Source organism: Oncorhynchus kisutch, linkage group LG24 (genome assembly GCF_002021735.2).
Source record: "Oncorhynchus kisutch isolate 150728-3 linkage group LG24, Okis_V2, whole genome shotgun sequence".
NCBI classification, from domain to species: domain Eukaryota; kingdom Metazoa; phylum Chordata; class Actinopteri; order Salmoniformes; family Salmonidae; genus Oncorhynchus; species Oncorhynchus kisutch.
The window spans coordinates 28,636,348-28,708,436 of NC_034197.2; the positions used below are offsets into that span (position 1 = coordinate 28,636,348).

A 72,089-nucleotide genomic window follows, 5' to 3' on the forward strand; every position below is an offset into this window, starting at 1 on the left:
CTTTGACAGTTTTTTTTGGCCGTCCTCTGATCTAGTTTGCCCTTCGTTCTATAACCCTGGTCAGACTGGATTTGGTTGGTCAATATATTGTTAAACAGAGAATACTGACAGTGACAGAGATTTCCATAGTCTTCTTCCCTGAGGGTTTCCCTGGTATGATGTGTCACCGCCTGTCATGTTCAGTCTGGCATGCCCGCGGAGAGAGAGAGGATGTTTGGTGGATGGGAGGGAGGGAGGATGTGAAGGCTTATTGTCCAGGAAGTGACAGAGAAAGGCAATTAGAACAGAGTGCATTCTTTACACATGGATATCCTGTACACAATCCTGTCATGTGACCTGGTAATGACAGACAAGGCTGGCCTTTCTTAGAAGGCGTTATTATGGGATTGGGAAAGCACACTTCAACCACCCAGACAGTCACAAAGACATTTCAGACACGTCAACATTTCAGACATACTTATTTGAATGCATTTAATTTGGAAAGGCACAAAGAGTAAACCATAAGTCTGTATTATCATGGGGTTTGAGCTATCCTAGTCAGAGCAGTCCTATATGAAGATATCCTACTTGCTTTTCTCTCTCTCTCTCTCCCTCCCCCTCTCTGTCTTTCTCTCTGTCTTTCTCTTTCTTCCCACCTCTCTCTCCTTCTCTCTCTCAATTCAATTCAATTCAAGGGGCTTTATTGGCATGGGAAACATACAGTGCCTTGCGAAAGTATTTGGCCCCCTTGAACTTTGCAACCTTTTGCCACATTTCAGGCTTCAAACATAAAGATATAAAACTGTATTTTTTTGTGAAGAATCAACAACAAGTGGGACACAATCATGAAGTGGAACGACATTTATTGGATATTTCAAACTTTTTTAACAAATCAAAAACTGAAAAATTGGGCGTGCAAAATTATTCAGCCCCTTTACTTTCAGTGCAGCAAACTCTCTCCAGAAGTTCAGTGAGGATCTCTGAATGATCCAATGTTGACCTAAATGACTAATGATGATAAATACAATCCACCTGTGTGTAATCAAGTCTCCGTATAAATGCACCTGCACTGTGATAGTCTCAGAGGTCCGTTAAAAGCGCAGAGAGCATCATGAAGAACAAGGAACACACCAGGCAGGTCCGAGATACTGTTGTGAAGAAGTTTAAAGCCGGATTTGGATAAAAAAGATTTCCCAAGCTTTAAACATCCCAAGGAGCACTGTGCAAGCGATAATATTGAAATGGAAGGAGTATCAGACCACTGCAAATCTACCAAGACCTGGCCGTCCCTCTAAACTTTCAGCTCATACAAGGAGAAGACTGATCAGAGATGCAGCCAAGAGGCCCATGATCACTCTGGATGAACTGCAGAGATCTACAGCTGAGGTGGGAGACTCTGTCCATAGGACAACAATCAGTCGTATATTGCACAAATCTGGCCTTTATGGAAGAGTGGCAAGAAGAAAGCCATTTCTTAAAGATATCCATAAAAAGTGTCGTTTAAAGTTTGCCACAAACCACCTGGGAGACACACCAAACATGTGGAAGAAGGTGCTCTGGTCAGATGAAACCAAAATTTAACTTTTTGGCAACAATGCAAAACGTTATGTTTGGCGTAAAAGCAACACAGCTCATCACCCTGAACACACCATCCCCACTGTCAAACATGGTGGTGGCAGCATCATGGTTTGGGCCTGCTTTTCTTCAGCAGGGACAGGGAAGATGGTTAAAATTGATGGGAAGATGGATGGAGCCAAATACAGGACCATTCTGGAAGAAAACCTGATGGAGTCTGCAAAAGACCTGAGACTGGGACGGAGATTTGTCTTCCAACAAGACAATGATACAAAACATAAAGCAAAATCTACAATGGAATGGTTCAAAAATAAACATATCCAGATGTTAGAATGGCCAAGTCAAAGTCCAGACCTGAATCCAATCGAGAATCTGTGGAAAGAACTGAAAACTGCTGTTCACAAATGCTCTCCATCCACCCTCACTGAGCTCGAGCTGTTTTGCAAGGAGGAATGGGAAAACATTTCAGTCTCTCGATGTGCAAAACTGATAGAGACATACCCCAAGCGACTTACAGCTGTAATTGCAGCAAAAGGTGGCGCTACAAAGTATTAACTTAAGGGGGCTGAATAATTTTGCACGCCCAATTTTGAAAGAAAAAGTTTGAAATATCCAATAAATGTCGTTCCACTTCATGATTGTGTCCCACTTGTTGTTGATTCTTCACAAAAAAATACAGTTTTATATCTTTATGTCTGAAGCCTGAAATGTGGCAAAAGGTCGCAAAGTTCAAGGGGGCCGAATACATTCGCAAGGCACTGTATGTTAACGTTGTCAAAGCAAGTGAAGTAGATAATATACAGAAGTGAAATAAGCAATCAAATGAACAGTAAACATTACACGCACAGACGTTACAAAAGAATAACAACACTACAAATGTCATATTATTTATATATACAGTGTTGTAACGATGTGCACATGGTTAAAGTACAATAAGGAAAATATGGGTTGTATTTACAGTGGTGTTTGTTCTTCACTGCTTGCCCTTTTCTTATGGCAACAGGTCACACATCTTGCTGCTGTGATGGCACACTGTGGTATTTCACCCAGTAGATATGGGAGTTAATCAAAATCAGGTTTGTTTTCTAATGGGAGTTTTGCTTTTTGTTTTCTCCCTCCCTCTCTCCGTCTCTGTTGCTCTCTCTCTCTCTCTCTCTCTCTCTCTCTCTCTCTCTCTCTCTCTCTCTCTCTCTATCTCTCCCTGAGTCTCTCTCTCTCCCTGAGTCTCTCTCTCTCCCTGAGTCTCTCTCTCCCTGAGTCTCTCTCTCTCCCTCCCTGAGTCTCTCTCTCTCTCTCTCTCTCCCTCCCTCCCTGAGTCTCTCTCTCCCTCCCTGAGTCTCTCTCTCTCTCTACCTCCCTGAGTCTCTCTCTCTCCCTCCCCGAGTCTCTCTCTCTCTCTCTCCCTCCCTCCCTGAGTCTCTCTCTCTCCCTGAGTCTCTCTCTCTCTCTCCCTCCCTCCCTGAGTCTCTCTCTCTCTCTCCCTCCCTGAGTCTCTCTCTCTCTCTCCCTCCCTGAGTCTCTCTCTCCCTCCCTGAGTGTCTCTCTACAAATATGAAACTCTCTAACAGAGATGTTTCTTCTCTCATCCTTGTCATGTCGCCTGGCTGCTCGGTGTGCTCTTTGAAGCTATCCAATGTCTCTGTGTTCAGCTTCAGCTGAACATGGGAAAGAGGCTACAGCTGTCTAACTCAATGTGTTGTTTGGCTGGAGTACTTCTGTCTTCATTAGTGCAGGTCAGTACCAGTGCTACACACACAGGGGGCGCCACTGACACACTCTCCTCATACAGTACATCTCATACCTGTTAGGTCATTTCATATAGGCCCAACCTGTTCATGATCAGTTTTACTTTTAATGTTTTTGTGTTAATTGTATGCAGGTATGAAACGGGGATCACGTTTAGGCCTACTACAACAAAAATGTATATCAATAGTAACATTATCCTATTCATTATATTTCTGTAAGTGACCATTAAACACATTTTATTACAACTGCATGAATCCCCTATAATACCATTTATTATAAACAAAGCACCAGGCTTTAGCTGCTGGATCATTATGTGGAGCCATGGAATGCATTCAGAGGAGTGCTGGCAGCCTGACCGGCCTGTTTTAATATTAGCAGGGCTTTGAAGTACAAAACAGTTGGCTTCTCTGAGCATAATACCAGAGCTTTGTTCACTCGTTAATTTAATCATTGGTTCCAAATTTACTGCTGTGAGTCTTTTCATATTACCAGACCCCTGTGTGGGATGATTATTTGATGTTGTGCACAGACCCATACAGGGCCAGACATGCAAGCACACATATACACACATCATTAAATTTTTTTCATTTCACCTTTATTTAACCAGGTAGGCCATTTGAGAACAAGTTCTCATTTTACAACTGCGACCTGGCCAAGATAAAGCAAAGCAGTGCGACAAAAACAACAACATGGAGTTACACATGGGATAAACAAACAAACAGTCAATAACACAATAGAAAAAAATCTATATACAGTGTGTGCAAACGAGGTAGGATAAGGGAGGTAAGGCAATAAATAGGCCGTAGTGGTGAAGTAATTACAATTTAGCAATTCAATTTAACACTGGAGTGATAGATGTGCAGAAGATGAATGTGAAAGTACAGATACTTGGGTGCAAAGGAGAAAGAAAAAAACAATATGGGGATGAGGTAGTTGCATGGCCTATTTACAGATGGGAAATGAAGTGGCTTGTCAACAATATGTATGAAACCAAGGAATAACCATCAGCTCTACCTATAATCATAGGGGCCTAGCCATACATTTAACTAGGCCTTGGACACAACAGTACACTTACAGTACAGCAACAGCAGGAGCAGCAGCGATGTGATGAAATATTCATGTTCTGTATAGAGATGAATGGACCTGGAGACTTTGTCGTGTCGCTTACATGGTGGAAAACAAGATTTGTTACCATGGCTTCTTGTCTTGTTTACTACATGGTGTTTTTTTATGGAACACCTGTTCTCTGTCTCTAAGGGCTCGTTGCTAGGTAGTAGCACCACTCCTCCACCGGATGCAAAACAACCATTCAATCCTTTCTTTTGATTGTGTGTGGTCCTTTTATTAATTCAGCCATTTACATTTCATGTAACCTGTAAGATTCCTATTGTATTGGCAACAATGCACCTACATTGTTGTGGGTTATGAATGAGGATGTACAGGATGCATAAATCCTTTGTAAATTCATGAAAATAATGCTTTGACTCTAGTCGCAAAAATCCTCCCACTGTATGTCTACTGCCTAAGTATCTTACTGTATATTTTTCCTGGTCAATGCAGTGACTTGCTGTCTAAACCAATAATCATCAAATATCCTTTCCTTGAAGGTAATACATGACCATGCAGTGATACAGTACACATCTCACACACCTGGCACCACCAAGGCTTTTGGTGTCCATGTCGCTGTAAATGGATTAGAGGTCTATCAGCCCATGTCCAGCTGGGTGAAATGCCGCCTTTGCTCTGGCTCAGAGTTGCGGAGGAAGAGAGTGAGAGCGAGAGACTGAGAGAGAGAGAACAAGAGAGAGAGAGAGTGAGAAAGAGCGAGAGGAAAACTTTAATTAGGCTTAAAGAAAGGTTAGAGATATTTTGACAGGTTCACACACACACAACACACACTGCATCACACTGCATGGCCTCCCTTGTAGTTTGCTTGGTGTCATCACAGTCTGGCTCCCTCAGGTGAGCTCTACAGTGTGTGCACATGGAAAGCTTTAACAACAGGCATAACTGATACCTGGAGGAGCAATGCTTCACCCTGCTGGTGAAGAAAGATATTGCACACGTACAGTAGTCTTGGCATACTGTACCGTAGCAGTTTGTATTGGGGCTCTTATTAAGCCAATGAAATATAGACCTCAGTCTCATTGTTAGACATGCACTATTCATTGCTATATCTTGTACCCTTGTGGCCAGGTGACAGTGATCCACAGAGCACAGCTTTGCTCATACAGATGAATTAGACTGAGACACAGTGGCACCGACGCTATGTTAGAACAAGATGGCACAGAGATACAGCTTGATGAATCACAGACCTCTTAGAGGTTGTTTACTGTTGCATTGTCACCATGAGCCTCCGCAGCCAGATAACCTTGCCACTGATTGGCACTCTACTCACATGTCGGACTATAACAAAGTCTCAAATTATTTACCCCTCTCTCTCTGCTTTTTTATTTCTTTCTGTATTTTTTTCACACACACACACACACACACACACACACACACACACACACACACACACACACACACACACACACACACACACACACACACACACACACACACACACACACACACACACACACACACACTTGTACAGCTAACCTTGTGGGGGCACAGATTCTTTTCAATAAATTCCCAGGAAATACTTGGAGCTTAATGGATCAAAAGGATAAATGCACAGCTGAATGAAGAATGACACTTAGTAAACTCTGAATCCTGATAGATTAGAGATGGTTCAGTTGGTGAGTAAAGGAAAGGTAAAAGCAGATGTAGTGATTAACCCAATCAAACCCTCATCTCCTCCCAACAACCTTCACTCTGCATCATGTCTCCCCTATCTTGATGGATCAGTCAGTTTGATGTAAAATGGCCTGCTCTGGATCCAATCTCTGAACTGTGCGTAGCAGCAGTTTTAGCACAAACCCTTGTCCTATTGTCTCAACTTGTGGGTTTCTGCAATGTCTGCTATCCTGATAACCTTGTTTAATACCTTTGTTTTGTGGGGATTGAATTCTCAGCTATGGTTCTGTATGAAATAATCTAAAATGACAACATAGTAGTAAACCTAACATACACTTGGAGTAGACTGATTAGAAATACTCACTGACACCAAGTCTTCCCCTTATATTTAAGTCCATGCAAATATGAGTTTGTGACTCTCAAATATGTTAAAGTATTGGTCACTAGGTTTCCCATGCCCACCAGTGGAGGCCATGTTCGGACGAGGAGGTTGGAGGCCAGGCAGGAGTGACGCATGGGTTTCCCTGGGCAGTGTGGGAAACAGACTGATGGGCATCCATTTTTCCCTGGGGATCAAAGGTCAGATGTTGCTGAGAGTGCCCCAGAGCCGCCTGCCAAAATGTGTCACCAAGACTAATTGGGAGAACTCAATGTAGCCTTCTACAGTGCTGTCCTGGAGTAGAATAACAGGTTCAGCAGAGAATGAGAGAACTTCTGAAGGAAAAACAGTGATTCTTCGTGTAGGACACCAAAAGCCAAGAGACAATTCCGTGCTAGCAGAATTACTCTTTGACTCAGATTTGTCACTTTTAAATGTATGCCACACAAAAAACATCAATTTAAAAGTTTTACAACTCAATGCACAAGGACTTCTATGAACAATTACACAGATACAAAGTTTGGTAACTGAATTATGGTAAAATCAGTTATTTATACGATTTTTTTCCCCAAAAACATAACTAAATAATGTATGTCACGCCTACTCCTGCTCCCTCCTTCAGGCTCTGGACGTCCCCTGGCTTCTAACCACTGGCAACCCACATTGCGCACACCTGGCAACCATCATTGCGCACACCTGCTCCCCATTATTAAGAACACATGGACGTCGTCACCACCCTGATTACTCTTCCTTCATATAGCCCTCAGCAAACTCACCTTCTGCACCATCTTCCTGACTCCCTGCGCATACATTACAGAATACTGTCTCGGAAAATATGGAAGCAACAGAAGATTCCACCATCTTCCAGATGGTCGAGGAACAGGGTCATTTACTCCACCAACACCACGACCAGCTGGCTCTACTGGGTAAGACCATGAAGGAGGTCCTCTGCGTTCTCCACTGCCTCGACACCACCAGCGAGGTTCTCCATACCTCTGACGGTGGACCTCCTACCTCCTGTCCTAGTGAGTCAGTCCCCCAGCCATCCGCCCAGGTCAGTGATGCACGACTGTCTCTTCCGGAGAAGTATCTTGGCGCTCCATCGAAATGAAGAGGGCCTCCTACTCCAGAGGTTCCTCTATTTCACCTATCAGGTGTTGGATTGGCATATGGCCGTCTGGGAGAGAAGAGAGTAGCTGGGTTCATATGAGAGGTTCATGGCTCTGTTCAGGGCAGTCTTCGACCATCCTCCAGAGGGCAGAGAGTGAGGTGAGCGACTTTCCAACTCCAACAGAGTGCCCAGACCTCTGCGGAGTAGGCCCTCAGCTTTCGGACTGTGGCAGCCTCCAGCAGATGGAATGAGCTGGCGCTCCTCACTCTATTCCACAGTGGACTGTGCAAAGAGGTCCAGACGGAGTTGGCATGTCGGGATGACAACATATCCTTGGACGCTCTCATCACGATGGCGATCCGTCTGGATAACCTTCTTCAAGAGTGCCGGTGTCCACCTCACCACTCTCCTCCCTCCTTTGGCTGTCTTGAGGCAGAGCCTGAACCCATGAAGATTGGGTCCTAGTCAACCCAAGGTCCACTAGAGAAGAGGGGTGACCCTGTGACCTTCCGTTTCCCAGGGTAGGCGTGAGTATACCATTATCATAATTTTCCGCCAAACCCTTTCTGGTTCCCATTTCACTGGCTGGCTGTCCCTCAAGTGTTGTCTCTACAGCTCTAGTGGACACCGGTTTCGTGGGGAACTTTATCGACCAGACCCTCGCCTCCTCCATGAATTTAACTTCATACCAGCTCTCCTCTCTTTTTATAGTGTACGGCCCAATATATCACTGGGGCCAGCCTCATGCCATCCAGGACTTATATACATAGACTGTTCTCTCTACTACTGCGTGGTACTGGAGCGCCAAGTCTAGGTCCAAAAGGATCCTTAACAGGGTCTACCCTCCAAGCTATAAGAACAATTAATCAAATGGCCACCTGAACTATTTACATTGACCCCCCCCCCCCCCCCAACTTACATGCACTTTACCCCAACTTACATGCACAAACTACCTGGACTAAGTTGTACCCCCGCACATTGACTCAGTACCGGAAGCACCTGTATGTAGCACCTGTATATAGCCTTGTTATTGTTATGTCATTTTATTGAGTTACTACTTATTTTTTACTTCAGTTTAGTTAGTAAATATTTTCTTAAATCTATTTCTTGAACTGCATTGTTGGTTAAGGGCTTGCAAGTAAGAATTTGTATTCGGTAAATACAACATTGATTTGATGTTAGCACACATCATTGCTTTTCCTCATGACATCACATTCCAAGAGAACACATGATTTCCAAAACTTCCCTGTCCATGAAACCAGAGCACCCCCTTGGCTGAGATGCTAGAAGTCGTCATTACCCCTGTATGCTGTGGATGACCACGCAATCAGGTTCCTGGCAGTCCTACCCACAGGGAATAGCTGAAGGGCTGACCCCTGACATCCACTAAGGCTGTCCAAGTCTCTGCTTGACGTGGATGCTCATATCTCCTGCTAGGCTGGGTGGTCACTACAGTACACATATGACCCCAGCCCCACAGAGCAGATACTGTGGGAACCCAATCTGGCTGATACAGGGAGAGAGAGCGAGAGAAACATCAGCTAGCCATAGACCTTGACTAGCCCCTGACCCATAGTCTACAGTATTTAGCCCTATACATTTACAGACCTTTTAAAGCCTACAGCTTTGTGCTGAGGTCCACAGCACAATCCCCACAAACAAAATGTAGGCTTAACTCCATTCCCTACTGAGTATTCCTATTGCAGACAAGATCAAATGAAAGTGTTGCAGCCTACACTGCAAAGTTGGAGCCGATAGAGTATACTTCAGCAGAAAGGAAGAGATGGCACTATAAATGAACATCTGGCCTGTTTAGCATGTAATGTTTTACCGTCCATTTCAATAGGTTTTGATGGATTAATTCATCATCTGGCAAGACTGGGTAATCCCTGTCAGCATCCTTCTCCTATTTCCCAGTCCCCTTTAAGGCTTCTCCCTTCTCTGCATTGTCTACATATTACATATGAGTATCATCTGGCAATCATTGGTTTCAGATGTTATAGCCACTGGCCACATATAGATTCAATGCCTTTGTCACACCATTCAATTCACCACACCATTCAAGTATAAATTGACTCCTTTGCAGATTTCACAGGGCTTGTTTCTGTGTCCTACGCCTGGGTAATCCAAATCAGCACCCTTTCCTACTCCTCTGTCCCCCCTAAAGCTTATCCCTTCTCCATCCCCTCCCTCCCACACCACAAGGCTCCCACTCCTCTTCTCACAGGCCTTAATCCATGTTCACCCTGCAGCCGTGATGTAAACCCAGCCTGGTCAGAGAGCTCTCTCTCGCTCTCTCTCATCCCTGCTTTCTGTCTCCAGTCTGTTCCCAAGGGTCACAGTTCACATCTCACTCTGGGACCTGTTTATCAAGGGAGGGCTGGGTGAGGTAGAAGGGAGGGAAAGGGTTGGTGGACACTTTTAGGGAAGCTCAGAGCTGGTATAAAAAGAGTAGTCAGACAGAGAGAGAGGGGCCAATCCTTCAGAAGATCAGATGTACAACTAGCTGGTTTGCCCGGAGGAACGGTACAAGGAAAACCTAGTCAAGTTAACTTGTGCATCTCCTCGCACACTCCTTCACGCTCCAGGGTCTCCATGGCCCTGCTGATGCAATGCTGGGTGTGTGTGTTTACTCTGTCACTCACGATGACCACCAGCCATGCCTTACAAAGGTAACGCCATCTTTTTCTTTGTGTTTATCACTGTATGTTGTCTACTGTGTAATGAACCTAAATGCTCTGGTCCTGATGGGGTCAACTTGGGGTCATGATAGGGGCTGCACCAAATGTTTGATGTATTATAATAATTGACTATGCTTATTTAAAATTTTTATTTTTATTTATTTAACCTTTATTTAACCAGGAAGGGCTCATTGAGATTTAAAATCTATTTTTCAAGAGCGTCCTGGCCAAGATAGGCAGCACCAAATCATTACAAACATTACAGACAAACAACATGAAAAACTACAAGTAATCTGGTAAAAACCATAGAATTCACAACAGTATAACAAAATCAAAAACAGCTAGTTAAAAACATTGACAGGTCAGGGAATCAGTCTCAGGATCATTCATCAGTGATTTAAAAATACCAATCGGGACAAGTTCTTCCAGTTTAAAAGTATATTGTAAGGCGTTCCAAGACGATGGCGCAGAGTACACAAAAGCCCTTTTACCAAATTCAGTTCGGAGATTTGGAACAGTTAGCAGGATAAAGTCCAGCGAACGAAGAGAGTACCCACCACATTTCTGAACAATAAAAATGCCCAAATAAAAAGGTAGTAAACCAAAAATGGCTTTGTAAAAAAAGTATACCAGTGCCTGAGCCTACCTACGAGTGACTAGAGAAGGCCAGCCAACCCTGGTATACAAAGTGCAGTGGTGCATAAGGGTTTTGCAGTTTAAAATAAATCTCAAATTGCCATGGTAAAGGGTGTCAATTGATCTCAAACACTGAGCGGAAGCCTTCATATACAGTGAGGGGAAAACAGTATTTGATCCTCTGCTGATTTTTACGTTTGCCCACTGACAAAGATATTATCAGTCTATAATTTTAATGGTAGGTTTATTTGAATAGTGAGAGACCGAATAACAACAAAAAAATCCAGAAAAACGCATGTCAAAAATGTTATAAATTGATTTGCATTTTAATGAGGAAAATAAGTATTTGACCCCTCTGCAAAACATGACTTAGTACTTGGTGCCAACAAGGGTTTTGTCAATCAGAGGTCAGACGTTTCTTGTAGTTGGCCACCAGGTTTGCACACATCTCAGGAGGGATTTTGTCCCACTCCTCTTTGCAGATCTTCTCCAAGTCATTAAGGTTTCGAGGCTGATGTTTGGCAACTCAAACCTTCAGCTCCCTCCACAGATGTTCTATGGGATTAAGGTCTGGACTTTTGGGTCATTGTCATGCTGGAATACCCATCCATGACCCATTTTCAATGCCCTGGCTGAGGGAAGGAGATTCTCACCCAAGATTTGACGGTACATGGCCCCATCCATCGTCCCTTTGATGCGGTGAAGTTGTCCTGTTCCCTTAGCAGAAAAACACCCCCAAAGCATAATGTTTCCATCTACATGTTTGACGGTGGGGATGGTGTTCTTGTGGTCATAGGCAGCATTCCTCCTCCTCCAAACACGGCGGGTTGAGTTGATGCCAAAGAGCTCTATTTTGGTCTCATCTGACCACAACACTTTCACCCAGTTGTCCTCGAAATCATTCAGATGTTCATTGGCAAACTTCAGACGGGCATGCATATGTGCTTTCTTGAGCAGGGGGACCTTGCGGGCGCTGCAGAATTACAGTCCTTCACGGTGTAGTGTGTTACTAATTGTTTTCTTGATGACTATGGTCCCAGCTGCCTTGAGATCATTGACAAGATCCTCCCGTGTAGTTCTGGGCTGATTCCTCACCGTTCTCATGATCATTGCAACTCCATGAGGTGAGATCTTGCATGGAGCCCCAGGCCGAGGGAGATTGACAGTTCTTTTGTGTTTCTTCCATTTGCGAATAATCACACCAACTGTTGTTACCTTCTCACCAAGCTGCTTGGCGATGGTCTTGTAGCCCATTCCAGCCTTGTGTAGGTCTACAATCTTGTCCCTGACATCCTTGGAGAGCTCTTTGGTCCTGGCCATGGTGGAGAGTTTGGAATCTGATTGATTGCTTCTGTGGACAGGTGTCTTTTATACAGGTAACAAACTGAGATTAGGAGCACTCCCTTTCAGAGAGTGCTCCTAATCTCAGCTCATTACCTGTATAAAAGACACCTGGGAGCCAGAAATAATCTTTCAGATTGAGAGGGGGTCAAATAGTTATTTCCCTCATTAAAATGCAAATCAATGTATATTTTTGTGTGTTTTTATGGATTGTTTTGTTGTTCTGTCTCTCACTGTTCAAATAAACCTACCATTAAAATTATAGACTGATCATTTCTTTGTCAGTGGGCAAACATACAAAATCAGCAGGGGATCAAATACTTTTTTCCCTCACTGTATACAATATCCCCATAGTCTAGTAAAGGCATAAACGTAGCTGATACTAGCCTCCTTCTGGCTTCAAAATAAAAACAGGCCTTATTCCTAAAATAAAATCCCAATTTCAGCTTAAATTTTTTTTGTAAATTGTCGTATATGCAATTTAAAAGAGGCCGTCATCAATTCAAATTCCAAGATATTTGAGGTTACAACCTCAATCTCCTTGCCCTAACAGGTAGTAATAGCGGAAAGGTTCAGAGGTCTTATGATGTATTAATAGAAGGGGAAGGGCTATAAGACCCCTTCCCCACTACATAGGGTCCTGGACTACAGATAGGGTCCTGGACTACAGATTAGCAATACATATTCATTATAAGGTTTAATATGGTTCCACAGTTATTTTCTAGTCTCTGCTCCTTATAAGAAACGGTCTGAGAGATGTGTGAGTTATTGCTGTCAAAACAGGGTGTCTGTGAGAAAGCACCTCAAGGCTAAAAGAGATTCAGAGACACAGAACCCTGCAGGGGAGTGTAAGAGACAAGTCAGACATACCACTATAAAGCGACTTGGGGATTGGAAAATGATTGCTGAGCCCTTAGAAAACACTGGAACTATTGTCTCTCCTGCAAGTTTGTATAACTGTATATGCATGGTCTCATGAGTAGAAGGTGTTGATGTAGGCAGTAACATTACTAGGAGTTGACTGCAAGCACATTAAAAGCAACTTGGACTTTTCCTATTTTGCAGAACTCAGAAGAGACATCGGTTGTATGTTTGATGTTTGACCTCTGTCTACAGCTGTACTTGGATTAAAATTGATATGATTTATAAGTGCACATTTTGAGTAAATTACAGAGCCCAGAAAAGTGGAACCAACAATCCTTCTCTGCAATGTGTAATGAACCTCAATATGAAATTATTTCTGGTTAGCAATTAAATAACTGGGATTGTTTTCTAATTAAATGGTCAAAAACAAAATAGCTTCCCAGCGAAGAGCAATTTCTCAAGCAATAATTTTTTTAGGACTGTCTGGGAGTGATCTGAGTGGGGAGCGGAAATCTGAAAACTATTGACAGAGGTTTGGAACTCTCTATCTTATTGGCCAAAACTCCATCCCACCAAAATAGGCAGACATTTATTTTCAAACTGCTCTTAAAATGAAAGGGTATTATCCTAATTTTCACAATTTCACAGTATTATTCCAGCCTCATGGTGTGGAAATATTATTATTTTTAAAGCAGGAAAATTATGTTTTTGACTGCTCTGGGTCGTTAAAATAGACAGTGAAGAAGCTTGAATGGATACTTTGAGGTGTTTTATCAATTTAAACCAGATGATTTTTCTAAACTAAATCAATTGAGAATGTGTATTTTGGCAGAGCTGTAGAAACAACATTATACAGACATGGGGACACATGGTCTCATGTTAACAATGGCCCATGATTGCACAATGCATTGTATACCCCCCAGTCCCATCCCACCCCTGATCACTTCCTATGCATCATTCTATTGGATGATCTTTCCTCACTGTCGTCATATCTAATCAGGATCAGTCTGAAGAAGATGCCCTCCATAAGAGAAACCCTACATGAGATGGGCGTGTCTCCAGCACAGTTATTCGCTGAATTGGCCCAGAAGAGCAAAGATGACCTCTCCCCCAGCAATGGGACAGCCCCCACCCCCCTCACCAACTACCTGGATGTGAGAGACACTGCACTGATCACCCATACTGTAGATGCAATTGACATGGAAACATTATGTTCCAAATGAGAGAACACAAAGCACGTGCCAAACTCAGTTGGGTAAATTATTCATTGCTGCTTCTTCTCTCTGCTTCTCAGACCCAGTACTATGGGGAGATCAGTATTGGTTCTCCTGCCCAGATGTTCAACGTAGTGTTTGATACAGGCTCAGCCAACTTGTGGGTGCCCTCATACAGCTGTTCCCCTCTCTATACTGCCTGCTGTAAGTACAGTGCACACAAACACACCCACACATTCAGAGACGTCATGCCCATAAGTGCCCCCACAGATCTGTCCTCTTGAAAAAAATGTTTCTCTGTAATACTACTAGCCACCTACACATTTTATGAAGTTGGCTTTAGCTAACCCAGATAGGTTTCCAAATTCCCAACCTCATAACTAGCTACCAAGAAGCCAACAATCAAGTTAGAGCTAGCTTATCTAACTACAAGTAACTGCCAAAATAAAGGAAACACAGGGAATGCGACACAATTTTTCCACGAGAAAATACCTAATTTGGTGTTTTGTTGATGGTGGTGGAAAACACTGTCTCAGGCGCCGCTCTAGAATCTCCCATAAGTGCAAGGGTGTAACTTTCACTGGGGATGGGGGGGACATGACCCCTCCCACATTCTAAAATGTTATTTTTGCCCCCCCCCCCAGTTTTAAAATTGCACTGTGGTACAGGAAGCGGCATCGGTGTGCTTTAGGAACATGCGGACGCCTCAGAGTGGTCAGTCGGCTGTTTGCCGATATCAGACGGCTGGATTTAGGACTGCGTGGACACCACAGAGTGTACGGACAGGCTGTGTGAAGGCAAAGCTATTATTATAGGGCCAGCACGGTGCTGTTGTCTGCAGCTGCCGTCTCTGTGTGTTGCACAGAGACAAAGCAAGCAGAGCAGAAACTCGCTTCTCTTTATTTGACTGATGTAGCTAGCAAGGTAACTTCTGTTACAGACAAAAAAGCATGTTTCATCCTCTCTCGGTTGAATTACTGTCTGAAGAAAATGAACTAGCTAGCTTGTAGCTACCACAACTAGTTCAGCTCTAGCCTCTAGTTGCCTGTCACATAGCAGCATCTAGCAGCTGTTGTGTGTATGGAAATGTTTGTAGCCTTTTTGTCCCATTTCAACAGAAGTAAATTGACTAAGCTAGTTTTTGCCAGTTGATGTACCATTAGAGCTAGCTAGCTCACTAACTTTACTATTATTTTTGCCTCAATCACACTAGACCTGAATCAAATGATGAAACCAGTGGCCAAACTGAAGACCGATATGCTGAAGTTTTTTTACAGTGCAATGTGAGTTTTTATTAGTCAGTATAGCAATGTAATGGCTAGCTAATTCTCTACTTTTCACATGGACACGGTATAAACAGCTCTACAGGCTACAGTGTCATGGTGCAGTCAGTATACAACACTATGCTCATGTCTTAGCAGGATCAGATGGTGACAGGTGTCCCAGGAGGGTCAGACAGCCAGGGAAGACCAGTCTACAGAGCTGAAGTGAATTTTGCAGTGTATTATTATAACAATCAGTTAACGGATACAACATTCATTTTTTTGTTGATGGGTAGGCTATAGCCTGGGATCTGGGAATAATGGGCATTTCAATTATTGAACCATTGATTCTATTCTTGGATAATATAATGAATAAATGTACATCATAGTAAGACTTTGTCATGCCTCTGAGTAGGATCCGATGGTGACAGGGGTCTCAGCAGGTCAGGCAACCATGGGAAGACAGGCTGTGACTGCACTGAGGTTAACTTTTTTTGCAGAAACAACATTTTATAAACACTGGACAAGCCGGAAGCTTCATAGATGTAAACTATTTTAAGTCTAACAAAGTTAGTTGATTTCTAAACTGGATCAAGGGTTGATAAAGGCTTTTCCCGATGACACATAACAGGTCAAACAAAAACGTGAGGAAGACCTGGGAGGCAATGTTGATAGTGATGAATGTATACAGATATGTCATGGATGGTCATATAATCTCAGACATAAATTACTGCAGTTTAACAACATCCATCGAACATCCTATATACCAGTTAAACTTAATATCATGCACTCAGAAATATAATTCCTCTGCTGAAGGTGTAAAACATGGAAGGGGACATACTGTATTTGAATATGTTATGATCTTGTGAAGGCAAAGATGATGTTCTGTAATCTCAGCATGTCTACAGATTTCCCCTTCTCCCTGTTTTTGTTTGCTTGGAAATGTTGATACTGTAGACTGTTATCAGAAAAAAATGGGGTAACCTAGCATTAATGGCTAATGATGCATTGCAATTCATTGAAAGGTTGGTTATCCTAGAACAATGTCACAATGGATGGCAAAAATGTCAAGTTTTGCATCACTATATTTTATTTATTACAATGTTAAGGGTATAATGTGCAAATTCCAAAAGGTCTGGTTGCCTTATATGGAATACTGTATGACAAAATGGGTCTATATTGAAAACATTCTATATTTTTTCATGAGACACCTGTCTGATTTTCACCTGTCTCAGTGGACTAATGCATTGAGGACTCCGGGGTGACGCCACAGTCCAAGAATATGGGGATTGTGGCTCAGGTGCACAAGGAACGTCTCTCTCCAGAATGTGCTCTCTCCCGCCATTTCATGTGTTCACAGTTTCATAAACTTAATTGTGTGCATTGTTCACTGTGTCTATAAATTCCCCATTCCATATATCACAAGTACTAGTTTACATTTACCGTTAATTGCTATAATTTTGAATCTGTGACGTTTGTTTGGTTATGGTCATTTCTATTAATTCATTCAATTTATAATTATTACAACAGTAATTTACCATTTTTCATTGTCGGAGTGTCTTGAAGAACTTACAACCTATGATACACTTGTGAGAAACAAGTTTTTGTTGATTTCATTCCATTTATGAGTTGTCTTCATTGTCTTTTGTTTGAAATGCTCCCGTCAATGGTGAGTAAGGACGCACACCTGGTTACGAATATAGAAGTAGGACTAGTCTACCTGGCCTGCGCACAAATGTAGGCCTTTAAATGTGCCCATTTGGGGATGTCTGATAGGGTTTCTAATTGTCTTGACTCACCACCCCTAATGAGCTTCTCAAAGGAATTTTTCTTCACCTTAAACAGCAAGTACATTAAGTCTATTTTTAGAATCAATTGAGAATGACAATAGTTCCTCAAAGTATTTGAACAGTGTACAGTTGAAGTGGAAAGATTACATAGTGGGAAGTTTACATACACGCCAAATACATTTAAATTCAGTTTTTCACAATTCTTGACATTCAATCCGAGTAAAGATTCCCTGTCTTAGTGAATTACTATTATTCTGACATTTTATCTACTATTATCTACATTTGTGAAATGTCAGAATAATAGTAGAGAGAATGATTTATTTAATATTTTATTACTTTCATCACATTCCCAGTGGGTCAGAAGTTTACATACACTTAATTAGTATTTAGAAGCATTGCCTTTTAAATAGTTTAACTTGGGTCAAATGTTTCGGGTAGCCTTCCACAAGCTTCCCACAATAAGTTGGGTTGAAATTTTGCTCATTCCTCCTGACAGAGCTTGTGTAACTGTTTAAAGGCACAGTCAACTTAGTGTATGTAAACTTCTGCCCTACTAGAATTGTGATACAGTGAAATAATTTGTCTGTAAACAATTGTTGGAAAAAGTACTTTTTACAATTACAATTTACATACCGCCCCAATAGATCCACAGATGACGCAATCTCTGTTGCAATCCACACTGCCCTTTCACACCTGGACTAAAGGAACGCCTATGTGAGAATGCTATTCTTTGACTACAGCTCAGTGTTCAACACCATAGTACCCTTAAAGCTCATCACTAAGCTAAGGACCCTGGGACTAAACACATCCCTCTGCAAGTGGATCCTAGACTTCCCCCAGGTGGTAAGGGTAGGTACCAACACATCCGTCACACTGATCCTCCACACGGGGGCCCCTCAGGGGTGTGTGCTCAGTCCCCTCCTTTACTCCCTGTTCACTCATGACTGCACGGCCAGGCACGACTCCAACACCATCATTAAGTTTGCCGATGACACAATAGTGGTAGGCCTGATCACCGACAACGATGAGACCGCCTATAGGGAGGAGGTCAGAGACCTGACCGTGTGGTGCAAGGACAACAACCTCTCCCTCAACGTGAGCAAGACAAAGGAGATTATTGCGGACTACAGGAAAAGGAGGACCGAGCACGCCCCCATTCTCACCAACAGCGCTACAGTGGAGCAGGTTGAGAGCTTCAAGTTCCTTGGTGTCCACATCACCAACAAACTAACATGGTCAAGCACACCAAAGACAGTTGTGAAGAGGGCACAACAAATCTGTGGCATGGGTCCTCAGATCCTTAAGGTTTTACAGCTGCACCATCGAGAGCATCCTGACGGGTTTCATTACTACCTGGTTTTGCAACTGCTCGGCCTCCGACCGCAAGGCACTACAGAGGCCAGTGCATACAGCCCAGTATTCACCAGGGCCAAGATTCTTGCCATTCAGGACCTCTATACCAGGCAGTGTCAGAGGAAGCCCCTAAAAATTGTCAAGGACTCCAGCCACCCTATTCATAGACTGTTCTCTCTGCTACCGCACGGCAAGCAGTACCAGCGCACCAAGTCTAGGTCTAAAAGGCTTCTACCCCCAAGTCATAAGACTATTTGCATTCTACACTGCTGCTACTCTGTTATTATCAATGCATAGTCAGTTTAATAGCTCAATGTACAGTTGAAGTCGGAAGTTTACATACACCTTAGCCAAATACATTTAAACTCCATTTAAATTCCTGACAATGTTTCGCTAGCCTTCCACAAGCCTCCCACAATAAGTTGGGTGAATGTTGGCCCATTCCACCTGACAGAGCTGGTGTAACTGAGTCAGGTTTGTAGGCCTCCTTGCTCGCACATGCTTTTTCAGTTCTGCCCACAAATTTTCTATGGGATTGAGATCAGGTCTTTGTGATGGCCACTCCAATACCTTGACTTTGTTGTCCTCAAGCCATCTTGCCACAACTTTGGAAGTATGCTTCTGGTCATTGTCCATTTGGAAGACCCATTTGCGACCAAGCTATAACTTGACTGATGTCTTGAGATGTTGCTTCTATATAACCACATCATTTTCAATCCTCATGATGTCATCTATTTTGTGAAGTGCACCAGTCCCTCCTGCAGCAAAGCACCCCCACAACATGATGCTGCCACCCCCGTGCTTCACGTTTGGGATGGTGTTCTTCGTCTTGCAAGCATCCCCCTTTTTCCTCCAAAGATAACGACGGTCATTATGGCCAAACAGTTCTATTTTTGTTTCATCAGACCAGAGGACATTTCTCCAAAAAGTACGATCTTCGTCCCCATGTGGAGTTGCAAACCGTAGTCTGTATTTTTTATGGCAGTTTTGGAGCAGTGGCTTCTTCCTTGCTGAGCGGCCTTTCAGGTTATGTCGATATAGGACTCCTTTTACTGTGGATATAGATACTTTTGTACCTGTTTCCTCCAGCATCTTCACAAGGTCCTTTGTTGTTGTTCTGGGATTGATTCGCACTTTTTCGCACCAAAGTACGTTCATCTCTAGGAGACAGAAAGCGTCTCCTTCCTGAGCGGTATGACGGCCGTGTGGTCCCACAGTGTTTATACTTGCATACTATTGTTTGTACAGATGAACGTGTTACCTTCGGATGTTTGGAAATTGATCCCAAGGATGAACTAGACCTGTGGAGGTCTACACTTTTAATTCTGAGGTGTTATTCTTATTTCTTTTGATTTTCCCATGATGTCAAGAAAAGAGGCACTGAGTTTGAAGGTAGGCCTAGAAATACATCCACAGGTACACCTCCAATTGACTCAAATGATGTCAACTAGCCTATCAGACGCTTATAAAGTCATGACATCATTTTCTGGAATTTTCCAAACTGTTTAAAAGCACAGTCAACTTAGTGTATGTAAACATCTGACCCACTGGAATTGTGATACAGTGAAATAATCTGTATGTAAAAAATTGTTGGACAAATTTCTTATGTCATGCACAAAGTACATGTCCTAACTGACTTGCCAAAACTATAGTTTGTTAACAAGAAATTTGTGGACTGTTTTGAAGAAACTAGTTTTAATGACTCCAACCTAAGTGTATGTGGTGCCCCAGCACATTGACTCTGTACCGACTCTATATCTGACATGGTACAGGTGTCATTTTTTAAAAGCCCATAACCATGTGTGTTAAGTGTGTACTTTTGTTACAAAGTAGATGTATTTAGGTACTAGGGGGCAGTATTTTCATTTTTGGAAAACAACGTTCCCGTTTTAAACGGGATATTTTGTCAGGAAAAGATGCTAGAATATGCATATAATTGACAGCTTTGGATAGAAAACACTCTAATGTTTCCAAAACTGTAAAGATATTGTCTGTGAGTATAACAGAACTGATGTTGCAGGCGAAAGCCTGAGAAAAATCCAATCCGGAAGTGCACCAAGTTTTGAAAGCGCTGCGTTCCAATGACTCCCTATTCAGCTGTGAATGTGCCATCAACGAGCTTAGGATTTCTACGTATTCCCCAAGGTGTCTACAGCATTGTGACATAGTTTTACGCATTTCTGTTGAAGAATAGCCATAGGCGGCCACATTGCGTAAGTGGTCACATGGTGGCTCCGAGAGAGATTCTCGCGTAAAATACAGAGGTAGCCATTACTCCAATCGGTCCTCCTGAAAAACGAATTGTCCCGACGGATATATTATTGAATAGATATTAGAAAAACACCTTGAGGATTGATTATAAACAACGTTTGCCATGTTTCTGTCGATATTATGGAGCTAATTTTGAATATTTTTCGGTGTTGTGGTGACCACAATTTCCGGGCGATTTCTCAGCCATACGTGAAGAACAAACGGAGCTATTTCACCTACAAAAATAATATTTTGGGAAAAAATTAACTTTGGCTGTCTACCTGGGAGTCTCTTGAGTGAAAACATCCGAAGTTCATCAAAGGTAAACGATTTAATTTGATTGCTTTTCTGATTTCCGTGACAAGGTTGCCTGCTGCTAGCAAGGCATAATGCTATGCTAGGCTATCGATAAACTTACACAAATGCTTGTCTAGCGTTGGCTGTAAAGCATATTTTGAAGATCTGAGATGGGTGATTAACAAAAGGCTAAGCTGTGTCTCAATATATTTCATTTGTGATTTTCATAGGAATAGGAATATTTTTGGGGGATATTTATGTCCGTTGTGTTATGCTAATTAGTTTCAGGCGATGATTATGCTCCCGCATGCGGGCTTGGGAGTCACAAAATACTGCCCCCTAGTACTGCAAGAAACCTGATTTAGCCCACTGCTGTAAATGGTTAATTGCTTACTTAATTCAGGAACCATGCATGAAAGAACCTGCTTTCAAAATACTTTGTATGCCTCATTTACTCAAGTGTTTACATTATTTTGGCAGTTAGCTGTATCTTAGCTGGCATGCCTGCTGACAAGGATGGTAGACTTTATAAAAGCGAGCCATAACTAAATGTACTAAATAAGACTCACATTCCTTTCAATCTTTTACCCAGGTTTTAGCAGAGATGCAGAGAAGCATATTAAGTGTCTCTAGATAGCAGGAAAATATGTTTCAGGTGTTTGAATCGTGTCAAATTCTCAACCCCCGAGCCATGCTAGCGTACTTTGTGCCACCTCTTATTTTTGGGGTGCATGATGGCCCTACACACATGCACACACACACATACAAACACACACACACACATTTTAAATATTTTATTTGAATCCACGAATCAAATTTACAAAAAAAGGATTCAACCATTTCATAGATCCCCGTATGCATGGCATTCAAGGATACAGAAAGCACCTCCTTCACCAACCAGCGAGTCTGCCCAGGACAGCTGAACAGAACAGTACCTACCCAATAGCTTTTCCCTAGTTTTTGTCAGGCCCGCAATCTGGAGGCCATGCACTGCAAGCCTGTGTATGTGGCTGAGACTGCCAAATATCAGAGCCTCCAGCTTGCACCTACACCCGAGGGTGTCCAAGCATGCCACAAGGGGCTGGTACTTATGCAGCTTCTCTGCAATGGCCTGCTACATGTAGCCGTCAAATGAGCAGCCCACTTCCAAAATGAGCACATCCCTCCTGGCCTCCCACACACACAAAACCTATATGTTTAATTGCTTCACCAGAGATAAGGATGTTCCTGGATGATTATGACACAATGACATTTGAACTCACAGTTACCCACAACAGATATGACAGTTCTAAGTCCCGGACACACATCAAGAACGGGACAGGTTTCTCCATCCAGTATGCCTCTGGAAACGTCAGGGGATTCCTGAGTGAGGATGTGGTTGTGGTGAGTGTAACATAACACCACTCTAAGAAAATCATCTTTGTACCCTTTCTCCTCATCTGTTTCCTATCATCCCTTTTTTTGTGCTTTTTTTGTGATCAATATGGGAATAATGGTAGACATTGCCCATAAGTACTGATCTACCGAAGGATTATCTTACTATGGGTAAAACCTGGATCTAGGTATTGAGGGACAATTTATATCTTACTCTGTGCATTCTCCAGGTGGGTGGCATCCCAGTGGTCCAGGTATTTGCAGAGGCCACAGCCCTGCCTGCCATCCCCTTCATCTTTGCCAAGTTTGATGGAGTCCTTGGGATGGGCTACCCCAACGTGGCCATCGACGGTATCACCCCTGTGTTCGACCGCATCATGTCCCAGCACGTCCTCAAGGAGGAGGTCTTCTCTGTCTATTATAGCAAGTAGGTGATATCACTGTCACTGTTTATATCGGGCCTGATTCATACTTGGATAAGTAGATGTCTTTTTACTTAAAATATCAATATCAAATCATTTCTAGGTACCAATTACGTACCTTACTGTGATTGTTTTCAAATTGAAATGGTTAATAAGAATCAAACATAGCTTCTTAGGAAAGAGACATTTCTCAAGCAACAATTTAGCTAGGACTGTCTTTAAATGGTCTGAGTGGGGAGGGGAAAACTGAGAACTAGCTGACATTGGCAGAGAGGTTTGGAACTCTATTTCTTATTGGTCTATTAACTAATGTATTGCCTGGTGGTGTCACCTGGCAGGCCAAGACTCCATCCCACCAAAACAGGCAGAAATGTCCTTTTCAAACAGCTATTACACTAAAAGGGCATTATCATAATTTTCACAGTATTATTCCAACCTCCTTTAAGTCCATGTTTAACTAAATATTTACCTACTTTAGCAATGTCACTGCATTTCCAGGCTACTATAGTGAAATTTAGATGAAACAGTCATTACCCACTGGGCACGGATGTCATTTCAATGTCTACTTTTGATTTACATTTTGTTGAGTCCAGAGGAGGCTGGTGGGAAGAGTTATAGGAGGACAGGCTCATTATGATAGCTGGAATGGAATCAATAGAATGGTACCAAACACATGGAAACAACGTGTTTGACTCCATTCTATGGATACCATTCCAGTCATTACAATGACCGTCCTCCTATAGCTCCTCCCACCAGCCTCTTCTGGTTGAGTCATCAAATATCGTGAATTCAATGTGAAATCAACAAAAATTGTCACCACATCATTGACGAAGTTCTCTTATGTTGATGACTTTTTGCAAATCCAATCAGTTTTCCACATTGATTCAACATCACAAAGATTTCTTTGGTTGAAGTGAAGTGGAAACAATGCCGATTCAATCGGGTTTTGCCCACTGGGTGGTCCCCTTTCAGAATGACTGAGCTTATTACAACTTTTTGGCACCACTAAGGCAGAGGGCGGCTTGAGAACGTGCACAACAATGGCATGATGCAACCGATTGATGGAGGTGCAACCTATGAATAGTAATCCGGGCAATCTGTTTTTCTTCTCTCAGGGACCCAATGCACAAACCAGGTGGGGAGCTAGTGATGGGAGGAACAGACCCAGAGTACTACACTGGTACCTTCAACTACATGGGCACCAGTGCGGCAGGAAAATGGGAGGTCAACATGAAAGGGTGAGATGTGACAGCTATATGTGTGCATGTGCAATAGTGGAGGCTTTTGGGAGGAGCTATAGGAGGATAGGCTCATTGTGATGACTAGAATGGAATAAATGGAATGCTATCAAATATATGGAAACCACGTTTGACTCCGTTCCATTAATTCCAGTCCAGCCATTACAATGAGCCCGTCCTCCTATAGCTCTTCTCACCAACCTCCACTGATGTGCAAGTTGTCTGTTCTGTCTGTTTGTTTGTTTATCTGTGGGTCAGTATATACACATTTTCCTGGGTCAATGATCTTTACATGTGTATGTGTGTGTAATTTTCTCTTGCTCTCTTTCTCTCTCTCTCTCTCCCAGGGTGACAGTGGGGGAGGATATGCTGTTCTGTAAGGAAGGCTGTACGGCAGTGATTGACACAGGCTCCTCCTACATCACAGGCCCTGCCTCCTCTGTGTCTGTACTGATGAAAACCATTGGAGCCACAGAACTGGCAGAGGGAGGGGTATGTAAATCTCAGAGCCACAGACTCTTTATTGCCTAAACAGTCTCTTAACTAGCATCTTACCTTACCTTATGGGCGGAATAAGATATGTTGTTTGTTCTCCTTTCAGTACACTGTAAACTGTGACCTGGTGAAGTCCTTACCCAGTGTCACCTTCCACCTTGGAGGACATGAGTACTCCCTCACTGAGGATGACTACATCTTATGGGTAAGTAACGGAAATTGGCACAACTGGGATATACTGTACAGATACAGGCCAAATGTCATGTTTACCTTTGTAGCTACTATGTCATGTTTACATTGTGTTATAGATGTGACATGTATGTTTTATAAATACACATTTATGGAAGTCTTTACCAGTATCTTGTTATGATTTGCTCTCCGTCTGTAGCAATCTCAGTTTGGAGAGGACATCTGTAGTGTGACCTTTAGGGGTTTGGATGTGCCGCCTCCTACTGGCCCTATCTGGATCCTGGGAGCCAACTTCATCGCCCGCTACTACACAGAGTTTGACCGTCGCAACAACCGCATAGGCTTCGCCACAGCAGTCTGACAGGAGCCTCTGCTTAGCCACCATGCTTTCACTCGTTCTTGCTCTTACTTCCTTCATACTCTCTTTGTCTCTGTTACTGTCTCTTACTATCAGCCTGTATTTCTCACTTACACTCTATTATTACGTTTCTCTTTCTCTGTCTCTTTATCACAGGGCCTGCCCTTTGTCCCCATCTTTTTTTACACTTCTTGCATTCTGCCATGTCAAGTCATCTGTGCCAATTGCACTTTTCACCTCGTATCACCCAATCAGAATATATCTTTGTTTTTAGTTGACGATCATTGACGTGCAGCTAACAACAACACACTTATTTTGTGTTATATATCACATGGCATGCTGATGTCATGTCATACAGTTACATTTTTTAACAATCCCCATGTAATAGCACTGTCTACAATGGCATGATGTAACAAGAATAAAGCTTATTTAATGGACATGTCTATGTTATTGTCTGCAGTCAAGGAATTTTGTTTGCACTCTAAGTTCTCAGAATGTCTGTTTATCATCAGGGGAGACTCCAGCAGAAAACAAAGTGTTCCTCATTCACTGACCGCAGAAACACGAGCATCTTAATGTCTGTACAGAAATAAACTATCCAGATGTCTTCTATTTTGAGTCACAATATTAATATGATTTATCCTCTGAAGTTGAGCTAGAGATGAATTGATATCAGACAGTGTTTAAGTCCTTAGTTCTGGCAGGCTTTGGTCTACAGAGTGTGGATCTAATGTGGGAACTGATGGTGTGAAAATAGCACACACTGTATGTGTAGGATCCAAGGGTGGATGTAGAAAACCGGTTGAGTGATTTATCTTCTGTTCTGCTGTTCCCGCCACACTAAAGATGCCTTTCACAGCATAGTGTCGTCTCTCTCTCATTTCTCTATCTTCTCTCTCTTTTCATTCTCTTTCTATTCACTCTCTCCACTCTTCTCTCTTCACTCTCTTTTCTCTCTCTTCATTCTCTCTTTTCTCTCCATTCTCTCTCTCTTTTTTTCTCTCCTCTCTTTTCTCTATACCTTCTCACTCTCTTTTTTCTCTCTTCTCTCCCTCTCTCAATTATTTGTTTTCTCTCACCATGTGCCAGCTGGCTACGACATTATTTATAAAACGTGTATGAGCTAGTGTATATTTCCACAACATTTGTAGACAAATACAAATTCTCTGCCCACCGTTCATGCTGGTAAGAGGGGTGAAGCAATTCAACTTCAGCAAAACTTTACATTTACTGTAATGTAGAGTGATTTCTCTGAAACGAAACAGGACAGGATGGAAATGTCCCATGATGTCCTCAAGGAAACATAAGGCCATTTCAGTGTACATCTCAACCACAAAGGTCAGAGGTCATGATCAATCACAGGTCGGAAAGGTCATACAACCTGTCACTGGAGGATGACTTTGAAAGTGAAACCTGCTCTGCAAACAGAATTACCGGAAGACAGACTCTGTTCTTCTTGTATCTTTAACCTCCATTATAGCTAGTAGACACACAAAGAGATAAAAAGACAATAAATGCAGTCATATTTGATGCAAACTGTTGTGGAGTTATTTTCAGAGGGAAAGTCCGCCCAGTGATGTGGGGTATAGAGAATAAAGATATCTAGACTGGAAGATGAACAATAATTTCCTTGCCTTCATCCCGGCACATCCATGAATTGTTCAACTAAGATATTATCTGGAAAAATGTGTTTTGAGGTTAAGGTGAAGATACTAGCACTGCTACTTTTAATGCTGGTACTTTTGAACATACTGTACAAGTATTCTCTCTACATGACTCTACAAAACATCTCCATTTCATTTAGCACTAGATCTGTAGTGGCTTTAGAATGGAAGCACATGTTATATAATTCTATGTTGAGGAGGAATATCGAATTACCAAAGGTTATTGTCAAGTATTTCCTGGAATATGCTGTGTTTATGAACTGTGGTCTGCGTTGAACCTGAGGGACACAAACCATGTTCCATCTGACCAATTCTCACAGTGGCATCATAAGGATTTGAACAGGAACTGTATTTAACCAATAGAACAGGTAATATGCATCTTGCACTTATTGTACAGTATACTGATCAAAAATATAAACAACAGGCAAACAAGTTCAAAGATTTTTACTGAGTTACAGGTTATATAAGGAAATCAGCCAATTGAAATAAATTCATTAGGCCCTAATCTATGGGTTACACATGACTGGGAATCTCTTGGTTACAGATACCTTAATCAGAAACTTGTCAGTATCTGGTGTGACCACCATTTTCCACATGCAGCACAACAAATCTCCTTCGCATAGAGTTAATCAGGCTGTGGAATGCTGTCCGACTTCTCTTTATTGGCTGTGCAAAGTTGCTGGATATTGGATGGAACTGGAACACACTGTTGTACACGTCAATCCAGAGCATCCCAAATGTGCTGAATGGGTGACATGTCTGGAGGGTATGCAGGCCATGGAAGAACTGGGACATTTTCAGCTTCCAGGAATTGTGTACAGATCCTTGCGACATAGGACCATCAGAATGCTGAAATGTGAGGGGATGGTGGAGGATGACTGGCACAACAATGAGCATCACGATCTCATCACGTTATCTCTGTTGGAGGTGGCTTATGGTATAGAAATTAACATTCAGTTCTCTGGCAACAGCTCTGGTGGACATTCCTGCAGTCAGTATGCCAATTACACACTCCCTCAAAACTTGAGACATCTGTGGCATTGTGTTGTAATGCCACCTGAGTGGGTTGATTCACTGATGTGGTCATCCTGTCTGGGTTGGCGCCCCCCCTTGGGTTGTGCCATGACGGAGATCTTTGTGGGCTATACTCGGCCCTGTCTCAGGATGGTAAGTTGGTGGTTGAAGATATCCCTCTAGTGGTGTGGGGGCTGTGCTTTGGCAAAGTGGGTGGGGTTATATCCTTCCTGTTTGGCCCTGTCCGGGGGTGTCCTCGGATGGGTCCACAGTGTCTCCTGACCCCTCCTGTCTTAGCCTCCAGTATTTATGCTGCAGTAGTTTATGTGTCGGGGGGCTAGGGTCAGTTTGTTATATCTGGAGTACTTCTCCTGTCCTATTCGGTGTCCTGTGTGAATCTAAGTGTGCGTTCTCTAATTCTCTCATTCTCTCTTTCTTTCTCTCTCTCGGAGGACCTGAGCCCTAGGACCATGCCCCAGGATTACCTGACATGATGACTCCTTGCTGTCCCCAGTCCACCTGGCCGTGCTGCTGCTCCAGTTTCAACTGTTCTGCCTTCTTATTATTCGAACATGCTCGTCATTTATGAACATTTGAACATCTTGGCCATGTTCTGTTATAATCTCCACCCGGCACAGCCAGAAGAGGACTGGCCACCCCACATTTGCTCTCTCTAATTCTCTCTTTTTCTCTCTCTCTTGGAGGACCTGAGCCCTAGGACCATGCCCCAGGACTACCTGACATGATGACTCCTTGCTGTCCCCAGTCCATCTGACCGTGCTGCTTCTCCAGTTTCAACTGTTCTGCCTTATTATTATACGACCATGCTGGTCATTTATGAACATTTGAACATCTTGGCCATGTTCTGTTATAATCTCCACCCGGCACAGCCAGTAGAGGACTGGCCACCCCACATAGCCTGGTTCCTCTCTAGGTTTCTTCCTAGGTTTTGGCCTTTCTAGGGAGTTTTTCCTAGCCACCGTGCTTCTACACCTGCATTGCTTGCTGTTTGGGTTTTTAGGCTGGGTTTCTGTACAGCACTTTGAGATATCAGCTGATGTACAAAGGGCTATATAAATACATTTGATTTGATAAAGGACTGAGGGTCTTCCAAATATTGAAAGTGTGTAAATAGTTACCCATGTTATTTTGTAAATGTATATATTTTTTCTTCATATTTGTTTCTCAATTTTCTGGGGGGGGGGGGGGGGTGTTAGAATACCATTTTGGTATTTTGTATATAGTTATTTGTTTCAAAATGTATACCTTCACCAATTTGGCCACTTGGGCTACTACATTTGGGCTACTTGTGTGGGACACCTGGATGACTTCATGATAAATGTCATGTAGCACACTCATTTTGGAAGTTATCATTCTGAAACTCTACACAAGTACTGTTGCCCTCTTGTGTTTTTCACTGAAATTGTCCCCATCATCCTATCTGAATGTTTGTTTTATCTTGTTCATTTTAAAGATGATTAAAAAACTTTAAAAATTAAAACGTATGTTTTTTTTCATTGTATTATCTAAACCAGATCTATTGTGTTATATTCTCCTACATTAAATTTACATTTACACATACTTCAGAGTATTTTCTTTCAAATGGTACCAAGAATATGCATATCCTTGGTTCTGTGCCTGAGCTACAGGTTGTTAGATTTGGGTATTCAGGCGGAAATTGAAAAAAGTAGGGGGGTAGCTCTTAGAGGTTAAAGGGAATTCCATTGAAAGATGCACAAGATGCTCTGTCATTCACTGGAAATGTAATCCTTTGGTTCAGGTTCAGCTTGTAACCTTCCTTTAGCACTAATTCCAAAAGTTTTGGGACAATTTAAAGTCCATGGAGAATAAGAGCACCTCCTCCCAGCTGCCCACTGCACTGAGGCTAGGAAACACTGTCCCCACCGATAAATCTACAATAATTGAGAATTTCAATAAGAATTTTTCTACAGGCAGCCATGCTTTCCACCTGGCTACCCCTACCCCGGGCCAACAGCTCTGCACCCCCCGCAGCAACCTGCTCAAGCCCCCCTCCCTTCTCCTTCACCCAAATCCAGACAGCTGATGTTCTGAAAGAGCTGAAAAATCTGGACCCCTACAAATCAGCTGGGCTAGACAATCTGGAACCCCTCTTTCTAAAATTATCCACCGCAATTGTTGCAAACCCTATTACTAGCCTGTTCAACCTCTCTTTCGTATCGTCTGAGATCCCTAAAGATTGGAAAGATGCCGCGGTCATCCCCCTCTTCATAGGGGGAGATACTCCCAAACTGACACTCTGGACCCAAACTGTTAAAGACCAAACTGTTACAGTCCTATATCCATCCTGCCCTGCCTTTCTAAAGTCTTTGAAATCCAAGTTAACAAACAGATCACCGACCATTTCGAATCCCACCACACCTTCTCCGCTATGCAATCTGGTTTCCGTCTTCATCGACCTGGGCAAGGCTTTGACTCTGTCAATCACTGCTTTCTTATCGGCAGAATCAATAGCCTTGGTTTTTCAAATGACTGCCTCGCCTGGTTCACCAACTACTTCTCAGATAGAGTTCAGTGTGTCAAATCCTGTTGTCAAGACCTTTGGCAGTCTCTATGGGGGTGCCATAGGGTTCAATTCTCGGGCCGACTCTTTTCTCTGTATATATCTATGATGCAGCTCTTGCTGCTGGCGATTCTCTGATCCACCTCTACGCACACGACACCATTCTGTATACATCTGGCCCTTCTTTTGAAAATTGTGTTAACAAACCTCCAAAAGAGCTTCAATGCCATACAGCACTCCTTCCGTGGCCTAAAACTGCTCTTAAATGATAGTAAAATTAAATGCTCTTCAACCGATCGCTGCCCGCACCGCCCGTCCAACATCACCACTCTGGACGGTTCTGAATTAAAATATGTGGACAACTACAAATACCTAGGTGTCTGGTTAGATTGTAAACTCTCCTTCCAGACTCACATAAAGCATCTTCAATCCAGAATTACATCTAGAATCAGCTTCCTATTTAGCAACAAAGCCTCCTTCACTCATGCTGTCAAACATACCCTTGTAAAACTGACTATCCTACCGATCCTTGACTTAAGTTATGTAATTTACAAAATAGCCTCCAACACTCTACTCAGAAAATTGGATGTAGTCTATCACAGTGATCAAATCAAATCAAAATCAAATCAAATTTATTTATATAGCCCTTCGTACATCAGCTGATATCTCAAAGTGCTGTACAGAAACCCAGCCTAAAACCCCAAACAGCAAGCAATGCAGGTGGAGAAGCACGGTGGCTAGGAAAAACTCCCTAGAAAGGCCAATACCTAGGAAGAAACCTAGAGAGGAACCAGGCTATGTGGGGTGGCCAGTCCTCTTCTGGCTGTGCCGGGTGGAGATTATAACAGAACATGGTCAAGATGTTCAATGTTCATAAATGACCAGCATGGTCGAATAATAATAAGGCAGAACAGTTGAAACTAGAGCAGCAGCACAGTCAGGTGGAAGTTGAAACTGGAGCAGCAGCATGGCCAGGTAGACTGGGGACAGCAAGGAGTCATCATGTCAGGTAGTCCTGGGGCATGGTCCTAGGGCTCAGGTCAGTTGAAACTGGAACAGCAGCATGGCCAGGTGGACTGGGGACAGCAAGGAGTCATCATGTCAGGTAGTCCTGGGGCATGGTCCTAGGGCTCAGGTCCTCCGAGAGAGAGAAAGAAAGAGAGAAGGAGAGAATTAGAGAACGCACACTTAGATTCACACAGGACACCGAATAGGACAGGAGAAGTACTCCAGATATAACAAACTGACCCCAGCCCCCCGACACATAAACTACTGCAGCATAAATACTGGAGGCTGAGACAGGAGGGGTCAGTGCCATCCGTTTTGTCACTAAAGCCCAATATACTGTACTACCCAACACTGTAACCTGTAAGCTCTCGTTGGCTGGCCCTCGCTACATATCCGTTGCCAAACCCACTGGCTCCAGGTCATCTATAAGTCTTTGCTAGGTAAAGCCCCGCCTTATCTCAGCTCACTGGTCACCATAGCAACACCCACCTGTAGCATGCGCTCCAGCAGGCATATCTCACTGTTCATCCCCAAAGCAAACACCTCTTTGGCCGCTTTTCCTTCCAGTTCTCTGCTGCCAATGACTGGAACGAACTGCAAAAATCATTGAAGCTGGAGACTTATATCTCGCTCACTAACTATACGCATCAGCTGTCAGAGCAACTGCACCTGTACACAGCCCATCTGTAAATAGCCCACCCAACTACCTCATCCCCATATTGTTTTTTCTCTCTCTTTTGAACCACAGTATCTCTACTTGCACATCATCATCTGCACATCTATCACTCCGATGTTAATGCTAATTTCCAGTGTTAATGCCACTATGGCCTATTTATTACCATACCTCCCTAATCTCACTTCATTTGCACACACTGTATGTAGAGTTTTCTATTGTGTTATTGACTGTAAGTTTGTTTATCCCATGTGCAACTCTGTGTTGTTGTTTTTGTCGCACTGCTTTGCTTTATCTTGGTCGGTCGCAACTTGTTCTCAACTGGCCAATCTCAGGTTTTTTTAAACCTGAGATCCTGCAGAATATATTCAGCGTATCTATAACCGTGGTGATTGTATTGTGAGGGTCCGAAATAAACAGCAGAAGGTTTTCTGCATATAACGAAAGTTTGTGTTTTACACCGGCTCTATTTATACTTGCAAAATGTTAATTTATTCGTAGGGATTTACAGTAGCAAGCAGTTCTATCGCAATATAAAAAAGCAGCAAAAGTAGACATCCCTGTATCGTGCCTCTATGTAGAGGGAACTAGTCTGAGATTATTTTTGCTTGTACATACAGATGCAATGGTGATGAGTATAATATTTTGATCCATGATTTAAGTACTTCCCCAAATCGTAATTTATCATGGGCTGTAAAAAAATGATGAAATGATGAAAACCTGCTCTAGAGCACTCAGGACCTCAGACTGGGACAGAGGTTCACCTTCCAACAGGACAATGACCTAAAGCACACAGCCAAGATAATGTAGCATTGGCTTCGGGACAAGTCTCTGAATGTCCTTGAGCTGCCCAGCAGGACCCCGGACTTGAACCCGATCAAGCCTCATCGGAGATACCTGAAAATAGCTGTGCAGCGACCCTCCCCATCCAACCTGACAGAGCTTAAGAGGATCTGCAGAGAAGAATGTGAGAAACTCCCCTTGTGCTAAGCTTGTAGCGTCATACCCAAGACCACTCGAGGCTGTAATCGCTGCAAAAGGTGCTTCAACAAAGTATTGAGTAAAGGGTCTGAATAATTATATAAATATGATATTTCCGTTTAGTTTTTTAAATTTGTATTATTTATAAATCTGCCAACATTTAAAAAAAATGTTTTTTGCTTTGTCATTATGGAGTATTGATGAAAAAAAAAACATTTTAGAATAAGGCTGTAATATAACAAATGTGGAAAAAGTCAAGAGGTCTGAATACTTTACGAATCAACAGTAAGTATTAATAACAGAGAAAGATTGTTTTCATCTCTTATTGATGTCACTTGTTAAATCCACAGTGTAGATGAAGGTTGCTGTTTATTTATTTGAAGTGGTCGAGGATTGAATTTAGAACACAAATTAATTAAGTTCCCACCAAGTATTGAAAGGTGTGTATCCATGTTTGGGATCAGTGAAATCATGTTAGTAAAGAAGAGATGGTCATCCCAATTTTTCTGAATAGTATTCCAGAAACAATCACATATAATGCCCATTGTCATCGGATATGGCATTGCTAGCAGTGAACTGCACGTCCTTGTGTATTATAATTGCTGTGGCTTTTGGAGTTAAAATGTGTGTGGAACTGTTGATCCACCCATAACTTTGCAAGACGATTTTGATCTTGAGGGTGTAGGTGGGTTTCTTGGAGAAAAACAATTTCTGCCATTTAAGTTGTGAGAGAATCTTATTTCTTCTTATTCTGCTGTTAGTCCCTTCGCATTCCAGTTTATCATAATAGTGGAACCTAAAGTATTTGCGGCCATTCAGGCTGTGAAGAAAGATAAATAACGTGTAATGAAAAGGAAAGACAATTTGTAATGAGGAATACTTGTAAAACACTTAAGCATAGCCATAATAAGTCTTCCATATGACCATCCTGAATGAAATCAAGATACATCACTGCCCCCCGTGAGACCTAGTCTTTGATGGCTATAAAGGTGCAATTTTCTAGTAAGTATACATAGCCCTGATTGTAGTGAATAGCCTTCCCAACCAATCCACAAATATTTTAGATGGTGGGAGAGAAAGAAAAGGGAAAAATCTTTAAGTAAAAGCATTGTGATCATAATTATCATAATCAACCTTCAATGAACTTCTTTAATTCTATTATGATTCTAGTTTGGTATAAACAGATTCCAAAATTTGAATCAGACAAGGGATAATAATGCTAGGCACCACACCCTAATAGGGATCCCCCTAATCTTATTACAATCAACTTTCACCAGTTGAATGTCGATACAGATATAAGACTTTTTGTATCCATGGTCCTTGTAGGGGTTGACACATCTTTCATTGGGGAAAATCAAGTCTGAGATCTCTAAGTGGAAATTACATATCTCCAAAGCCTTTTTAAACCTCAAATACAAGTTGTATATTTCTTGCATTGCAACAGCTTGATCAAATTAAGATCTTACATCTGTATGTCATCAACTTCAGCCATTACTGGAGTGTCTCCGTGTATTCATCAAAGATCAGACAAGTTTGAATTATAGAGGAATCCATAGATCTCTCAGAGGATATGATGCTTTGTACGGGTTATTAAAGAATCCTAAAAGACCTGGAGTTTAAACCCAGAGAGAATAAAGGGCTCAAGACTAAGAGTTTGGATGATGAATAACAGTGCCATTAGCAGACGCAGCAGCCCCATTGCATGTGTTAAAGAGGTATGAGTTCTCCTCTCTGCGTGATTCTGACAGCCAGACCAGAGTGTTGTGTAAAAGACAGTAAATTGGGCTCACTCTATAGTTCTTATTTTTCTTAAGAGAGGTCACTGGATACTTCCCAGATTACAAAATTCTAAATATGATCCCAGCTAGCACATAACGTTCTGAGAACCATATGTTTCTTGGAGCTTGGTGAGAGTGTGGTTGTCCTATGGTTATTTTACATACAACCTTCCCACAGCTTTCTGGGAATGGTACAAGATAGTTGCTTGACTTAGGAACGTTTTCAGCACATTTAAGGACCGTGACTAAAAAACATGATTTTCTTGTTATTCCATTACTTTGACATAGTGGTCACCAACCGGTTGATTGTGATCTACTGGTTGATCTCCAAGGCATTTCTAGTCAATCGCCATACATTTCTCTAAAAAAACAATGATAAAGCCTGCGTTCCTGTTTTTATATTCGTTTTGCGTTTATTGATGTAGGTGAGACAGCATCCCAAGCCACGTCCTCAGAGCATGTGCAGACCAGCTGTCTGGAGTGTTTACGGACATGTTCAATCTCTCCCTATCCATGTCTGTTGTCCCCACTTGCTTCAAGATGTCCCCCATTGATATTTTACCCAAGATTGAACTAAATGTATATCGCCCCATGGCACTTACTTCTGTCATCATGAAGTGCTTTGAGACGTTAGTTAAGGATCACCTCCACATTACCCGACACCCTAGACCCACCACAATTTACATACCGCCCCAACAAATCCACCAATGATGCAATCACCATTGCACTGCACACTGCTCTACCCCATCTGTACAAGAGGAATACTTATGTAAGAATGTGATTCATCGAATACAGCTCAGCCTTCAACACCATATTGCCCTCCAAGCTCATCACTAAGCTTGGGGCCCTGGGTCTGAACCCTGCCCTGTGGAACTGGGTCCTGGATTTCCTGACGGGCCGACCCCAGGTGGTGAGGGTAGGCAACAACACCTCCGCTACACTGATCCTCAACAGGGGGAGCCCACAAGGGTGCATGCTTAGTGCCCTCAGGTACTCCCTGTTCACCTATGACAGCGTGGCCACGCACATCTCCAACTCAATCATTACGTTTTCAGACGACACAACAGTACTACCAAATCAAATCAAATGTATTTATATAGCCCTTCGTACATCAGCTGATATCTCAAAGTGCTGTACAGAAACCCAGCCTAAAACCCCAAACAGCAAGCAATGCAGGTGTAGAAGCACGGTGGCTAGGAAAAACTCCCTAGAAAGGCCAAAACCTTGGAAGAAACCTAGAGAGGAACCAGGCTATGAGGGGTGGCCAGTCCTCTTCTGGCTGTGCTGGGTGGAGATTATAACAGAACATGGCCAAGATGTTCAAATGTTCATAAATGACCAGCATGGTCCAATAATAATAAGGCAGAACAGTTGGAAATGGAGCAGCAGCACGGCCAGGTGGACTGGGGACAGCAAGGAGTCATCATGTCAGGTAGTCCTGAGGCATGGTCCTAGGGCTCAGGTCCTCCGAGAGAGAGAAAGAAAGAGAGAAAGAGAGAATTAGAGAGAGCACACTTAAATTCACACAGGACACCGAATAGGACAGGAGAAGTACTCCAGATATAACAAACTGACCCTAGCCCCCCGACACATAAACTACTGCAGCATAAATACTGGAGGCTGAGACGGGAGGGGTCAGGAGACACTGTGGCCCCATCCGAGGACACCCCCGGACAGGGCCAAACAGGAAGGATATAACCCCACCCACTTTGCCAAAGCACAGCCCCCACACCACTAGAGGGATATCTTCAACCACCAACTTACCATCCTGAGACAAGGCCGAGTATAGCCCACAAAGATCTCCGCCACGGCACAACCCAAGGGGGGGCGCCAACCCAGACAGGAAGATCACATCAGTGACTCAACCCACTCAAGTGACACACCCTTCCTAGGGACGGTATGAAAGAGCCCCAGTAAGCCAGTGACTCAGCCCCTGTAATAGGGTTAGAAGCAGAGAATCACAGTGGAAAGAGGGGAACCGACCAGGCAGAGACAGCAAGGGCAGTTCGTTGCTCCAGAGCCTTTCCGTTCACCTTCCCACTCCTGGGCCAGACTACACTCAATCATATGACCCACTGAAGAGATGAGTCTTCAGTAAAGACTTAAAGGTTGAGACCGAGTTGACGTCTCTTACATGGGTAGGCAGATCATTCCATAAAAATTGAGCTCTATAGGAGAAAGCCCTGCATCCAGCCGTTTGCTTAGAAATTCTAGGGACAATTAGGAGGCCTGCGTCTTGTGACCGTAGCGTACGTGTAGGTATGTACGGCAGGACCAAATCAGAGAGATAGGTAGGAGCAAGCCCATGTAATGCTTTGTAGGTTAGCAGTAAAACCTTGAAATCAGCCCTTGCCTTGACAGGAAGCCAGTGTAGGGAGGCTAGCACTGGAGTAATATGATCAAATTTGTGGTTCTAGTCAGGATTCTAGCAGCCGTATTTAGCACTAACTGAAGTTTATGTAGTGCTTTATCCGGGTAGCCGGAAAGTAGAGCAATGCAGTAGTCTAACCTAGAAGTGACAAAAGCATGGATACATTTTTCTGCATCATTTTTGGACAGAAAGTTTCTGATTTTTGCAATGTTACGTAGATGGAAAAAAGCTGTCCTTGAAATGGTCTTGATATGTTCTTCAAAAGAGAGATCAGGGTCCAGAGCAACGCCGAGGTCCTTCACAGTTTTATTTGAGACGACTGTACAAACATTAAGATTAATTGTCAGATTCAACAGAAGATCTCTTTGTTTCTTGGGACCTAGAACAAGCATCTCTGTCCAATGTAACAGTATAACTTTAGACCGTCCCCTCGCCCATACCCGGGCGCGAACCAGGGACCCTCTGCACACATCAACAACAGTCACCCACGAAGCATCGTTACCCATCACTACACAAAAGCCGCGGTCCGAGTTTAAAAGTAGAACGTTTGCAGCCATCCACTTCCTTATGTCTGAAACACATGCTTCTAGCGAGGGCAATTTGGGGGCTTCACCATGTTTCATTGAAATGTACAGCTGTGTGTCATCCGCATAGCAGTGAAAGTTAACATTATGTTTTCGAATGACATCCCCAAGTGGTCAAATATAGTGAAAACAATAGTGGTCCTAAAACGGAACCTTGAGGAACACCGACATTTACAGTTGATTTGTCAGAGGACAAACCATTCACAGAGACAAACTGATATCTTTCCGACAGATAAGATCCAAACCAGGCCAGAACTTGTCCGTGTAGACCAATTTGGGTTTCCAATCTCTCCAAAAGAATGTGGTGATCGATGGTATCAAAAGCAGCACTAAGGTCTAGGAGCACGAGGACAGATGCAAAGCCTCGGTCTGATGCCATTAAAAGGTCATTTACCACCTTCACAAGTGCAGTCTCAGTGCTATGATGATGTCTAAAACCAGACTGAAGCATTTCGTATACATTGTTTGTCTACAGGAAGGCAGTGAGTTGCTGCCCAACAGCCTTTTCTAACATTTTTGAGAGGAATGGAAGATTCGATATAGGCGGATAGTTTTTTATATTTTCTGGGTCAAGGTTTGGCTTTTTCAAGAGAGGCTTAATTACTGCCACTTCTAGTGAGTTTGGTACACATCCGGTGGATAGAGAGCCGTTTATTATGTTCAACATAGGAGGGCCAAGCACAGGAAGCAGCTCTTTCAGTAGTTTAGTTGGAATAGGGTCCAGTATGCAGCTTGAAGGTTTAGAGGTCATCATTATTTTCATCATTGTGTCAAGAGATATAGTACTAAAACACTTGAGCGTCTCTCTTGATCCTAGGTCCTGGCAGAGTTGTGCAGACTCAGGACAACTGAGCTTTGAAGGAATACGCAGATTTAAAGGAGTCCGTAATTTGCTTTCTAATAATCATGATCTTTTCCTCAAAGAAGTTCATGAATTTATCACTGCTGCAGTGAAAGCCATCCTCTCTTGGGGAATGCTGCTTTTTAGTTAGCTTTGCGACAGTATCAAAAAGGAATTTCGGATTGTTCTTATTTTCCTCAATTAAGTTAGAAAAATAGGATGACCGAGCAGCAGTAAGGGCTCTTTGGTACTGCCCGGTACTGTCTTTCCAAGCTAGTTGGAAGACTTCCAGTTTAGTGTGGCATCATTTCCGTTCCAATTTTCTGGAAGCTTGCTTCAGAGCTCGGGTATTTTCTGTGTACCAGGGAGCTCGTTTCTTATGAGAAATGTTTTTAGTTTTTAGGGGTGCAACTGCATCTAGGGTATTGCGCAAGGTTAAATTGAGTTCCTCAGTTAGGTGGTTAACTGATTTTTGTCCTCTGGCGTCCTTGGGTAGACAGAGGGAATCTGGAAGGACATCAAGGAATCTTTGTGTTGTCTGTGAATTTATAGCACAACTTTCGATGTTCCTTGGTTGGGGTCTGAGCAGATTATTTGTTGCAATTGCAAACATAATAAAATGCTGGTCCGATAGTCCAGAATTATGAGGGAAAACATTAAGATCCACCACATGTATTCCATGGGTCAAAACTAGGTCCAGAGTATGACTGTGACAGTGAGTGGGTCCAGAGACATGTTGGACAAAACCCACTGAGTCGATGACGGCTCCGAAAGCCTTTTGGAGTGGGTCTGTGGACTTTTCCATGTGAATATTAAAGTCACCAAAGATTAGAATATTATCACCTATGACTACAAGGTCCGATAGGAATTCAGGGAACTCAATGAGGCACGCTGTATATGGCCCAGGAGGCCTGTAAACAGTAGCTATAAAAAGTGATTGAGTAGGCTGCATAGATTTCATGACTAGAAGCTCAAAAGACGAAAACGTCATTTTGTTTTTGTAAATTGAAATTTGCTAACGGAAATGTTAGCAACACCGCCTTTGCGGGATGCACGGGGGATATGGTCACTAGTGTAGCCGGGAGGTGAGGCCTCATTTAACACAGTAAATTCATCAGGCTTAAGCCATGTTTCAGTCAGGCCAATCACATCAAGATTATGATCAGTGATTAGTTCATTGACTATAATTGCCTTTGAAGTAAGGGATCTAACATTAAATAGCCCTATTTTGAGATGTGAGGTATCATGATCTCTTTCAATAATGACAGGAATGGAGGAGGTCTTTATCCTAGTGAGATTGCAAAGACGAACACCGCCATGCTTAGTTTTCCCCAACCTAGGTCGAGGCACAGACATGGTCTCAATGGGGATAGCTGAGCTGACTACACTGACTGTGCTAGTGGCAGACTCCACTATGCTGGCAGGCTGGCTAACAGCCTGCTGCCTGGCCTGCACCCTATTTCATTGTGGAGCTAGAGGAGTTAGAGCCCTGTCTATGTTGGTAGATAAGATGAGAGCACCCCTCCAGCTAGGATGGAGTCCGTCACTCCTCAGCAGGTCAGGCTTGGTCCTGTTTGTGGGTGAGTCCCAGAAAGAGGGCCAATTATCTACAAATTCTATCTTTTGGGAGGGTCAGAAAACAGTTTTCAACCAGCGATTGTGTTGTGAGACTCTGCTGTAGAGCTCATCACTCCCCCTAACTGGGAGGGGGCCAGAGACAATTACTCGATGCCGACACATCTTTCTAGCTGATTTACACGCTGAAGCTATGTTGCGCTTGGTGATCTCTGACTGTTTCATCCTAACATCGTTGGTGCCGACGTGGACAACAATATCTCTATACTCTCTACACTCGCCAGTTTTAGCTTTAGCCAGCACCATCTTCAGATTAGCCTTAACGTCGGTAGCCCTGCCCCCTGGTAAACAGTGTATGATCGCTGGATGGTTTGTTTTAAGTCTAATACTGCGGGTAATGGAGTCGCCAATGACTAGATTTTTCAATTTGTCAGAGCTAATGGTGGGAAGCTTCGACACTGTTGTGTCGTCTGAAAATGTAATGATTGAGTTGGAGATTACTAACAACAACGAGACAGCCTACAAGGAGTAGGTGAAGGCTCTGGCAGAGTGGTGTCAGGAAAATAACCTTTCCATCAACGTCCACAAAACAAAGGAGCAGATTGTGGACTTCAGGAGACAGCAGAGGGAGCATGCCCCATTCACATCGACAGGCCACAGTTGAGAGAGTGAAAAGTTTAATGCTCCTCGGTGTGCACATCACTGACAAGCTGAAATGGCCCATCCACACAGACAGTGAGGTGAAGAAGGCCCAACAGCTCCTCTTCAACCTCAGGAGGCTGAAGAAATGTCTTAGCCCCTAAGACGCTTACAAACTTCTACAGATGCACCATTGAGAGCATCCTGTCGGGCTGTATCACCACCTGGTAAGGCAACTGCACCATCCTTAACCACAGGGCACTCCAGAGGGATCACTGCCCAACGCATCACTGGGGGCACACTGCCTACCCTCCAGGACATCAACAGCACCTGTTTTCAAGGAAGACCAAGTAGATCATCAAGGAACTCCAAGCCACGGCCTGTTCCACCATCTAGGCGGAGACAGTACAGGCGCATCAAAGCTGGGACTAAAAAACTACTTCTATCTCCAGGCCATAAGACTGTTAAATAGTCACCACTGGCCTCCGCACAGTACCCTGCCCTGAACATTAGTCACTGTTACAAGCCAGCTACCACCCGGTACTCAACCCTGCACCTTAGAGACTGCAGCCCTATGTACATTGAACACTAGTCACTTTAATAATGTTCACATACTCTTTAACACACTTCATATGTATATGCATATGATCAGATTCCACGCTTCAAGATTGCTTCGATCACGTGGACTGGTATATGTTCCACATAGCGTCGGACAATAACATTGATGAATACTCTGATTCGGTGAGCGAGTTTATTAGCAAGTGCATCGGTGATGTTGTACCCAGAGCGTCTATTAAAACATTCCCTAACCAGAAACTGTGGATTGATGGCAGCATTCGCGCAAAACTGAAAGCGTGAACCACTGATTTTAATTAGGGCCAGGTGACCGGAAACATGACCGAACACAAACAGTGTAGCTAATCCCTCCACAAGGCAATTAAACAAGCTAAGCTTCAGTATAAAGACAAAGTAGAGTTGCAATTCAACGGCTCAGACACGAGAGGTATGTGGCAGGTTCTACAGTCAATCACGGACTACAAAAGGAAAACCAGCCCCGTTGCGGACCACGATGCCTTGCTCCCAGACAAACTTAACAACTTCTTTGCTCGCTTTGAGGACAATACAGTGACACTGACACGGCCCGCTACCAAAACCTGCGGACTCTCCTTCACTGCATCCAACGTGAGTAAAACATTTAAACGTGTTAACCCTCGCACGGCTGCCGGCCCAGACGGCATCCCCATCCGAGTCCTCAGAGCATGCGCAGACCAGCTGGCTGGTGTGTTTACGGACATATTCAATCAATCCTTATCCCAGTCTGCTGTTCCTACATGCTTCAAGAGGATCACCATTGTTCCTGTTCCCAAGAAAGCAAAGGTAACTGAGCTAAATGACTATCGCCCCGTAGCACTCACTTCCATCATCATGAAGTGCTTTGAGAGACTAGTCAAGGACCATATCACCTCCACCCTACCTGACACCCTAGACCCACTCCAATGTGCTTACCGCTCCAATAGGTCCACAGACGACGCAAATGCAATCACACTGCACATTATCCTAACCCATCTGGACAAGAGGAATACCTATGTAAGAATGCTGTTCATCTACTACAGCTCAGCATTTAACACCATAGTACCCTCCAAACTCGTCATAAAGCTCGAGACCGTGGGTCTCGACCACGCCCTGTGCAACTGGATCCTGGACTTCCTGACGGGCCGCCCCCAGGTGGTGAGGGTAGGTAACAACATCTCCACCCCTCTGATCCTCAACACTGGGGCCCCACAAGGGTGCGTTCTCAGCCCTTTCCTGTACTCCCCTCTCCTGCTCACCCATGACTGCGTGGCCATGCACACATCCAACTCAATCAAGTTTGCAGACGACACTACAGTGCTTGGCTTGATTACCAATAAAGGGTGAGGGCCCTTGGAGTGTGGTGTCAGGAAAATAACCTCACACTCAATGTCAACAAAACAAAGGAGATGATCGTGGACTTCAGGAAACAGCAGAGGGAGCAGCCCCCTATCCACATCAACGGGACAGTAGTGGAGAAGGTGGAAAGTTTTAAGTTCCTCGGCGTACACATCACGGACAAACTGAAATGGTCCACTCACACAGACAGCGTGGTGAAGAAGGCACAGCCTCTTCAACCTCAGGAGGCTGAAGAAATTTGGCTTGTCACCAAAAACACTCACAAACCTTTACAGATGCACAATCCTGTCAGGCTGTATCACCGCCTGGTACGGAGGCTTCTCCACCCACGGCCATAAGGCTCTCCAGAGGCTAGTGAGGTCTGCACAATGCATCACCAGGGGCAAACTACCTGCCCTCCAGGACACCTGGAGGGTGTATGCCCACCCGATGTCACTAAGGCCAAAAAGATTATCAAGGACAACAACCACCCGAGCCACTGCCCATTCACCCCGCTATCATCCAGAAGTCGAGGTCAGTACAGGGGACCGAGAGACTGAAAAACAGCTTCTATCTCAAGGCCACCAGACTGTTAAACAGCCATCACTAACATTGAGTGGCTGCTGCCAACATACTGACTCATCTCTAACCACTTTAATAAATAAAAAATGTATATAATAAATGTATACTAGACACTTTAAACAATGTCACTTTATATAATGTTTACATACCCTACATTACTCATCTCATATGTACAGTGATTTGCGAAAGTATTCGGCCCCCTTGAACTTTGGGACCTTTTGCCACATTTCAGGCTTCAAACATAAAGATATAAAACTGTATTTTTTTGTGAAGAATCAACAACAAGTGGGACACAATCATGAAGTGGAACGACATTTATTGGATATTTCAAACTTTTTTAACAAATCAAAAACTGAAAAATTGGGCGTGCAAAATTATTCAGCCCCTTTACTTTCAGTGCAGCAAACTCTCTCCAGAAGTTCAGTGAGGATCTCTGAATGATCCAATGTTGACCTAAATGACTAATGATGATAAATACAATCCACCTGTGTGTAATCAAGTCTCCGTATAAATGCACCTGCACTGTGATAGTCTCAGAGGTCCGTTAAAAGCGCAGAGAGCATCATGAAGAACAAGGAACACACCAGGCAGGTCCGAGATACTGTTGTGAAGAAGTTTAAAGCTGGATTTGGATACAAAAGATTTCCCAAGCTTTAAACATCCCAAGGAGCACTGTGCAAGCAATAATATTGAAATGGAAGGAGTATCAGACCACTGCAAATCTACCAAGACCTGGCCGTCCCTCTAAACTTTCAGCTCATACAAGGAGAAGACTGATCAGAGATGCAGCCAAGAGGCCCATGATCACTCTGGATGAACTGCAGAGATCTACAGCTGAGGTGGGAGACTCTGTCCATAGGACAACAATCAGTTGTATATTGCACAAATCTGGCCTTTATGGAAGAGTGGCAAGGAGAAAGACATTTCTTAAAGATATCCATAAAAAGTGTAGTTTAAAGTTTGCCACAAGCCACCTGGGAGACACACCAAACATGTGGAAGAAGGTGCTCTGGTCAGATGAAACCAAAATTGAACTTTTTGGCAACAATGCAAAACGTTATGTTTGGCGTAAAAGCAACACAGCTCATCAGCCTGAACACACCATCCCCACTGTCAAACATGGTGGTGGCAGCATCATGGTTTGGGCCTGCTTTTCTTCAGCAGGGACAGGGAAGATGGTTAAAATTGATGGGAAGATGGATGGAGCCAAATACAGGACCATTCTGGAAGAAAACCTGATGGAGTCTGCAAAAGACCTGAGACTGGGACGGAGATTTGTCTTCCAACAAGACAATGATCCAAAACATAAAGCAAAATCTACAATGGAATGGTTCAAAAATAAACATATCCAGGTGTTAGAATGGCCAAGTCAAAGTCCAGACCTGAATCCAATCGAGAATCTGTGGAAAGAACTGAAAACTGCTGTTCACAAATGCTCTCCATCCAACCTCACTGAGCTCGAGCTGTTTTGCAAGGAGGAATGGGAAAAGATGTCAGTCTCTCGATGTGCAAAACTGATAGAGACATACCCCAAGCGACTTACAGCTGTAATCGCAGCAAAAGGTGGCGCTACAAAGTATTAACTTAAGGGGGCTGAATCATTTTGCACGCCCAATTTTTCAGTTTTGATTTGTTAAAAAAGTTTGAAATATCCAATAAATGTCGTTCCACTTCATGATTGTGTCCCACTTGTTGATTCTTCACAAAAAAATACAGTTTTATATCTTTATGTTTGAAGCCTGAAATGTGGCAAAAGGTCGCAAAGTTCAAGGGGGCCGAATACTTTCGCAAGGCACTGTATATACTGTACTCTATACCATCTACTGCATCTTGCCTATGCCGCTCGGCCATCGCTTATTCATATATTTGTATGTATATATTCTTATTCATTCCTTTACACTTGTGTGTATAACGTAGTTGTTGTGAAATTGTTAGGTTAGATTACTTGTTAGATATTACTGCATGGTCGGAACTAGAAGCACAAGCATTTTGTTACACTCGCATAAACATCTGCTAACCACATGTATGTGACAAATAAAATTTGATTTAATTTGATATGCTGCATTCTAGTCAGGGGTCATTCTATATATCTACTGCTGTACACACCTTTTTATAGTCATATACTGTCCATACTGTCTGTACACACCACTATATAGAAACACTAAATGTACATATACAAAAATAAAGGAGAGCCGTACACTCTAGGAACTCAGATGCAAAAATATTTATGTCCAACGTTTCGACAGACAAGCTGTCTTCATCAGGGTATAATGACAAACACAGCAGGTTGACTCATTTATAGTGTCAAAAGACACACAGGTGTCTGTAATCATGGCCGGGTGTGGCCTGATATCATTTGTTAATTCTCATACATTAAAATAGCATACAAAAAACAAGAATGGATAGCGTATGATCATAGATGCAATTTGACATAAGCCTACAAACATTTACAATGGCATAATAATAATAATCACAAGAATGGCCTCAGATCAAAGTCTACATTGAGACCGAAAGGAGCAAGGGTCTTTAAAGTAAAGAAGACCTTTGCTCCCTTCGGTCTCAACATAGACTTTGATCTTTAAATTGAATTTAAAGACCCTTGTTCCCTCGGTCTCAACTTAAATTAGATCTCCCTGCTTTCTCAAGTTCTGTTTTCTAGTTCCCCGGTTCTGACCATTCTGCCTGCCCTGACCCCGAGCCTGCATGCCATTCTGTACCTGCCTGACTCTGACCTGTTTACAAACCGCTGCCTGTCCCGACCCCGATCCTGCCTGCCGTTCTGTATCTTATTGACTCTGCCCTGGATTACGGACCTCTGCCTGCCTGTGACCTGTCCTTTGCCTGTCCCCTGTTTAGATCAATAATCATCTGTGACTCTAGCTGTCTGCATCTGGGTCTTATCCTGAGTTCTGATAGTTTTGTATTGTTAAGTATTACTGCACTGTTGGACCAAGGAACATGAGCATTTCTTTACACCCGCGATAACATCTGAAAGTATGTTTAAACTGACCAATAAAAATGTATTTGATTTGGTGTCATGTTTTTTTAAATATTCTGAGCAATATGTTTCCTAAAATTTCAAACATGGTATTGTCACACCCTGACCTCTTTCACCTGTCTTTGTCTTTGTCTGACTGACCCAGCAGATAGATCAGCTACGCATCTCTGTCTCCTTCCAAAGAGCCACCATTGGAAGACACAAGGAGATACTTCAAAACCTTATGGAAGGACTCCAGAACTTAGCAGAATGCCATGACAGCGTGTAGCTGTGATGAAAATTACAGGCCTCTCTCATCTTTTTAAGTGGGAGAACATGCACAATTGGTGGCTGACTAAATACTTTTTTGCCCCACTGTATCTCCCTCACTAACTTTAAGCACCATCTGTCAAAGCAGCTCACAGATCACTGCACCTGTACATAGCCCATCTGTAAATAGCCCATCCAACTACCTCATCCCCCATACTGTTATTTATTTTGCACCTTTGCACCCCTGTATCTCTACTTGCACACTCATCTTCTGCACATTTATCACTCCAGTGTTTAATTGCTATATTGAAATTATTTCGCCACTAAGGGCTATTTATTGCCTTACCTCCCTTATCCTACCTCATTTGCACACACTGTATATAGACTTTTTTTGTATTATTGACTTCATGTTTGTTTATTCCATGTGTAACTCTGTGTTGTTGTTTGTGTCAAACTGCTTTGCTTTATCTTGGCCAGGTCGCAGATGTATATGAGAACTTGTTCTCAACTAGCCTACCTGGTTAAATAAAGGTGAAATATTTAAAAAATAAACACTCACTCCCAACTCGCCTCCGAGGAATCCAGGAAGTTCGCAACCTCCACCTTCCCGAGAGAATCCGATGTCACCCGAGTGCCCACGGGAATCACAGAGGGTGGTTGACTTGCCTCCTCCAGAGCCCAAGCTACTGGGAAGGGCTAGATTGTCTCCGGATGAACTTTTGCACAGGTTGAGCACCAGGAGCTGTCTGTATTGCAGGACTATGGGACATTATATTTCCACCTGTCCATTAAAAAGACCAGCCTCATCAGTAGGTACGAGTACTCTGGTGAGCCATACAGAGATTTTCCAATCTTCCATTACTCGTACCCCTCTCCATGACACCCTATTCGTGGGGAGACCAGGGCAAATCTTCGGGTGCTCATTGACTCTGGGGCCGACGAGAGCTTTATCAAAGCTACCTTGGTGTCGGAGCTGGGAATTGCCACTCAATCCCTCTCCATTCCCATGGATGTCAGAGCACTGGATGGGCTCTCCATTGGCAGAGTCACCCGCAATACGGTTCCTATCAACCTACGAGTATCAGAAAATCACAGTGAGTGTATGCAGTTCCTGCTCATAGAATCTTCCCATTGGGGGGTCCGGTTAACCGGACTCTGTCCATTCCCCGGTCCTGGAATGGGCACAATCCTCAAGACTATCCTTCCATCCAGGCTCCCTTCGGACCCTGGCTTTCATCCGACGACCACTTTAATGGTTCCTGATGTCTCTGCATTCATTGCCGCCTGCACTGTGTGTGCACAAAATAAGACTTTGGCTGGCCTTCCTCAACCACTCCCTTTTCCTCACCGCCCCTGGTCCCATGTATCCCTGGACTTTGTTACTGGTCTTTCTCCGTTAGGTGGTGGCAACACCACGATCCTGATGGTGGTGGATAGGTTTTCTAAAGCCACTGATTTTATTCCCCTTCCCAAGTTACCCACAGTGAAGGAGACAGCTCAGCTCATAGTGCAGCACGTCTTCCAGACTGTCACACCCTGATCTGTTTCACCTGTCTTTGTGCTTGTCTCAACCTCACACCAGATGTGTCCCATCCCATTTGTCCTTTCTGCCTGTCATGACTCTGATCCTGCCTGCCGTCTTGTACCTGCCTGACTCTGATTTGGATTACGACTTTTTGCCTGCCTTGACCTACAGATTGCCTGCCACCCTGCTTTGACTTACCGTTTGCTTAACTCTTGTTCTATAATAAACTCAAATCAAATCATATTTGATCAATCACATGCGCCGAATACAATAGGTATTCACCTTACAGTGAAATACTTACTTACGAGCCCCTAACTGACAGTGCAGTTTAAAAAAAATACAGATAAGAATAAGGATAAAAGTAACAAGTAATTAAAGAGGAGCAGTAAAAAATAACAATATATACAGGGGGTACCGGTACAGAGTCAGTGTGTGGGGGCACCGGTTAGTTGAGGTAGTATGTACTTGTAGGTAGAGTTAATTCAAGTGACTATGCATAGATGACAACAGAGAGTGGTAGTGGTGTGGAGAGGAGAGGGGTTTCAATGTAAATAGTACTGGTGGGTGTTTGATTATTTGTTCAGCAGTCTTATGGCTTGTGTTAGAGGCTGTTAAGGAGACTTTTGGACCTAGACTTACCGCTCCGGTACTGCTTGCCGTACGGTAGCAGAGTCTATGACCTGGGTGACTGGAGTCTTTGACAATTTTTGGGACCTTCCTCTGACACCGCCTAGTATATACGTCCTGGATGGCAGGAATGTTTGCCCCAGTGATGTACTGGGCCCTACGTACTACCCTCTGTAGCGCCTTACGGTCGGATGCCGAGCAACTGCCATACCAGGCAGTGATGCAACCTGTCAGGATGCTCTTAATGGTGCAGCTGTATAACTTTTGAGGGGACCCATGACAACTACATTCCATTCTCAGCATCAACAAAACTCTCTCTATCATCTATCTGTGATCATGTGTGTTGGCCGCACCCATGTACTAGCCACACCTAATCTTAATGAGTGTTTGTTTCCTTTGACATGGGGTCTGTTTGAATAGACAAAAATTAACAGCATGCTAGTTCCATCCTGTTGCCGCAGTGGACTAATTCCATGGATAAAGATCATAAGTTCAAATCTCACTGATGCTGTGTCACAATAAAAAAGATATACAGAATGTTCACATGATTAAAGCCTGAGTAAATTAATTTCATGTGTTCTACGTGTGCTTGGAGTAAAAAAAGGAAGTTATTCAAAAATAAGATGGCAGTTAGTCAAAGTCTTTTTGAAACATTTAGTGAATGTTTTAAGGATTTTATTTTATTTAAAATCTGAATAATACAACCTTCCAGCAAAACTTTGAGAGAAAAATGTTCTCAGAACCTCCCTGCAACCTAAAGAATACAAGTTCCCAGAACAGGCAAAATGTTCAAGTCTGTTCTCACAATGTTTCTATTTTTTATTTATTTTATTTTATCTTTATTTAACTAGGCAAGTCAGTTAAGAACAATTTCTTATTTTCAATGACAGCCTAGGAACAGTGGGTTAACTGCCTGTTCAGGGGCAGAACGACAGATTTGTACCTTGTCAGCTCAGGGATTTGAACTTGCAACCTTCCGGTTACTAGTCCAACGCTCTAACCACTAGGCTACCCTGCCGCCCCAATGTTTAAAAAACATTCGGTTTTACCGGTCAGGAAACATATAGCTACATTCCCACAACCATTGTGAAACCAAAAACACATGTTCACTCAACTTCCAAGGAACCAAATATGCTAGCTGGGATGTCTCAGATACAGAAAGCAGGATAATGAAAAGGAAACAACTGAACTGAACTCTGATTGGCTGAAGAACAACACACCAGATGATAGTTGGAGGAGATATAAAGGATCAAAAGGAAAGAAAAACAGAAAACTGGCGTAGATGTGTTTGGATCAAACGTTGTATTGTTACTATTTGATACTGGTGGGTGTTTTGCAATTTTATCTGCCCAGCCCCGCTTCCCTTTTCCACATATTGTTACATTACAGCCTTATTCTGAAATTGAATTAAAAAACTATTTGTCTTTATCAATTTACACATAAAAACCCCATAATGGCAAAGCGAACACAGATTTTTTGATTTTTTTGCAAATGTATTTAAAGTAAAAAACTGAAATACCGTATTTACAATTATTCAGACCCTTTGCTATGAGATTCGAAATTGAGCTCAGGTGTATCCTGTTTCCATTGAACTACCTTGAGATGTTTCTACAACTTGGAGTCAACCTGTGGTAAATTCAATTGATAGGACATGATTTAGAAAGGCACATAATATATATACGGTCCCACAGTTGACAGTGCATGTCAGAGCAAAAACCAAGCCATCAGGTTGAGGGAATTGTCCATAGAGCTCCGAGCATTGTGACGAGGCACAGATCAGGGGAAGGGTTTGGAACCACCAAGAATCTTCCTAGAGCTGGCCAAACGGAGCAATCGGGGAGAAGGGCCTTGGTCCAAGAACCCGATGGTCACTGACAGAGCTCCAGAGATGGAGATGGGAGAACCTTCCAGAAGGACAACTATCTCTGCAGCACTCCACCAATCTTAGCTTTATGGTAGTGGCCAGAAGGAAACCACTCCTCAATAAAGACTCTCTGGTCTGATGAAACCCATATTAAACTATTTGGCCTGAATGAAAGCGTCACATCTGGAGGAAACCTGGCATCATCCCTACAGTGAAGCATGGTAGTGGCAGCATCATACTGTGGGGATTTTCAGCGGCAGGGGCTGGGCAACTATTCAGGAGCAAGGGAAAGATGAATGGAGCAAAGTACAGAGAGTTCCATGATGAAAACCTGCTCCAGAGCGTCAGGACCTCAGCCTGGGGTGAAGTTTCACCTTCCAACAGTACAATGACCCTAAGCACACAGCCAAGACAACATAGGAGTTGCTTCGGGACTATTCTCCGAATTTCCTTGAGTGGCCCAGCCAGCGCCCGGACTTGAACCAGATCGAACATCTCTGGAGAGACCTGAAAATAGCTGTGCAGCGATGCTCCCCATCCAACCTGACAGAGTTTGAGAGGATCTCCAGAGAGGAATAGTAGAAACTCCCCAAATACAAGTGTGCCAAGCTTGTAGAGTCATACCCAAGAAGACTCAAGGCTGTAATCGCTGCTGAAAGTGCTTCAACAAAGTACTAAGTAAAGGGTCTGAATACTTACGTAAATGTAATATTTCCGTTTATTTAAAAAAATATATATATATGTTTTTTTACTCTTTTGCTTTGTCATTGTGGAGTATTATGTGTAGACAGATTAGGAAAAAAACTATTTAATCCATTTTAGAATAAGGCTGTAACATAACAAAATGTGGAAAAAGTCAAGGGGTCTGAATACTTTCCAAATGTACTGTAATTCACCACAAACCCTGCTAGATCTTGTAGATTTTGCCTTGAATGGCCTGAGATAAGAGGAAGGCAAAGACAGGAACTAACCACTAAATTGGCAAAGGAGCTGGAAAAAATAAGCAGTGAAAAAAAAAGCGACTACTACCTGTTTGCTTCTACCTGAGGGTGATCTAGATTTGGGCTATTGATACAGTGATAAAGTATACCAGCACTCAAGTAAAGAAAGACAATACAGGAAACAGTGGATATTCACTTTCTTTTCCTTGGAAATATAAACTCCACCTCATACCAAGTAAATGCAAATTGACATTCTTAAATGGTACACAACATTTGAAATGGATCATAAAAGAAGACAATGTTTCGATCAATGTACTTTCATCATGATTTTCTTTTCTTTGCCAGACCTGTTTTTGGAATGTTAACATCCATACTGGGGCAACAACAGGACTGTCACGATCGCTGTCATCTTGGAAATGACCAGACCAAGGTGCAGCATCGTGAGCGTACATTTCTTTTATTTGATAAATGTCGCCAACAAAACAAAGAACAAAGAAACGACTGTGAAGCTTACGTAGGCTATAATGCCACTACTAAAGACGACGACCCACAAATACAAAAGGGAAACAGCCTGCCTAAGTATGATTCCCAATCAGAGACAATGATAGACAGCTGTCCCTGATTGAGATACCCGGCCAAAACATAGAAACAAAGAACATAGAGTTTCCCATCCGAGTCACACCCTGACCAACCAAACATAGAGAAGAAAAAGATCTCTATGGTCAGGGCGTGACAGTACCCCCCCCCCCCCCCCCCCCCTTCACTGTAGGGATGGTGGCGGCTCCGGTGCGGGACGCAAACCCCGCTCCACCTCTGGCTCCACTCACCTTGGTGGCGCCTCTGGTGCGAGGACCGTCGTCGCCGACCCCGGACTGGGGACCCTCTCTGCAAGCCCCGGACTGGGGACCCTCGCTGCAGGCCCCGGACAGGGGACCCTCGCTGCAGGCCCCAGACTGGGAACACTCGCGTCAGGCCCCGGACTGGGGACCCTCGCTGGAGGCTCCGGAATGGGAACCCTCGCTGCAGGCCCCGGACTGGGGACCGTCGCTGGAGGCTCTGGACCACGGATCAACGCTGGAGGCTTCGTGCCATGGATCCTCAATTCTCACTGCAGGCTCCGGGCCATGGATCATCACTGGAGGCTTCGTGCCATGGATAATCACTGGAGGCTTCGTGCCATGGATAATCACTGGAGGCTTCGTGCCATGGATCATCACTGGAGGCTTCGTGCCATGAATCATCACTGGAGGCTTCCTGCCATGAATCATCACTGGGGGCTTCCTACGTGGAGCCGGAATAGGTTTCACCGGACTGAGGATACATACTGGAAGCCTGGTGCGTGGAGCTGCCACTGGGCTTACCAGACTGTGGAGACATACTGGAGGCCTGGTACGTGGAATCGGAACAGGTCTCACCGGACTGGGGAGATGCACTGGAAGCCTGGTGCGTGGGGCAGGCACCGGATACACTTGGCCGTGGAGGCGCACTGGAGGTCTCAAGCGTAGAGCTGACACAACCAATCCTGGCTGGATGGTTACTTTCACCTGGTAAATGCGGGGCACTAAAACAGGAGCCACTGGGCTGTGCAGACGTACCGGAGACACAGTGCGCACTGGCGGCCCACTGGAGGCCAGGAGCATTGAGCAGGGTACCATCCGTCCTGGCTGGATGCCCACTCTAGCCCGTCCAATGCGGGGAGCTGGAATGTAGCGCACCGGGCTGTGAACGCGCACTGGAGACACCGTGCGCTTCACCGCATAACACAGTGCCTGACCAGTACCACGCTCGCAGTTAGCTCCGCCAAACTCCCCGTGTGCCACCCACAAAGAAAATTGGTAGTGGCCTCCCGGTCTTCCTTGCCAGCTGTGACCCTGTGTAACGCTGGGCCCCTTTACTAGCTGCCTCCGCCTTCCTCGCTACTTCCACCTGCTCCCACGGCAGGCGATCCCTTCCAGCTAGGATCTCCTCCCACGTCCAGAATCCCTTTCCTTCCAGAACGTCTTCCCATGTCCATTCTGTCTGCTCCTCCCGGCCACGCCACTTGGTCCGTTTAGGGTGGGTAGTTCTGTCACGATTGCTGTCGTCGTGGAAATGCCCGGACCAAGGTGCAGCATGGTGAGCGTACATTTCTTTTATTTGAAAAATGGCGCCAACAAAACAAAGAACAAGGAAATGGCCGTGAAGCTTACGTAGGCTATAATGCCACTAACAAAGACAACTACCCACAACTACAAAAGGGAAAAAGGCTACCTAAGTATGATTCCCAATCAGAGACAACGATAGACAGCTGTCCCTGATTGAGAACCTGGCCAAAACATAGAAACAAAGAACGTAGAGTTTCCCACCCGAGTCACACCATGACCAACCAAACTTAGAAAATAAAAAGATCTCTATGGTCAGGGCGTGACAAGGACAGTATGAGTTGAAAGGGCAAAGAGGATTTCCCATGTCCAGGCATTTAGGCTACAATAAAATATGGCTCAATGTGTCCCACAGGCTACACACACACTGGTTGAATCAACATTGCTTCAATGCAATTGAAATAAAATTTGAAGCCACAGTCCAATGACTTCTGCCTGAATAGCTGACTCCTACTGGTATATGATGGGATAGGGGGCAGCATTTTCACTTTTGGATGAATAGCGTGCCCAGAGTGAACTGCCTCCTACTCTGTCCCAGATGCTAATATATGCATATTATTAGTATTAGTATTTGATAGAAAATACTCTGAAGTTTCTAAAACTGTTTGAATGATATCTGTGAGTACAACAGAACTCATATGGCAGGCAAAAACCTGAGAGAAATCCAACCAGGAAGTGGGACATTGAGGTTTGTAGTTTTTTAAAGCTTGGCCTACCAAATACACATTGAGATATGGATGAGGTTGCACTTCCTATGGCTTCCACTAGATGTCAACTGTCTTTAGAAACTTGTTTGGGGATTCTACCATAAAGGAGGGGCTGGAACGCACTGGAACGAGAAGTAAATCTGTCGGGAGCGCGCGTCATGAGACCAAGGCTCTCTGCCAGACCACTGACTCAAAGAGGTCTCCGGTTGGAACATTATTGAAGTTTTATGTTAAAAACATTATAAAGACTGATTCCATACCTCGTTTGACATGTTTCTAAAGGACTATAACGGAACTTTTTGAGTTTTTGTCTGTACGAAATGCTCACGCCTCATGAAGATGGATTACTGGACTGAACACGCTAACAACAAGTGGCTATTTGGACATAAATTATGGAACTTTATGGAACAAATCAGTCATTTATTGTTGACCTGGGATTCCTGGGAGTGCCTTCTGATGAAGATCATCAAAGGTAAGTGAATATTTATGGTGTTGTTTTTAACTTTGTTGATTCCAAAATGGTGGATATTCCTCTGGCTGTTTTAGGTTCTGACGGCCATTCTCAGATTATGCTTTTTCCGTAAAGTTTTTTAAAAATCTGACACAGCGGTTACTACATGATTTCATGTGTTATTTCACAGTTTTTATGTCGTCTTCACTATTATTATACAATGTAGAAAATAGTCAAATAAAGAAAAACCCTTGAATGAGTAGGTGTCCTGAGGAGGAATAGGTGTTGTCGGGCCCTCTTTATGACTGTCTTCGTATGTTTGGACAATGATGTGGATACCAAGGAACTTAAAGTTCTCAACCTGTTCAACTACAGCCCCGTCGATGAAAATTGGGGAGTACTCGGCCCTCTTTTTCCTGTAGTCCACGATCATCTCCATTGTCTTCACCACGTTGAGGGAGAGGTTGTTGTCCTGGCTCCACACTTCCAGGACTGACCTCCTCACTACAGGCTGTCTTATCGTTGTCGGTGATCAGGCCAACCACCGTTGTGTCATCGGCAAACTTAATGAAGCTTGTTGGAGTCATACTTGGCCATGCAGTCATAGGTGAACAGGGAGTACTGGAGGGGACTAAGCACGCACATCTAAGGGGCCACCGTGGTGAGGATCGGCTTGTCAGATGTGTTGTTGCCTACCCTTACCACCTGGGGGTGGCCTGTCACGAAGTCCAGGATCCAGTTGCAGAGGGAGGTGTTTAGTCCCAGGATACTTAGCTTAGTGATGAGCTACCAGGGCACTATGGTGTTAAACACTGAGCTGTAGTCAATGAACATCATTCTCACATAGGTGTTCCTTTTATCCAGGTGGGAAAGGGCAGTGTAGCGATTGCGTCATCTGTGGATCTGTTGGTGCGGAATGGAAATTGGCTTGGGTCTAGGATTTCTGGGATGATTGTGTTAATGTAAACCATGGTCAGCCTTTCAAAGCACTTCATGGCTTCAGACGTGAGTGCTACGAGTCGGTAGTCATTTAGGCAGGTTACCTTGCTGTTCTTGGGCACAGGGACTATGGTGGTGTGTGTGCTTGAAACATGTAAGTATTACAGACTCGGCCAGGGACAGGTTGAAAATGTCAGTGAAGACATTTTCCAGTTGGTCAGCGCATGCTCGGAGTACACATCCTGGTAATCCATCTGGCTCTGCAGCCTTGTGAATGTTGACCTATTTAACCTTCTAAAAGTATTTTTTAGAAATATGTAACTTTCACTCATTAACAAGTCCAATACAGCAAATGAAAGATAAACATCTTGTTAATATACCCATCTTGTCCAATTTAAAAAATGCTTTACAACTAAAGCAAAACATATGAGGTCAGTGTCAAGTCACAAAAACACACACAGCCATTTTCCAGCCAAAGATAGGAGTCACAAAAAGCAGAAATATAGATCAAATGAATCACTAACCTTTGATGATCTTCATCAAATGACACTCATAGGACATCATGTTACACAATACATGTATGTTTTGTTCGATAATGTGCATATTTATATCCAAAAATCTCAGTTTACATTGGCATGTTACGTGCAGTAATGTTTTGATTCCAAAACATCTGGTGATTTTGCAGAAATACTCATAATAAACATTGATAAAAGATGCAAGTGTTATTCACATAATTAAAGATAGACTTATCCTCTATTCAACCGCTGTGTCAGATTTCAAAAAAACTTTACAGAAAAAGCATAATCTGAGAACGGCGCTCAGAAACCAAAACAGCCAGAGGAATATCTGCCATTTTGGCGTCAACAGAAGCTAGAAAAAAAACATTCACTTACCTTTGATGATCTTCATCAGAAGGCACTCCCAGGAATCCCAGTTTGACAATAAATGACTGATTTGTTCCATAAAGTTCCATAAAGCCCATCATTTAGCCACTTGTTGTTAGCGTGTTCAGCCCAGTAATCCATCTTCTTGAGGCGCAAGCACTTCCTCCAGACAAAAACTTGAAAAGTTCCGTTACAGTCCGTAGAAACAAGTCAAATTATGTATGCAATCAATCTTTAGGATGTTTTTAACATAAATCATCAATAATGTTCCAAACGGAGACTTTCATTGTCTGAAGAAAAGCATTGGAACGAGAGTAAACTCTGTCGGGAGTGCGCATCATGAGACCGAGGCTCTCTGCCAGACCACTCACTCAAAGAGCTATTATGAGCCACTCGTTTATAGTAGAATCCTCAAACCAGTTTCTAAAGACTGTGACATCTAGTGGAAGCCCTAGGAAGTGCATCCTCATTCATATCTCACTGGGATTTCAATAGGCACTGTTTTGAAAATTGATTTCTCACTTCCTGTTTGGATTTCTCTCAGGTTTTTGCCTGCCATGTGAGTTCTGTTATACTCACAGATATCATTCAAACAGTTTTAGAAACTTCAGAGTGTTTTCTATCCAATACTAATAATAATATGCATATATTAGCATCTGGGACAGAGTAGGAGGCAGTTCAGTCTGGACACGCTATTCATCCAAAAGTGAAAATGCTTCCCCCTATCCCAAAAAGGTTAAAGGTCATACTCACATTGGCTACGGTGTGTGTGATCACACAGTCATCTGGAACAGCTGGTGCTCTCATGCATGCTTCAGTTTTGCTTGCCTCGAAGCGCTCAGAGAAGTCATTTAGCTCGTCTGGTAGGCTTGTGTCACTGGGCAGCTCGTGGCTGGGCTTCCCTTTGTATTCTGTAATAGTTTGCAAGCCTTGACACATCCAACTAGCGTCGGAGCTGGTGTAGTAGGATTCAATCTTAGTCTTGTATTAACGCTTTGCCTGTTTGATGGTTCGTCTGAGGGCATATCGGGATTTCTTATAAGCGTCCGGGTTAGAGTCCCGCTCCTTGAAAGCGGAAGCTCTACCCTTTAGCTCAGTGTGGATGTTGCCTGTAATCCATGGCTTCTGGTTGGGGTATGTACGTAAGGTCACTGTGGGGACAACGTCATTGATGCACTTATTGATGAAGCCGGTGACTGATGTACTCCTCAATACCATCAGATGAGTCCTGGAAGGTATTCCAGTCTGTGCTAGCAAAACAGTCCTGTAGCTTAGCATCTGCATCATCTGACCACTTCAGTATTAAGCGAGTCACTGGTACTTCCTGCTTTAGTTTTTGCTTGTAAGCGGGAATCAGGAGGATAGAATTATGGTCAGATTTGTCAAATGGAGGGCGAGGGAGAGCTTTGTACGTGTCTCTGTGTGTGGAGTAAAGGTGGTCTAGAGTTGTTTTCCTCTTGTTGCACATGTAACATGTTGGTATAAATGAGGTAAATCAGATTTAAGTTTCCATGCATTAAAGTCCCTGGCCATTAAGAGCGCCACCTCTGGGTGAGCATTATCTTGTTTGCTTATGGCTTTATACAGCTCATTGATTGCGGTCTAAGTGCCAGCATCGGTTTGTGGTGGTAGATAAACTGTTGTGAAAAATATAGATGAAAACTCTCTTGGTAAATAGTGTAGTTTGTTATTAGATACTCTCCCTCGGGCGAGCAAAACCTTGAGACTTCCTTAATATTTGATTTCGCGCACCAGTTGTTATTTAAGCAATAAGCCCCGAAGAGGTGTCGTATATGGCCAATATACCACGGCTAAGGGCTGTTCTTATCCACGCAACGCGGAGTGCCTGGACAAAGCCCGTAGCCGTATATTGGCCATATATCACAAATCCCAGAGGAGCCTTATCGCTATTATAAACTGGTTACCAATTAAATTAGAGCAGTAAAACTAAACATTTTGTCATACCCGTGGTATACGGTCTGATATACCATGGCTTTCAGACAATCAAAATTCAGGGCTCAATCCACACAGCTTATAATGACAAATAGACACCCCTTGTCTTACTGGATGCAGCTGTTCTGTATATTATCCATGACGTCGTTCAGCCATGACTCAGTGAAACATAAGATATAACCATTTTTAATGTCCCGTTGGTAGGATAGTCTTGAACGGAGCTCATCCAGTTTATTATCCAATGATTACACGTTGCCTAATAGGACGGATGGTAGAGGCAGGTTACCCACTTTCCGACAAGGAACCTGGACCTGAACCTTTTCTGTGTTTTGTCTTCATGCGAATGACAGGGATTTGGACCTGGTCGGGTATCTGGAGTAAATCCTTTGCGTCTGACTAGTTAATGAACAAATCTTTGTCCAGTTTGAGGTGAGTAATCGCTGTTCTGATATCCAGAAGCTATTTTCGGTCATAAGAGACGGTGGCAGAAACATTATGTACAAAATAAGTTACAAATAACGTGAAAGAAAAACACAAAGTAGCATAATTGTTAGGAGCTTGTAAAACGGCAGCCATCTCCTCCGGCGCCATACTGAGAGAATTTAATGGGACTGACAACAGGTTTGTCCCCACCCCCCCATATCTCTAGTCCCCCCCCCCCCCCACACACTTTTGTATGCATGTCTTGGGTTTTATAGATTGTTTATTTGTATGTGTTGGGGTTTATTCTTTACAGAATCAAGTATATTTGTCCAGGACTCAATTGTTCCTTGACTAGCACCATTCATTCTCGATGACGATAATTCTAATGTTATAACTTCTAATAGTAGCTGTGTCCACTGGTGAATTGGGAAAGACAATATTTTTGTTTGCGGCAGGGCTGTCCGCCAGTAGTAATCGTCTCTGATTGATTGAGACATTCAAGAAGCTATCATTGTTAAGTAACATAGTACGCATTGAATATTTACATTCATGCACTTCAAAATTATTTTTGTAACTTTGTCCCAGAAGAATTTAACTGCAGGGCACTCCGAAATCATGTGAAGGAATGTGCCTACCTGATTTATGGGGCACATTGAACAGTTGGGAGTTGGAGCCATTTCCATTTACAGTCTGTGAACAAACATAAAATAAATTGATGGTTCAGATTACGGGATGTCAAGGTCTTATTTTTCCATATTCTATTGCAGTTAAAGGGTTGTTCAGATTCACTTAGATCTGTGGACTACAGTTTTTTAATGGCCAACAGAATATGAATTGTTTATATACTATAGGGATCAGTCCTTTCGGTAGCCCAGATAATTCATTTCTAAATCCCATCACTGGATGGTTAGGTAGTTGGGTTTCCTAAGGGACTCCATACGCCAGCATAACCGACCTAAGTTGTAATGTCTTTCAAATCTTGGAATGTTGTCAACCATTACTGATATCAGCAAATGTCCGGATTCCACATTTGGACCACTTCCAGGGTTATAGGACACAGCATATTTCTCTCTATACTCAGCCAGGGGGAAGAATAATCATGTCTAAACCAAATTAAGAGGGGACGAAATGCTAGTGCCTGGAAATTATATTTTGTTTGGTACAGATAGTCCTCCCACGTTTTTCCTTCTTTGAAAGTTTGTCTGGGCTCTCTTACCTTGCCATATAGATGTTGAAACCGCACTATGGATTGTATCCCAGTAGCTAGAAGGAGGAGACGAGGGAAGAGTACCAGAAATTCAGCCGTGGCAATATATTAATTTTAACAATAGATATTCTGCTGGTTAAAGCAACTGGGATATTAGTCCATCTACTGAAGTCGGATTGAATTGATTTGAGCGTTCTGGTAAAGTTTCTGACAAAGGAAGGAAATATATATCTATTCCCAAATATTTAAAATGGGAAACGATTGGAGATGGAGTCCTCCATCGGGGTCTTGAGATGGACAAACATTTTATTTTATAGCTTGAGATGGAGCTGAATTTGTCTATGATCTTCAAAGCATTAGGGAGGGATTGACATACATTGTCTAGATAAAGTAAGATATCGTCGGCGTATAATGAGATGACGTGATTAGTAGAATTGATAGATATTAGTGTAATTTCTTTCAATTGTCAAATTGCCTTTTCCATTTAATTAATCTAGCAGACACTCTTACCCAGAGTGATTTACAGGAGCAATTAGGGTTAAGTGCCTTATTCAAGAACACATTGACATATTGTTCACCTGGTCGGTTCATGAATTTGAACTAGCGACCTTTCAGTTGCTGGCCCAACGCCCGACACTCTTAACCGCTAGGTTACCTGATGATTATATTGAAATTAGATTAAAGTAACAACCTGGGAGTCAGATTAAGTCAATGTATTTAAATTGAAGTTTTACACTAATTTCAATGTTTACAATGCTAGTTAAAATTAGATGAAAGAGTACTGGTTGATTACTTTTTTCAAGTCCAATGTATTTTCTATGCTGATTTCACGTCACAATACATTGATAAATTAGTTGAAACAACATTGATTAACTCAGTGTGTACCAATGTGGCCTCAGGGGTAGACGTAACATAGTAAAGGTAAATCCAGGACACTCCAAATTGTATGATATGTTACGTTTCGTATGGTATGTATTAATTTGTGGATGTCCATCATCCATTTCGTATGACATGTTACGAATTACAATTTGTATGATATGTCCCGATCTGTAATTTGCACAATATGTTACAAATATGTAAAACAAATCATGTGTTACAAATTCAAATTTGTTGTGGCTAACGTTAGCTAGCTGGCTAACATTAGCTGGGCCAGGGTTGGGGTTAAGGTTAAGAATAGGGTTAAGGTAAGAGTTAGGAGTTAAATGAAAGGATTAAGGTTAGGGGAAGGGTTAGCTAACATGCTAAGTAGTTGCAAAGTAGCTAAAAAGTAATAAATAGTTGCAAAGTTGCTAAAATTATCTATGATGAGATTTGAACATGGAACCCTTGGGTTGCTAGACGTTTGTGCTATATGCCTACCCATCCACCCCGACCAAACAACCAACTTGACATTTTGCCTTAATTAAGTAACCTTCTGTGTTATGTAACCATACCAAATGTAAGATAACATACTTATTTGAGTGTCCCGCATTTATGTTTACTATGTTACATCTTGTCTATGAGACCAGGCTGTGTGTGCCCAGTGGGGTGCAACATCTGTAAGAGCTTATTACCATAAAACATTGCATCGGTGTGTAGAAAAGGTTTCAAAAGGTTATTCTGTGCAGGGAACAAAAACAACATAAAACCTTTGTAGTTATAAACAAAACATACTAGACTGATATTTACAGTGCCGTGGAAAAGTATTTGAGCTCTTATAAATTTTCTCTACTTTTTTGTATTTTTGATACTGAATTTGATCAGATCTTCAACCAAAACCTAATATTAGATAAATTGAACCTGAGTCAACAAATAACACAACAATGACATACTTATTTAATTTATTTCCTAAACAAAGTTATGCAACACCCAATGCCCCTGTGTGAAATAAATAAAAAATATAAATGAACCTTTATTTAACTATGCAAGTCAGTTAAGAACAAATTCTTATTTAACAATGATTGCCGACCCTGGCCAAACCCTCCCCTAACCCCGACGATGCTGGGCCAATTGTGCACCGCCCTATGGGACTCCTGATCACAGCTGGTTGCACTGAGATGCACTGCCTTAGACCGCTGAGCCAACCAGGAGCCCGAAAGGTGTCTGTAAAATAAATACAAATGTATTGCCCCTTTACACTCAATAACTGGTTGTGCCACCTTTAGCTGCAATGACTGCAACAAAATGCTTCCTGTAGTTGTTGATCAGTCTCTCATGTTGCTGTGGAGGAAATGTGGCCCACTATTGCATGCAGAACTGATTTAACTCAGCGACATTTGTGGGTTTGGTGGTTGGTTTTCACCAGGCATAATGGGAACCATGTCATCCAAAAAGTTATACTTTTTAATAATCTGTCCACAGAACATTCTTCCAAGAGTCTTGATGATCATCTAGGTGCTTCCATATGCTTTTTGGCAATCTTGAGTCAACTTTTTGGACGACATGGGTCCCATTTTGCCTGGCGAAAACCAAACCCTGCATTCCACAGTAAGAACCTTATACCAACAGTCAAGCATGGTGGTGGTAGTGGGATGGTTTGGGAATACTTTTCTGCTTCAGGACCTGGACGACTTGCTTTAATAGAAGGAACCATGAATTCTGCTCTGTATCAGAGAATTCTACAGGAGATTGTCAGGCCATCCGTCTGTGAGCTGAAGCGCAGCTGGATTATGCAGCAAGACAATGCTCCGAAACACACAATCAAATCTACATGAAAATAGCTAAGAAAGCAACACATTTGAAGTTTTGGAATGGCCTAGACAAAGTCCAGACCTAATCCCAATTGAGATGTTGTGGCAGGACTTTAAACGAGCAGTTCATGCTTGAAAATCCATAAATGTCGCTGAGTTACAGGAGTTCCGCATTGAAGAGTGGGCCAAAATTCCTCCACAGTGATGTGAGAGACCGATCAACAACTACAGGAAGTGTTTGGTTGCAGTCATTGCAGCTAAATGTGGCACAATAAGTTATTGAGTGTAAGGGGTAATTACTTTTTCACACAGGGGACTTGGGTGTTGCATAACTTTGTTAATTAAATAAATAAATAAAATAAGTATACTTTCTGTATGTTATTCGTAAACTTAGGTTCCCTTTAGCAAATACTAGGTTTAGGTTGAAGATCTGATAACATTCACTATCAAAAATATGCAACAATAGAGGAAATCGGAAAGGGGGCAAATACTAAGATTTTCAAGGCTCTGTATGTCTCAAGTCGAGACCCTCCAGTTGTTATTGGGAATCATGAAAGCTGGGATACGGGGCATAGTTTCCTGTGGACCATATGAGAGAGAGAGAGCAGGAAGAGGGAGGTCTTAAAATAGTCTCTGAGTTACAGCTCAGGCAGGCAGTCACACTGTGAGCTCCAGACCTTTCGGAGGGAAGTCGAACCACATCAGTCCATGCTGGGGAAACCTGGGCTCCATCCACGCCAGAGGACTGTCAGCTTCTCTTTAATGCATGTCTTGTCTCCAGAGGTTTACTAGAGGGATTGATCAGGGCTAAAAGAGAAGACACACATCATCTATCTTCTCCAATGCTTCTGACAGAGGAGTCTGGTCTTCTCTATTTTCATAGGTGAGCCAGATGACCCTCCTCGTGCCAACCCACATTCAGTGCAAAACCAAGGTAAGAGAAACAGTTACTTCTGCATGACTTTCATTCATTTTGCTATGCTCTTGTGAAGGAAATCTCTTGACAAAACTGCCTTTGACATTACTGTATTCTGTTTGATTAATCTACAGTTGCTGCATTTTTCCCCGCGGTATGACTGATTTGACATTAGAACGGAACACGTAAAATTACTTATGTCCCTCTTTTGGAAATGTGAATATCGTATTTTCTTGCAGTAGTTTGGCATTTCAGACTTCATACTTTCAAGTTTGAAATGAATATATGTAACTACTGTAGGAAAAATGTAAACATGGCATGGACAGTTAATTCACATCATGTGACTATAATGTACTGTACTGTATGAATGTGGGTCATCTTTATGAAAGCTAATTTATGGTTATATTAGATTATTTCTAATGTGTGATAATCATTATTGTTATTGACCTAAGCCAGAGGTTAACAATTGAGTGTTCAGAGAATGCTCCAAAACATGTTTATTTTCAGTAGTTTTCTAACATTAGAAATGTAGGTTTCTTTTTAATATAGATAACCAATAGAACAAGTAAAAAAGGAAATGGATGTTATATGTCGTACAGCTCCACCCCATGGGGCTCCGCTCTACTCATATAACTGGAGTTAGAATTCCCAGTATCTATCGTCCCCTCTGCTTGACTCATTCTATTCATCTGGATTTCTGTTTGTAATAAATATTATTCTAATGTAGTGGATTTGTGGCATCAACAATAAGTATTACAAATGAAATAGAAAAATCAATAAGACCTGACAGTGTTTGAATGAGGAGAAAGAAGTTACAGAAAGAAAAGAAAAGCAGGAGATGAGAAGATGCAGAAACAAAGAGAAAATGATCTGTGGGGATTCTAAGAACAGTGCAGCAAGAATCCAATGTGCATCAAACCACAAAATATGGTTTCAAAATTGAAGATACATAGGGACAAAGTCCATTGAGAAATAGGAAATATTCTGTTTTATATATTCTATGGAACGCTATATTTTATAAATAGTATATATCAAATAAATATATCACCAAATTTCATACAACTTTATTTTTCTGTTCATGAAGCTGATACGTTTCAACATTGGTTTCAGATCTTCATCAGAGCAATAATAAACCACGATATCCTTCCCTTTCAGGTAAAGTGTCTGTGTGTGATGGTGTTCTTGAGTCTCCCCTTGACCATGGGAGACCCTGGTCCGTGCAGACACTCCATCACCAGAGATCACCTGCTGACCATAAGACACCTGGTGAGTAGTACAGCTTTACTGAACAATGGGAAATAAATATATATATATATATTATTTTTTTTAACATAAAAAAATGTAAGCGGTATAAAGCTCTTATAATATGACAAAAAAAAGTATACATAACCAAGAGTGGTTTATGAAATACGTGTTTAATCACAGTGGTTCACAGTGGAGAGCAGGGCCATGCACAAACCTTTGGAGGGGCAGGTGTTCAAAGTGAAGAAAAAAACACCAAGCTGAAAGGGCACTTTTCTCAGGGCAGGTATTCAGGAACTCTTAGACCTCTATCTGTGCACGTGCCTGGTCGAGAGCATATTTTCACAGTTAGACTAGACCATTACACACTGATGATTGGGGTCGTTGAATCCTCTCATGAACACAAGATATGAGAAGTTCATATCTATGTTGTTAACTTAATGACTCCTGATTTTTGCATTTATTTCTGTTTTACATAGATAGATAACCAGTTGCAGAGTGGATGCTCAATAACCTACACATTTATTGAGCAGAGAAGTTTGGTAAGGTCATTTCTATGCATAAAATGCATGTGCAGTTCAAACTTGGGCGATCACAGGGAAATTCACAAAGAACATTAGGTTAACTACTTTTTATTTTTTTACTGTAAGAAATTATACTTTTTTAGATTTTGGTACCATTTATTTGAATTGTTTTTACAAATGATTTGTTATATTTTTAGGAGAGTGGCAGAAAGTATCGACTGCGCACCACATTTATTTCAGCTAAAAAAAGGACTGTAAAATAAGCATTTACTATAATCATTAGGGTAGCCTAGTGGTTAGAGCGTTGGACTAGTAACCAAAAGGTTGCAAGTTCGAATCCCCAAGCTGACAAGGTACAAATCTGTCGTTCTGCCCCTGAACAGGCAGTTAACCCACTGTTCCTAGGCCGTCATTGAAAATAAGAATTTGTTCTTAACTGACTTGCCTAGTAAAATAAAGGTAAAATAAAAAATAAAATTATGGCTAATCAAGAACAAGTCCCTGACATCAAGCATTGTATCATAACTGTTATGAATTTGGACTGTTCTTCTTCCATTCCATGGCAGAATAAATGTTGCTATGTAAAAGCTGCCATGCCCTGGATCTTGGAACTCCTGACTGGACACTTCAGATACACTCGGGGATCAGACAACCACAGCTATGTGTTGTCGCTGACCGGTCTCATCCACAACATTTACTCCCAGAGATGTGTACCACAGATCAATGAGGAGCTGGAGGTGAGGGAGGTTTGATGCTCAAGAGCTCTCTCATGAATAAATAACAGCATTACTTGGGTGTTTTAAAGAAGATTCAAGGAAGTCAATACTAAGCTCATAAAACTATTGTATAATTGTATAGATAGGACATGCATCCCATATACATTTTACAAACATTATTTTCTGACCCTATTGACTAGGACGACCCAGTGAGTTTTGGAATGTCATTCAGCAGTTCTCCATCTGAGGCCCTGGGGAGGGTCCAGGATGTCCTGTCTGTGTACTGGGAGCTGGTGACCACCATGGACTCACCAGTAGACTGGAGCTGTGAGAGGGAGTACACAGACACCGCAGAGCCTCCCACAGCCCTCCCTACAGCACTCTCTCTGACTACAGGTAGGCAACTTCCTCAAGGTCCAGAGAGGTTCCCTGGCAAAGGCATAAAACAGAGAATTACATAATTATCGAATATAATAATCTAGTCCAGGCAATTTAGCAAAGTAGTTTAGAGAATCAGACCCACTGTCCTCAAGTGTTGCATGTATCAACTTGCTGAGCTATCTGATTATCTTAACCTCACTTGTACATAATATAACCTGGCTGTTTTGACCTGTCTTGTTGTCCCCAGTCAGCACCCTTTGGGACTCAGAGAAAGCCCCTCAGACTAGTCTAGATGGAGACCAAGATAGAGACCTGTACAAGTTTGGTTTCATGGTCATAGCTCCATCAGTCTGTGGAGGACTGCTGTTCATATTCACTCTCTATTGCCTCATCACACACAAGGTAATAATGCATACTAAGAAGTTTGAGTTACTAAACAGCACTAAATACCCCTGATGCCTTTAAATTGAGTATCACAGTAAATAAAATTAAGAGAAAGGGGAAATATATATAAAACACAATTGACAAGTTCCTTTGTTTGCGTGATTTTGTTCCACCACAGATGTCCTACAGTACTGACCATCACACATCACTAGGGTACCAAAGTTCAAGGTAAAGTATCACACAGTATCAAGAATAATTGAACCAACACAACATGATGACAACCCAAACAGATATGTAGGTTCTAATTCAAAGTTTTACTTGTAGTTTGCATACAGATATTCAGGACATAGAGATGCAGGTGGAATAAAGTGAGTATTATTTATCTATCTTCTGTCAGACTCTCTATGCATTTGCTGTAGCTACATACTGAATACTTCTCCTTTTGCCACAAAGGCCGTAAAAGATTGCTGCAGATGGAGGAGCATATCCAAAGAGGAGGATATACCATCAAGCTCTCATCTCTAATAAACAATGTACAATGGTGGGTTACATATTGTATATTTGATTGATATAACATCCTATGGACATTTACAGTCTTTTTCTGGCCTACAGGCACTATCAATGGATTTGAATGGACCTTATCTTTATGAGAATGCTATTCAAAGATGGGATATTTTGATAATCTATGTTGTATATTGTGTGTATGTATGTATGTATATATATATATATATAATGTATGTATACATATATATTTATAACTTGACTTAAAATCAATATTTTCTTATACTGTTTATGATGATTGATCTGGTGAATGTGCCTTTGTCCACTGTAAAAAACTATAATTGTTTTGTTATTTCAAATCGACTGGTAAAAAAGTTTAATTAGAAGAATTCCTTTACAATTATCGCAAACATTACTGATAATAATACTTAACTATCCTTACAGAAAAAATACATGATTTCCCATGTGAAATCATGTGAAAATATGTGTTTTTGGAAGACTACACATGTGATCACATTTTCACATGTGTAGTTTCATGTTATCAAATGTTGCTTTACATGTTGTCACATTCACCTCACATAAGATTATGTGTTTTTGGAACACTTCACGTGTCCACATGAAAACATGTGTTTTTGGAATGCTTCACATGTCCATATTAAAACATCACGTGTCCCAAGAAAACATGTGTTTTTGGAAGACTTTCTCCATTAAGGGCTAATAGGGTTTGAATTGTAGTTTGTACCATTGATGTCTTCCAGTTCTTTGCTTATGGGGGATTAATGTACATTTATCCAGAATGTTGCAAACTTCCTTCAAAACAGCCAATCAACAAGCTCATTAAAACTTTAAAAGCCATTTCATAGCCAGTATATTATTTTTTTCTCACCACTTCGTACATAAACTTAGCAAAAAAAGAAACGTCCTCTCACTGTCAACTGCGTTTACTTTCAGCAAACTTAACATGTGTAAATATTTGTATGAACATGACAAGATTCAACAATTGAGACATAAACTGAACAAGTTCCACAGACATGTGTCTAACATAAATTTAATAATGTGTCCCTGATCAAAGGGGGGTCAAAATAGTTAGTATCTGGTGTGGCCACCAGCTGCATTAAGTACTGCAGTGCATCTCCTCCTCATGGACTGCACCAAATTTGCCGGTTCTTGCTCTTCCACCAAGGCACCTGCAAGTTCCCGGACATTTCTGGGGGAATGGCCATAGCCCTCACCCTCCGATCCAACAGGTCCCAGACGTGCTCAAAGGGATTGAGATCCAGGACCTTCGCTGGGCATGGCAGAACACTGACATTCCTGTCTTGCAGGAAATTACGCACAGGATGAGCAGTATGGCTGGTGGCATTGTCATGCTGGAGGGTCATGTCAGGATGAGCCTGCAGGAAGGGTACCACGAGGGAGGACGATGTCTTCCCTGAAACGCACAGCGTTGAGATTGCCTGCAATGACAACAAGCTCAGTCCGATGATGCTGTGACACACCGCCCCAGACCATGACAGACGTAACTCGGGCAGTTGTTGTTGCCATCTTGAACCTGTCCCGTAAGTATGATGTTCGGATGCACCGATCCTGTGCAGGTGTTGTTACACGTGGTCTGCCACTGCGAGGATGATCAGCTGTCCGTCCTGTCTTCCTGTAGCACTGTCTTAGGCGTCTCACAGTACGGACATTGCAATTTATTGCCCTGGCCACATCTGCAGTCCTCAAGCCTCCTTGCAGCATGCCTAAGGCACGTGCACGCATATGAGCAGGGACGCTGATCATCATTCTTTTGGTGTTTTTCAGAGTCAGTAGAAAGGCCTCTTTAGTGTCCTATGTTTTCATAACTGTGACCTTAATTGCCTACCGCCTGTAAGCTGTTAGTGTTTTAACAACCGTTCCACAGGTGCATGTTCATTAATTGATTATGGTTCATTGAACAAGCATGGGAAACAGTGTTTAAACCCTTTACAAATGAAGAACTGTGAAGCAATTTGGATTTTTCGAATGATCTTTGAAAGACAAGGTCCTGAAAAAGGGACGTTTCTGTTTTTGCTGAGTTTATTTTAAAATGTTTAAGTCTACTTGTAGGCCTACCTACTAATACAGCTGTTTACTACACCCTGGGCCAAGAAAACATATTATGTTGTTACTATACAGTTATCCTAGAATAAATACTGAGTTATTAAAAGAGAGCTCAGATCAGCATTACAGAAGGTATCAAATAACACATGATCAGCAATAACACTGTAATTCATTTAAATATCTTATCAGATCTTTGGTTGGAGAGAAACATATTAAAACACCTGGAATGCCTAGACATTATGACCTATTCCCACCCTGCACCTGGATAGCAATGATGGATATTACTCTGCAAACTGATACTAATTTGCTTGTCATTACTTTGGGAGGAGTTCAAGTCTGAGCTATTGAACTGAGTCAATCTGCATCCCTCCAATTGTCAGATTCGTTAAAGCTCTCTCAACTCTGGTTTAAAATGAACTGGATCTATAGATATTTGGGAAACATATTAGGCTTAGGGTTGAGTGGCGAGTGTAATAGCAGTTATGATAACAACAATAATTCCATCAATCCAGATGCATCAGATATCAAAAGCTCTGCCATTCCTCTGCCCTTTTTGATCAGTTAATACTTCTTGTAGACAATACACAGGCTAGCAGTGGTGTTGGTCTACTAGCTTTTCCCTGAATACTTTTTAAGGAAGCCAAAATGTGTTTTAATTCTCCATAACCTCCATAACATTCTACAAGTGTATAACATATCCTCAGTGTCGGTCATCCGACACTGAGGAGGTCATCCCCTTCAACTCATGAGTTGAAATTGGAATTGAATTGGCCACACCCCACATGATGTAGCATTTGAATATCAGAACGTACATTTTAATTCAGTGCAATTCAAATAAATTCCCTTCAGTCATAGTACATGAGTGTCATTGAATCTGACAGTGCACACTTCCAGATACCAAAGAATATATCACTTTCCTCTGGAAACAATGTTAATATACTCTTTTAACCTTATTGCTTAGAATAGTCAATTATATTCCTAACAGCCATTTAGTTTAGAGTTTTTCCTGAAAATCAATTGTTTCAACAATATTTGATATGCTCGTATATAACAACATGTATAATATTTTATGTACAAGATATACAGTATATTTGTATAGATTACACCTAATATAGAATAGAAGAGGCATTTGAATGTTATTGAATTCTATTTCCTTTCATTAAAATTTGAATTGCAATTCTGTATCCTGTTTAGTACTTTACTTCAAATTCAATTCAAATTTAAGAATTTAATTGGAATTTCTGAAACATTCTCAATTCAATTCTGAATTGAGCCTAACCCTGGTGTGGATGCCATGGTATGTGTCAATAATCTCTCCCTTCCTGCTCCGTTACGAGCAGAGGAAAAGCATTCCCATGACTCGATGGAGCTGCTGTCTGTTAGGGATTAAAGGCAGCTGTTTAAGATGAAAAGAGGAGCCTTTGACAGATGTCCCAATATGATTTAGTTCAAATATGTGAAAATTGGCCCCAGAGTAAGATAAGCACTTTCTGGAGGGCCGCCCAGCCTGGAGTGAGCGCTTTAAGGTGAAACAGGAGGGAGAAGGCAAAGGAGAAACGTGGGGCTGGATTTGAGTCCTGCAAACGATGAGCTGGGAAAAAAAATGTTTTTTCATTCTATGTGTATCTAGTAAACACTGTTTAATTGCATTGTACTGGTTGGTCAGGCTTTAAAATGTGTGTAATTATTTAGATACTTTCAGATCCAAACATGGTCTTTGTCAGTTTCTGATCATCCATCATTACATATTTAGTACTGAGACATATCACATTCACATATCTATTGAATCTGTTACTTTCACTAACTGCACAAGTAATGGATACAATATACTTACTTGTCTAATACAACTTTGTTCCACATGAGGGAAGTAAAACACTGAGGGCTGATCCTAGATAAACATGACCGCAAAAAACTCTGGATAAATCTCTCATTGACACCAACACATGATTTATCAGAACAGAAAGTTATGCACATGTTTCTCAAGTTAGGATTCGGCCCTGACAGTAGCACAAAGGGCACGGCAAGTCAAAGGCAGTTAGTTCCGAAAAAGTGGCACTAAAATGTTGGGCGCATTCCTCTGCCAAGGTGTTGCTAACGCATGCCAGATCTTATTACGTCTGGATAGGTATTTTACCTATCAGCTAACCACATCATATGTTATTGCAATCTGTCAGTCGATGACATAGCATGCATGCAATGTCTGAGAAGGGGAATGGAAACATTATCTGTGCACCTTGAGAGCCGCTTAGAGAGAGAATGTACTGCGTGTGTAGCAAAGCACAAAAGCTTCAATCATTTGTGAATTTCAC

The 72,089-nt window shown here is 42.5% G+C and overlaps 2 protein-coding genes across 4 annotated transcripts; both read left to right on the forward strand.

Annotated features, from left to right (window-relative positions):
• Nucleotides 1-9,994: 9,994 nt before the first annotated feature.
• On the forward strand, nt 9,995-25,733 carry LOC109869840 (renin). Its single transcript, XM_020460113.2, has 9 exons — nt 9,995-10,204; nt 14,055-14,208; nt 14,349-14,472; nt 22,485-22,603; nt 22,825-23,021; nt 24,132-24,254; nt 24,602-24,746; nt 24,856-24,954; nt 25,138-25,733. The coding sequence occupies exons 1-9, from the start codon at nt 10,128-10,130 to the stop codon at nt 25,297-25,299; spliced, it is 1,200 nt and encodes a 399-aa protein (XP_020315702.1). The 5' UTR covers nt 9,995-10,127; the 3' UTR covers nt 25,300-25,733.
• A 37,944-nt stretch (nt 25,734-63,677) lies between these two features.
• On the forward strand, nt 63,678-68,553 carry LOC109869621 (uncharacterized). 3 transcript variants are annotated; one of them, XR_004205319.1, is made up of 9 exons: nt 63,678-63,968; nt 65,106-65,216; nt 65,672-65,734; nt 66,283-66,453; nt 66,668-66,828; nt 67,061-67,215; nt 67,376-67,425; nt 67,522-67,565; nt 67,651-68,553. XR_004205319.1 is itself a non-coding variant. In XM_020459879.2 (9 exons), exons 1-8 carry the CDS (start codon nt 63,927-63,929, stop codon nt 67,562-67,564), a joined length of 831 nt encoding a protein of 276 aa, XP_020315468.1. In that variant the 5' UTR covers nt 63,679-63,926; the 3' UTR covers nt 67,565; nt 67,651-68,553. The 3 variants fall into 3 exon arrangements, 2 of the variants coding, with proteins under 2 accessions (XP_020315468.1, XP_020315469.1); XM_020459879.2 differs by having other exon boundaries at nt 63,679-63,968; nt 66,633-66,828; XM_020459880.2 differs by lacking the exon at nt 65,672-65,734 and having other exon boundaries at nt 63,680-63,968; nt 66,633-66,828.
• Nucleotides 68,554-72,089: the final 3,536 nt, after the last annotated feature.

What these genes read in the sequence shown, in the direction of transcription:
- LOC109869840 (XM_020460113.2), top strand. Translation starts at nt 10,128, where the DNA reads ATGGCCCTGCTGATGCAATGCTGGGTGTGTGTGTTTACTCTGTCACTC. An exon ending in ACCAGCCATGCCTTACAAAG is followed by an intron (nt 10,205 to 14,054) that starts GTAACGCCATCT and finishes ATATCTAATCAG; the next exon opens with GATCAGTCTGAAGAAGATGC. An exon ending in TGAGTGAGGATGTGGTTGTG is followed by an intron (nt 22,604 to 22,824) that starts GTGAGTGTAACA and finishes TGCATTCTCCAG; the next exon opens with GTGGGTGGCATCCCAGTGGT.
- LOC109869621 (XM_020459879.2), top strand. Translation starts at nt 63,927, where the DNA reads ATGACCCTCCTCGTGCCAACCCACATTCAGTGCAAAACCAAG. An exon ending in TGCTGACCATAAGACACCTG is followed by an intron (nt 65,217 to 65,671) that starts GTGAGTAGTACA and finishes TGTTTTACATAG; the next exon opens with ATAGATAACCAGTTGCAGAG. An exon ending in TTATTGAGCAGAGAAGTTTG is followed by an intron (nt 65,735 to 66,282) that starts GTAAGGTCATTT and finishes ATTCCATGGCAG; the next exon opens with AATAAATGTTGCTATGTAAA.